Raw genomic sequence first — 72089 nt, 5'->3', positions numbered from 1 at the left:
TGTTTAATTGGGACATAGCAGCTACCACCGCGGCGGTAACAGCTGCCTGAAATACCACGGGGTCAATTTCAGGAGGAGGTGGTGGCGGAGGGTTGTTGGTCTTTCAGTTGGGTCTCTTTCTGGGAGGCATCTTGATCTAATAAGATCAAGAAAGAGAGGATGATGAGTCCTCTAAATTGAATCGAGAGATATGACAAATATTTATTCCAAATAAGCGATAAAGCAGGAAAGAGTTATCAAAGCAGGTAAACAATCGCTAATGGAATGATCAAGGATCTATACGTGAACGAGGGTTTCTACAAAGAATTGGCTCGAGAAATACTCCCATAGTATTTCATGATTCGTTACTACACTGGTGCGATGTTTGTGGTATTAGGGTAAGTTTTAGGCATGCCGCATACCACAGTCACTCCCAAGCACATGTTGGTCGTGTATCGAATGAATATAGTTGGCCAGGCTATATTGATCCTAGACACGACTACATAACTGCCCAGGTTTAACCACAGTATACAACACCCATTTACTTATGTTTTGTTCAACTTGTATTTACGGATCTCGACGGCTCGGTATACTTAGATATTTTTGAAAATACTTATAGTTTGAAGATACTTTTAATTCAAAGCACTTAGGCCCTTTAGTGTTTATAGTTTTATACCATGTAAGGTTTGGTATACTTTATTCACTATAAATAAGGGCTCTAATACCAATCTGTCACACCCCGAAAACCGAAGGCAGAAACATTTCTGGGGTTAACTCCACATTGAGTATCAAATCCAATGCACATAGTAAGTAAAGTAGAATAACCATTACATTACATATAGAAAAGTTTTACATTTGTTTCAGAAGTAAAGTTATACAGTTGTGATACATAGTATATAATAACAAAACGAACTGGTCTTCTGCACACTCCATCCTGGAACAAAATGATCTTCGGGTACCTGTTCTAACGCTGACCTGAGAACACAAGCGGTTTGAAAATCAGCATGACGCTGGTGAGTTCATAAGCGGTTTTTGTTTTGTGAAAATGTTCGAGTTTCCTTTCTGCTTCTGAAAATGTTACACACACCAAGAAAATCCCATATTTTCTTAATTGGTTTGTGTTCTCAACATGTAAAGTAAAGTTGTACACTGAAAACATGTTTACTCTTGTGAAAATGTACAGTTATGTTATCTGGTTTGTTATACGGTTCTGGTTATGTACTAATGTATTCCCAGAAAAGTCCCATACTTTCCTGATTGTGTTTTGCCAATTGTAAAAGATGTAAAGTTATCCGGTTTGTTACACTTTTCCAGTTATGTAAATGTTTCCCCAGGAAAGCCCCATGCTTTCCTGAATGTTGGTAATCAATGTAAAATATATTAAATTATTCATTATTACTATTAAGTAAATCTATGTTATCCTAATTGCGAGTTCCATAACCATACGATAGACTAAATGTGGCAATAAGTAGTCCACATCACCTTATGACTTTCGTCACCCTTGAACCATTTCGGTTCGGCTGTAGCTAGCAGTCAGGTGTGGGGTAGTCAGCCCCGTATAGATCTATACACTCAAGTCACGCTCTCTAATCCTAGAGATTCTGGTTACGGGTGCAGTCCTCCACTCGCGTATCTTTGTGGAGTGTTCACCGAGGACGTGTCTCCAATCATACAGGACTAACAAATTTACTAGTAATAATAGGATAGTTCTCCACTCGCGTATATTTGTGGAGTGTTACCGGGGATATACAGTGTACAAGTTTTATGTTTCAAAAGTTCTAATGTCATGCTTTTAACTGATAAAATGTGGAAACCATTTGTGAAATATATAAAACATAACAGTTTATAAACCCATTTCACAAACATAAGTTTACTTGATCTGCATGTTCAAACGGTTATCAGTTGTATCAATCAGTGTTAAAAACATATAATATGTGAAACACACACGCGAAAACAAGTTTTGAGTACAAGAAATCCCTTGTACTTAGCTTGTGTTCCCCACCTGAAAACAGTGAAAAACAGTGAAAAGGGTAGGGGTATGAACTCACCAGGCTAGGAAATGCGACGGTTTCGGACACTAAGCATTGGTTCGGGGCTTGATTACTCGCGATGTCCCTATGTAAAATGAAATAATGTCCATATATATCTAATTATATTTACAATTACTAATTAGATGGAACATTACACTCCAATGAGGTTAAACACCTCAAAACGAGTGTTTGAGTTTACTCTCCATGAGTAAACATTTTAGGGAGTTTACTGCCATAAAACCCATACACACATGAGTTCACGGCCGTGAACTCATGTTTGGGTGGTTTTGAGTGTTTAATGGCTTGTTTGGACATGGGGATTGTTGGAATGAAATTCTCAAATGCCTTGGAATGGATTAAATGGACTTATACCATTTTAAAGGGATTTCACAGCTGTAAACTTGGAGTTTACGGCCGTAAACTCTCCCATGTACATGTATATTTATTTTAATGCTCTTAGAACAATCACATGTGATTCTAGTTAATTTTTCCAAGGCTTGGTATCTCTTCAAGGCATCAAATAACACCTAATTTGGAGTTTACGGCCCATGAGTATGTGCTATGGCCGTAAACTCTTATATGTGGTGTTTTGTTATGTTTAATACCCCCAAACTATTTTTAGATGATTCTAGGATTTACCACAAGGCTATTGGTTAAGTTTCAGGGCATTCTAAAATGTCTAAAGGAGTTTACTCTCCATTTTTGAGGGGTTTCTAGCTCAAGAGCATTCCTTGGCCGTAAACTCATGTTGATCCCTCAAAATCCAAGTTGAAGGTGTTTCAAGTCCGGGTTTGCCAGCCTCAAGGTCGTATCTAAGTCCCAACAATGATTTGGAAGGGTTAAATTGCATAAAAACCCCATTTTTATGTGTTTACGGCCCAAGCATGCTCCTTGGCCGTAAACACATGTTCCAGGTCCTAATTCATAGTTTAAACATAGATTTGAAGGTTAAAGAGGTTGAATAACAAGTTAGGAATGTCACCTCTTTGATTTGGAGCCTTAAATCTTTGTTTTGGACCTTGAATTGTTGGATGAGGAGAGAGGTTAGAGAGAGAGAGGAGAGAGAGCCAAAAGCTTCAAATGGAAGCTTTGAACACTTTAAATAGTGTTCGGGAATTGGACACGGCGGAATTCTACCCGATACCGGCGTTGGAGGGGGTTTTTTTTCGCACCCGACCAAGTTGCCGTAACCCGATATGGTCGATTCTAGAAATGTTCCGATCACTAGAATGGGGTGTTCGAATGATTCCTATATGCATTAAGACACCCATTAAGTCATTTTATATTAATATAAATTAATGACTTAATTAAACGACGAAATCGGAATCGGATTTGGAAACGACGATTGGTTGATCGAAATGGATTACGAAAAGGGTTACAAGTAATGATACGAAATTTCGGGTTGTTACATATATATATATATATATATATATATATATATATATATATATATATATATATATATATATATATATATATATATAGTACATGAAAAAAAAGGATATATGCAAAGGACAAAAATGCCCTCTCCAACATTATAGAAGATAAATTTATAAACCTTGTGTCATATCATTTAGTTCATTGGGATATGTGCATTTATTGATGGTGTAAAATGTCACACCCCCAAACCAGAAAGGCAGAAACGTTCGGGGGCGGAGGACGTCATGTACAGTATCATAACAAATGAATAGTAAAGAAAGTACACGTAACCATCATATACATAATTGAAAAGTTTACATGATTGTAGTATTACATGTTAGCAAAAGTCAATTACAATATGATGTCCAAAAGATTAAACTAACGCCTGAGCGTAAGTCTTCAAAAGCAGTTGCTAACCTGGTTTAGCGATTTCCTGAGATTACAAGTTATTTAAAAAAAAGTGTCAACATTTCAGTTGGTGAGTTCATAAGTAGTGTTTTGAGAAAATATATGCCATTCGAAAGTTCACGTTCATTTTCCAGAAAATCTGATATGTTCTTATGAGTGTATGAAATGAGTATGAATGATTGCTGTATAAATTGTATGTATTTGAACTAGGAAAATCCTATATTTTCCTAAAAGTGAAAAGCAGTCTCAAATGACGAAGACCGTGAATGTTAGTAAATATGCCATACTTAAACGGGGAATGTATAGTTTTATTATTAAAATAGAACTAGTTGTGGTAGTGTTTATCCTGAATTCTGAACATGCTGATAATCCCCTATAATATAGTTACTACCCCCCGAGCATGATTGAGTTATGTATTACTATGTGCATGAGTCATTGCTTCCGCGTGTTCTAAGTTCCTTTTAACCGTACTAGACACAATACCTAATGTTGACATTTTTCCTCCCGGGAACTGTAGCTAACAGTCAGGGTGCGGAGTCGTCAGCCCCGTATAGATATATACACATTTGTCATGCTCTCCCTCCAAGAGACTCTAGTTATAGGTGGGGACTTTCGTTTGGTACAAACAAAGCCATATGACATCACATGATTGCTAGCAACGATGTTGACAAGTAATATGATGAAAAATCTTTTGACAATTCGAGATAACAATTAAGTCACGTATGCAAAAGTGTGTATGTTTATGTCCAAAATGATTACCCTTTCTACAGTGTTAACAAAGGCATAATAACAGATAGTAATTTGTCGAATACATGTAATGTTATAGTTGAAATAGTGACCCTTGATATGATGTAGTATGCAAACGTATAAATAAAATGTATTTCATTTATAAAACATATGGTATCCCTGGAGGGTAAGTTGTGTTGTGAGGTGTTTTGTATGATAATAACCTCATAAGATAGTTAAAAGAACAGTATGAAAACGTAGTGATAGGGGTATGAACTCACTTGATAAGTGGTAGCTTGAAGAAAGCGAGACTAAACTCGAGTAGTACTTCGACTGGAGATAGTCGATTTCTCGAAAATATCAGAAATCCCGGGAGCGTCGAGACTTGGTTAGTGGGCTAGCGGTAATACCGGGGCTTCAAGGTATCTTAGAGGGACTCGAGAGGTGTTCGCTGAAGGAAAAGACGAGAGAATAACAACCAAACCTGGAGCCTTAGCCTCCCTTTTATAGTGTTGGGGGCACTCACAAATACAGGGCGTTCCTCTGAGTCTTCATGGCTTACGTATTCCTGATTCAACAAACGGATGGGACTGGCTCTGTGCCCCGAACGCAGTGCGTTCCTCGGGGGAACGCAATGTGTTCCTTCAGACCTGCCTCGGGTTTTGTGCCTCGATCTTGTAAAATGCGTAACTTTCGCGTAAGAGCTCCGTTTTTTACGTTCTTTATATGCACGCGAAGCTGAGAATATACTCTATAATTCTCGTTTAGATTCCGTTGGCTAATTTTGAGTTTCTTTTTAATAATATATTTTTAATAGGCCGGGCTTGAAAAGTACGTTAAAATCCATAACTTCTTCATCCGATGTCCATTTTCATCTGTCTTTTTACCGTTGTACTACTATTGATGAGACCTTCGATTCTCGTTTAGGTTGTGTCGGCTAAAAATCGTTCGATCTCTATTTTGAGTTTTTAATTGTCTACCACTATATCCAAAAGTTCGAAAAATCATAACTTCCTCATACGAAGTTAGATTTGGGCATTCTTTTTATGTATGTTCATGGTTTAATGATATCTATGACTTTCATTTAGATACTTAAGGCTAAAAGGTATTTTATTGGTATTTCACATTTTATGCTTAACAGTGTTTTACCGGTATCATCGCGGATCTTCGATCGGTAATAGCTTCTTCGTTATAACTCGGATTTTAGTGTTCTTTATATTTCTGAAAACTTTGTTACAATATCTACCACTTCATATACTCAATGATGGTTACTGAACAAGTTTATTTATGACCTAATTTTTTCTTGTGTTACATTATCCCCCCATTAGAGAGAATTTTGTCCTAAAATTCATATTTTGAATGGGCCATCAATGGTTGAGGAAACGTGAGTGTACTTATGATCCATTTGTTCTTCTTGTTCTCTAGTGAATCCAGATCCTAGCATGGGTGTTCCTACAGACCTTCATTATCTTTTCTATTGTTTTGATCAGTATAGGCCGTGTGGATTTGGGTTTCTATGTTCATCTAAATGTTAGCATTGTTCACTAGTAATACAGGTCGTTTCGTTTCGAAGTTCATGGTTGAATTCTTACCTGGTCCGCTTGTCATCGCCTTATGTATACAAGTTGCATACATATTTGCAGTGATAGGTTAACCGTAATCATTCCTAGCCTCTGCGTTTGAACTTGACTCGTCGTACGTGTGCTATTCCTAAATAGTTTGTTGGTAATATTTCGGGAAGGTTGCAAAGGATATAGTTCTCCTCACATGAGTGCTACGGGATTTTGAAACTAGAAACGGTTTGGGAGTTGTGTCGGTTTTGTCGTTATAAATCGATAGAGTTTCGTTAGTCAATGGTGAAAGTGAATGGATATAAGGATTGTCTAGAACATAGGCACATAAGGTTGAACATCAAAGTTAAACTATCGTATACATAAAATACTCCTATAGTATTCTAGACATTATTTTTGATTCTAAAGTTTATAAGTTTGGTAAGTTTTAGACTTGTTGTCCACTGAAGCTATTCCCCAGCATACATTAGTCGGCTCTCAGATAAGTATAGTTGATCAGGCTATATTCGTCCCTATTCCGATTACATATCCCAAGGCATACCTGTAGTGCACAACTCATCTATAATACTTCTATATTGTTTTCCCTTATGATACTGTTGCTGTTATGTAATGCATGCATGTATACTTTTAATAAAACTATATTTTGAAAAGTATATCTCTTAATCAGAGTGTTTTTTCGCAGTTGTGTTTATAGTTGTATATCAAAATATGGTTTTTATATACTTAGTTCACTATAAACAATGCTCTGATACCAATCTATCACACCCCCAAACTAGAACGGCGGAAATGTTCGGGGGCGGAGGACGTCACGTACAGTATCATAACAACTGAATAGTAAAGAAAGTACACACAACCATCATATACATAATTAAAAATTTTTACATGATTGTAGTATTACATGTTTGAAAAAGTCAATTACAATATGATGTCCAAAAGATTAAAGTAACGCCTAAGCGTAAGTCTTCAAAAGTAGTTGCTAACCTGGTTTAGCGATTTCCTGAGAACACAAGTTATTTCAAAGAAAGTTTCAACATTTCAGTTGTTGAGTTCATAAGTAGTGTTTTGAGAAAATGTATTCCATTCGAAAGTTCACGTTCGTTTTCCAGAAAATCCAATATTTTCTTATTAGTATATGAAATAAGTATGAATGAATGTTGTATAAATTGTATGTATTTGAACCAGGAAAATCCTATATTTTCCTAAAAGTGAAAAGTAGTCTCAAATGACCAAGACCGTGAATGTATGTAAATATGTCATACTTAAACGAGGAATGTATAGCTTTATTATTAAAATAAAACTAGTTGTGGTAGTATTTATCCTGAATTTTGAACATGCTGATAATCCCCTATAATTTAGTTACTACCCCCCGAGCATGATTGAGTTATGTATTACTATGTGCATGTGTAACGCCCCGATTCTCAGTTATTGTTTAAAGAAGATTTATGGGGTAAAGCTCTACTCAACGAGTTGGTTGACCAACTCGTCGAGTAGGTGCGGGGTGGGAATGCGTATTAAGTGACCTACTCGACGAGTGCATAGTGGGACTCGGCGAGTAGGAGCTCGCAATTGAAACCCTAAATTCTGGGGTTTGCACCCCTATTTAAGGGAACCTTATCCTCCGTTGGGCCTCTTTACAGTTCTAGGGAGTCCTTAAAACCCTAAAACGTGTGTGTGTGTGTGGCATTGTATGATTGAAGCTTGAAAAGACAATTTTGGAGGGGGGAAGGCTTAGAAGAGAAGGATATTAGAGCAAGTTGAGTGTGGGGATCAGCTCTTATCTCAGTCGCCATCTTCTGGAAGTAACCAAATCGCCTATTTCTTTGTGAATCTCTTCTATTGGTTGAGTTCTAGGGTTTTTGGTGAAATATTAAGTTCAAAGGATGAGCTATAGGCTAGATCTGAGGTTGTAACTTTAGATCTGGACCATCCTTGTATTCTAAAATCATAAAGTTGTTGTATTGGTTGTGATTAAGGTCCCTCTTGGACTTGAAGCTCCATTAAGAACATGAAATAGACATTTAGAGCCTTTATAGCCATACATGCACGTAAAGTTTGCAACTTTACGTGATAAGTATGTTCTAAAAGCTTGGATCTGTGATTTGGAGCTGCTGCATGGCTCAAAACAAGTCTGTATGGAAAAAGGACTAAATGGACTCGGCGAGTCGCAAGGTTGACTTGGCGAGTCACATGAAGATGGTCGTGAACTCGACGAGTTGGATGAACAACTCGGCGAGTCCGATGAAGATCACCATAAAACTCGATGAGTTGGATGAGTTTTTCCCTAGGGTATGGATGCGTGCGTATCCGTCGAGTTGCAAGGAGGGAACTCGACAGATGGCCTGAAAGTTTGAACGGAAATCGATGGAACTCGACGGGTCACCCCGATGACTCGGGGAGTGGGATTTTCTTCAAGGCATTCGGCGAGTAGCCGAGCGTACTCGGCGAGTTAGGGTCAACATGGACTGTTGACCTTGATTGAGGACTTTGACTTTGACCAGTGGTTGACTGGTGGGTTATGGAGTACCTTAGAAGGTTAAGGAATTATGGGTATATTGTATTATGGTCATAGGTGGTGGAGCCTGTGTCAAGTTATCCGAGAGTTGGTGTTGATCTTCAGAGTCGACATTTGTGAGGTGAGTTATCCTCACTATATCGATAGGGTCTACGGCGCCAAGGCCGGACCTTTATGATTTACATCCTGGTTTAGGATGGTTGCTATGTTATTGCTATGATAGATTTCATCCTGGTTTAGGATGGTTGTTATGTTATTGCTATGATAGATTTCATCCTGGTTTAGGATGGTTGCTATGCTAGAGATTGGTTAGATCGGTTGTTATGGTATGCTACATATGAATTTAATCTGTTAGATCAGAATCAGGATGGAATGTTATGCTTCTACGATCCGTAAGGATTGGTACGTAGTGACCTGCTAGGTCGGTACTCTAGTTATGAGAGGATTCTATAATTGATGGTCAGTGTGACAGATATGTTGATGCTTGTATATGCCAATATGTGATAGTTATGCACACATGGTTATTTGCTTGTTGGTTGGGTTGAGGCGATCCTGCTTTGTGCCGAAGGCCAATTTACCCTATGAGCGGTCCGGGGAGACTGTAGGCCCACGTGGCGGACCAGTCATGCCGAAGGCTTGGGATAGATTCAGACAGACTATAGGCCCGGTAGGGCAGACCAGTCAGGTCGATGGCCCAGTATGCATGATGATTGATTGATTGTTACTGATATGGTATTGTCAGTGTGGTTTTGGTATTTTTGGGGGTATCTCACTAAGCCCTTGGGCTTACAGTTTCCAGTTATTGTTTCAGGTACTGCAGGAGATCGTGGCAAGGCAATGGCGTGACCGTACCGCTCCTCATCCTTATGTTATGATTTTGGGACACTCTGATGGATATTGATTTGAAAACATTTTGTAAACAATACCATTTGAATTTTATTTACGATTTTAAAAAGTTTGACTTTAGTGTGAAATTTATGGATATTACAGCAAGAGACATTGTTTCCGCGTGTTGTGAGTTCCTCATAACCATACTAGACACAGTACCTAATGTTGACATTTGTCACCCCGGGGACTGTAGCTAACAGTCAGGGTGTGGAGTCATCAGCCCCGTATAGATCTATACACATTCCTCACGCTCTCCCTCCAATAGATTCTAGTTATAGGTGGGGACTTGCATTTGGTACAAACAAAGCCATATGACATCACATGATTGCTAACAACGATGTTCACAAGTAATATGATGAAAAATCTTTTGACAATTCGAGATAACAATTAAGTCACGTATGCAAAAGTGTGTATGTTTATGTCCAAAATGATTACCCTTTCTACAGTGTTAACAAAGGCATAATAATAGATAGTAATTTGTCGAATACATGTAATGTTATAGTTGAAATGGTTACCCTTGATATGATGTAGTATGCAAACATATAAATAAAACATATTTCATTTATAAAACATATGGTATCCCTGGAGGGTAAGTTGTGTTGTGAGGTGTTTTGTATGATAATAACCTCATAAGATAGTTAAAACAACAATATGAAAAGTATAACAAAAGATTGATGTTTCACATGATTTTAACCATGTGTTTACTTGTATCCCCCCTTCCCCTTAAAAGCTTTTAAAAACATTTAAAAAGTATTTGAAAACGTAGTGATAGGGGTATGAACTCACTTGATAAGTGGTAGCTTGAAGAAAGCGAGACTAAACTTGAGTAGTACTTCGACTGGAGAAAGTCGATTTCTCGAAAATATCAGAAATCTCGGGAGCATCGAGACTTGCGTCATGGGCTAGCAGTAATACCGGGACTTCAAGGTATCTTAGAGGGACTCGAGAGGTGTTAAGTGAAGGAAAAGATGAGAGAATAGCAACCAAACCTAGAGCCTTAGCCTCCCTTTTATAGTGTTGGGGTGTGACAACCGTCAATTTCCGGTCAAGTCAAAGTCAACTTAAGTCAACAAGTCAAACCGGTCAACTCAACGAACCCTTGTGTACTAGGGTTTACGTTATGTAATTTCTAAACAACTCTCCATTCTAATGAGAAATCTCTCCAAGAATGTCAAATCTCTCCCAAATCTCTCTAAGTATGTGAAACCTCTCCCAAATATCTCTTTGTATGAGAAATCTCTCCAAGAATGTCAAATCTCTCCCAAATCTCTCTAAGAATGTGAAATCTCTCCCAAATCTCTCTCTGAATGAGAAATCTCTCTAAGAATGTGAAATCTCTCCCAAATCTCTCTCTGAATGAGAAATCTCTCCCAAATCTCTCTAAGCATGTGAAATCTCTCCCAAATCTCTCTCTGAATGAGAAATCTCTCCAAGAATGTCAAATCTCTCCCAAATCTCTCTAGGCATGTGAAATCTCTCCCAAACCTTTCTCTGAATGAGAAATCTCTCCAAGAATGTCAAATCTCTCCCAAATCTCTCTAAGCATGTGAAATCTCTCCCAAATCTCTCTCTGAATGAGAAATCTCTCCAAGAATGTCAAATCTCTCCCAAATCTCTCTAACAATGTGAAATCTCTCCCAAATATCTCTTTGTATGTGAAATCTCTCCAAGTATGTCAAATCTCTCCCAAATCTCTCTGAGTATGTGGAATCTCTCTCAAATCTCTCTCGAAATCTCTCCCAACTCTCTATAATCACTCGGGGCATCCCGACCCTCGAATTTGGCGAAAACAGCCCAAAAACGGAAGTCTACGCGAAAAACGGACTTAAGGAACCGAAACCCCTCTTAGGAACCGAAACCCCTCTTAGGAACCGAACCCTTCTGAGCCGAAGGCTGCTCAACCGAACCCGAACGTTCGGCACCTTTCGGTTCTGACCATTTCCTCTTCTGATGACTAACCGAACCCTCCCTTCTGATGGCTTGCCGAACCTTCCCTTCTGAGGACCGAGGACCGAGCCCTCGCTTCTGACTTCGGACCGAGCTCCTCGCCCCTTCGTTCCCTCTGTTCGTTTCCGGCTACAATCCTCAGCATGGACCGAGTCTCGGCCTAGGGACCGAACCTCGGCCTAGGACCGAGAGGTCTCGCTGGGAACTCATTTTCTCCCGGTTTTCGCGTAGTCTTGCGTTTAAGGCCCGTTTTTAATTATTTTAACGCGGGATTTTCACCCAAAATCATATTTTAACATAATAAACCCTAAATATTCACAATTTAATCATATTTTCATAAAATCTTTATTTAAATAATAAAAGCAAGTGGGTAAAGTACAAAGAGGTGGAGTGTTGACTTTGCTTTACATTATGACACAAGCAACCACTCCCACACCCACTCTATGACCAGCCACACCTCCCCACCATACCTAGGTCACATCAATGTCCTTTCCACTCAATCATCACTCTTTCCCACGTTTTTGAGTGCTGAATATTCATCCTCTCTCCTCACTTCTCTCATTGGCTCTCATTTCACAAGAAGATCAAACTCTTTCCTCTCTCACTTTCTCTCTCTAGAAATTCGAGATTCAAGGGCTGATCTTGAGTTTTTCCTCCACATTTGATCTTCGAATCTTCAAGTGATTCTTCAAGTGTTCTTGGGTTGAACACTTCTCTTCTTCAACACTTATATACTGAAATCACTCAAAGTGAGTTCATACCCCTACATTTTCATGTTTTCTCAAGTTTTTAGGGGGGGAATACAAGTTAAAACACCAAGAACATAACTAAACTTTTCTAACAGCCTTCATCAGAAAAGTTCAACTTCATTCACAGACTGTCTTGGACAACTTAAACATTTTAGTTTTCAAAACTGTTTTAGGTGCAAGTAGTTCCACTTCTTAGCTTTAAAATGACTACTTGCACATCTCCACACGATTTTTCTACAATTTATGGTGATTTTTACAAAACAGGCTGTCTTTTCAAACACAAATCCGGACCAGTCTGTGAATATGAGTATTTTAATATAAGTTAAAAGCTTCCAAAAATCATGATAAAAATTATGAGTAAACTAGACTCATTTTAGGAACTCTCAGAATTTACGGATCTAGTATTCGACTTCGTATGATTTTTCTATGATTTTTCTAAAACAGTGCAGAAAGGTTAAGAGTTAGTTAACAGCTTCTAACTTATTAAACACTTTGTAACATGTTGAGCAAAGTGTTAAATCTTTGATAACTTCATATATTACATGTATTTCTTGTAATGATATATTTATATAATAGGAATTTCTTACTGAATTTATAAGAATCCTCCATCATAATCATTAGTACAAAACAAAGCAAGTTAAACATAGCTATATTGTACAATACATTTGACTTACATGGAAAGGGTTCTTGTACACCACAAATAAACATACTAAACTATAATGAGTATAGTTAGGTTGCATATACATTTCAAACATTTTGATAAACTATAATAGGTATAGTTTATGATCATTTACATTACAAAAGGTTTTCACACGAATGGGGTACATTCCAAAGTACCGGGTTTTCATATAAACGGGGTACATTCCAAAGTACCGGGTTTTTTTTTATATACAAAAAGGGGTACAGATACAAAGTACCGGGTTTTTATACGAAAAGGGGGTACAGATACAAAGTACCGGGTTTTTATACGAAAAAGGGGTACAAATACAAAGTACTGAGTTTTTATACGAAAAGGGATACAAATACAAAGTACCGGGTTTTTATACGAATGGGGTACATTCCAAAGTACCAGGTTCACATAAATTAGTTGTTATGATATTAAAACTATATTTCATCTAGTATTGTTAGATTTCAACTATAATTGTTGAGCGCATATGCTTGAGTCATATAAGAATTTAGTCTTGATTGGCTTAGAATTGGTGGTGCCCGCCTTATCTCCTGATCCTTGTTTGGTTGTGGACCTAGGGTAGACCCACTATATTCCACGTTTTATCTAACTTAAATCTTATGTAACTTATATACGTTGGACGATTATAGGGGAAATCTACGGGTCACGCTAGGGTTCATTTATGCATCATATAGGAATATTCTATTCATACTTAACTAAGAAAATATTGGATTTTCTGGAAATCAAACTCTATCGGTTTTACAAGGAAAACAGGTTCTACTTCCAACAAAATTCTTATGAACTCACCAACTTAATTGTTGACACTTTTTCAAAACTACTTGTATTCTCAGGAAATCAGTGAAACAGGAAAAACTTCAGCACCTTGAGGATGGGACGTTAAACCGTCAACAATTTACTTTTGTCATCATAATGTAATTGATTTTGAAACATGTAAACATATACTTTGATGTAACTTTTTCAATTATATTTATGATGGTTGTATTTACTTTGAGCACTAATATACACGTTGTTGTGATACTGTACATGAAGTCCTCCACCCCCGGACGTTTCCGCCATCCTTGGTTTGGGGGTGTGACATGGGGGCACTCACGAACGCAGGGCGTTCCCTTGAGTCGTCATGGCTTACATATTCTTGATTCAACAGACGGATGGGACTGGCTTTGTGCCCCGAACGCAGTGCGTTCCTCGGGGGAACGCAGTGCGTTCCCTCAGACCTGCCTCGGGTTTTGTGCCTCGATCTTGTAAAATGCGTAACTTTCGCGTAAGAGCTCCGTTTTCGACGTTCTTTATATGCACGCGAAGGTGAGAATATACTCTACAATTCTCGCTTAGACTCCGTCGGCTAATTTTGAGTTTATTTTTAATAATATATTTTTAACAGGCCGGGACTTGAAAAATCCGTTAAAAATCCATAACTTCCTCGTCCGATGTCCGTTTTCGTTTGTCTTTTTACCGTTGCACTACTATTGATGAGACCTTCGATTCTCGTTTAGGTTGTATCGGCTAAAAATCGCTCGATCTCTGTTTCGAGTTTTTAGGTGCCTACCGCTATATCCGAAACTTCGAAAAATCATAACCTACTCATACGATGTCAGATTTGGGCGTTCTTTTTATGTATGTTCACGGTTTAATGATATCTACGAATTTCATTTAGATATTTAAGGCTAAAAAGTATTTTATTGGAATTTTGCATTTTATGCTTAACAGTGTTTTACCAGTATCGTCGCGGATCTTCGATCGGTAATAGCTGCTTCGTTATAACTCAGATTTTAGTGTTCTTTATATTTCTGAAAAACCTTATTACAATATCTACCGCTTGGTATACTCAATTCTGGTTACTGAACTAGTTTATTTATGACCTAATTTTTGCTGGTGTTACATAAAAGAAAAAAACAAATATATGTTTTAAAGACTTTTATTACCAGTATATGTATGAAATAAAAATCAAAAAATTACCGATTAAGGCATTGTACTTTTCTTTTTCATGTTATAATTATGTTCAAAGGACGAAAATGCCCTCGCCAACCTTATAGAATATAACTTTATAAAGCTTGTGTCGTATCATGTAGTTCCAATTAAGGCATTGTACTTTTTTTTTCATGTTATAAGTATGTTCAAAGGATGAAAATGCCCTCTCCAATATATATATATATATATATATATATATATATATATATATATATATATATATATATATATATATATATATATATATATGCAATAAAAGAAGGAAACAAATATGTTTCTAAACAGTACAAGACAAAAAAAATGATATGTGCAAAGGACCAAAATGAACTCTACAACATTATAGAAGATAACTTTATAAAGCTTGTGTCGTATCATCTAGTTCCTTAGGATATGTGTTTCTGTTGATGGTGTAAAAGAAAAAAACAAATATATGTTGTAAATACTTTTATTACCGGTATATATATGAACTAAAATTCGAAAAATTACCAATTAAGGCATTGAATTTTTCTTTTTCATGTTATAATTATGTTCAAAAGACGAAAATGCCATCGCCAACCTTATAGAATATAACTTTATAAAGCTTGTGCATTTTATGTTGTAGTTCCATAGGATATAATAAATGCATCCTAAAAGAAGAAAAATGTTTTTACCATTTACTTGTTCCATGGTATGTAATAAATGCCTCCTAAAAGAAGAAAAATGTTTTTACCATTTACTTGTACGTTATGTGGTTCCCGGGACCCACTCTTTGTTTAGTATCAATCGAATAAGATGTAATTCCATAATCCTCGATAATATGTTAGGGTATTTGATACAGTTGTACATGTTAACTCTAATTAATTACATATCTGATTAATATCATCTTATTATGGTATCTGATCTGCTATATAAGGTATGATATCAATGATATCGATTACATTTTTTTACCATTTACTTGAAACATATATCAATCGTTCCTTTACAGCATAGTATTTCCAAGGTTTTGCATCATCCACAATTAAGTTTTCAGATAGTTAATTACACAGTTCAATCCTTTTGGTCTGCTTCTCAATGTGTATGTGTATGTGTGACTGTCTGACTGTCTATGTTCATCGCAAATTTTATTTTGCTTGTTGCAATTTGACTGGATTTGAATAGGATTAAAACTATAATTGTTTTCCCTTCCGAACAGATAAAAGAATGTTGAATTTTATATCCTTGATTTACCCTATATACAACTACCACTGCCACTGATGTCGCATGTTAATGCTTCTATTTCTGTTTAATATTAACTATCATGTGGCTGATATTTACTTAATCTATATATGTTTGTTCTTATTATAAAAATATAGTGATTGCTGAGTTCCAATTGCCGATGTGTGCTGCTTTATAGACATGCCTTCACCAAAAGATATATGAAAGAGATTAACAAAATCGATTTTATATTTTGATATTTTAACAAATTAGACATTAGTCGTCTGGTTTGAATATTTTTCATTTAAAACCCAATTTTTATATCATCAAAAGAATATCCTTTCACCATTTCACGTTTAGTTGAGTAAAACAACATGTTCTAGTATTATCCCAAATCTTATTTGTTAACCTCTAGGTTGAATCATTGTAAAGTGTTGATTAGTCCTTATTAATCATTGTAAGCTATGTAGGATGCAATTAAAATTGTTTTACATGAATTCTTTATAAACACAAACATACACATAGTGCAGGGACATAATGGTAATCTAGTGTACAAGGATATATAGTTTGTGTTTTAATTTTTGCATGTTTTTTGTCCGCAATCTAACATTTCATTGAAAATGTAAATCCCAAACTCTCAACATACCTTCTCAAATTTATCAAATTTGTAATGTTTTTATTTATTAGAGTATAAGGGTAATGTTTGTATTGCATTGATTCAGTTTTTTATTGTTGTTCTTATTATTAGTACTCCAGGGACACAATGATAATTTTCAGTCAACAAGAATGACCATTAATCTATTTTCTCTTATTTTACCCGTTCATGAGTCCAACGATTTAACTATATATTTCAGTTTGTGGCTCTTGTTCCTATTATTAGTATTCCAGGCACATATGACATTTTTAGGTTTCATTTATTAGAATAGATAGATGTGTCTTTATGTTTTATTTTCTTTGTTTGAATATATTTTATTTTTTGCATATATTCGAGTTTTTTTTATGACAAAATAACATTCGTAATACATAATACATAATACTTTCTTCTTTTATGTTGTTATAGCATAATATTTTAAATTTTAAATATTTGTTTATTCTTAAATTTTACAATAAATTTGAATATATCAAGTTTTTGTATAAACTTATAAATTTTCTCATATTTCTGATACTAACCATTAACACGAATGTTTATAAGACTAATAAGAAGATAAAATTAAATAATTTATATCTGGATAACACAAAACATATACCTATGTACACTACATCAGTCGGTCGAATTCAATCTTCTATAAATGTTAGTATCCCAGGTGCTAACAGTACGTCCATTAAATATTTTACGACTTTTCTTTATAAATTCTCTCTCTCTCTCTCTCTCTATATATATATATATATATATATATATATATATATATATATATAGAGAGAGAGAGAGAGAGAGAGAGAGGTAAGTTCAAATGTTTTTCAAATCTATTGTGTGCTACAATGCACCAATATGAATTCAGTATTAATTATATGTATATTAAATGCTATCCATACTTATAACTCATTTTTATGGAAACTAATTAAATTTATCATTAATATTAACAATAATATTATTTCAGAATGAATTCATATCTAGAAGAATGAGAGTGTATTCTGGTAGAATACTATATAGTTCTTCATATTCCATGCAAATTTATTGTATTTTAAGTGAGTGAGTCCTGAAACAAAATACAAACTCATATATAAAATCCTAGATGCGAATTCATTCTGAAAGAATGTTATTGCTGACATTAATGACGGATTTAATTAGTTTCCATAAAAAGAGAATTATAATAATGGATATCATTTAATATACATATAATTATGGAAATCATTTAATATCTATATTTTTATAATTAAATAATTATCTAATTTACTCAATTTCTATTGGTGCATTGTAGCACAAAATAAATCTAAGAAACAAAATAACCTAGTCCTATATATATATATATATATATATATATATATATATATATATATATATATATATATATATATAGGGCTAGGTTATTTTGTTTTTTACATTTATTGTGTGGTTGAATGCTCCAATAGAAATTTAGTAAATTAAATAATTACTTAATTAAATAATTATAGAAATTAAATGATTTGCATAATTATATGTATATTAAATGATATCCATAATTATAATTCTCTTTTTACAGAAACTAATTAAATCCGTCGTTAATGCCAGCAATAACATTTTTTCAGAATGAATTTACATCTAGGTTTTATATATGATTCCGTACTTTGTTTCAAGAGTCAATCACTTAAAATACAATAAAGTTGTATGGAATATGAAAAACAAGATTGTATTTTACTAGAATACACTCTCATTCTGCTGCAATACTCTCTTATTCTTCTATATATGAATTTATTCTGAAAAAATATTATTGTTGACATTAATGATGAATTTAATTAGTTTCCATAAAAATGAGTTATAAATATGGATAGCATTTAATATACATATAATTAATACTAAATTTCTATTGGTGCATTCTAGCACACAATAGATGTGAAAAACATTTGAACCTACCTCCCACCCTCTCTCTCTCTCTCTCTCTCTCTCTCTATATATATATATATATATATATATATATATATATATATATGTGTGTGTGTGTGTGTGTGTGTGTTTGTTTATGCAGATTCAGATAGAAATATCTATCATGTTCAGGATAGAGAAAAAAGAAGAATAAGAAAGCTATACTTGGACAATAAAAAAGAGGTATGACCAAATGAATACATACAACTTCATCGACGTCACATCTTTTTAAAATGAAATGAAACGGTAACCTACTTAATTGGTTTTACACTTTTTTTCTATCAATTAAATATGTAAAATAAAAAATTTGAAATGCTTTTTTTGGAATATGTATTTATCAATATTAATATTCATATATTATTTTTTGATTTGTAATATTATTTAAAATTTATCCCTATCTTATAACGATTTTTTTTATTTCCATGCAAATTTAAAAGACCTGTGCATCGAAGTAAAAACGTATCCGCATCTACATCAAGTGCCAATATGTCAAAAAAATCAATGTTACAAAATCCTCCTTCACATTTAAATGTTAGAACTCTGTTATCTAACATTTCCAATGGTAACTCATTTATCTTACCATTTAATTTTATAATTTATATTCTTATTGTATCATATTTAATAATGTTTACGTTCAATTTTCTTATCCCCGTCATGAATATTTCCAATAACAGTTTTCAATCATTGTTAACAAACATCAGATTGGATTCAAATGGTAACATACATCATTGCTTTTACACTTTCTTTCTATCCTTTAAACAATTACAGTATTACTTATAAATTTTCCGTTTCTGATAACAATTTTTTTACAGACAAATTCAAAGGAGTTGTCCTTGGAAAGAAAACATAGCCACCTCTACATCAACTCTGAATATGTCAAAACAACAAGTGTTACAAACTCCTTCTTCACATTTAAATCTTAGAACTCCGTTTATCTAACATTTCCACTGTTAACTCATATATCTTAACATTTTATTTTATAATATATATTGTTATTTTATCATATTTAATAATGTATACCTTAAGTCTTCTTTTCCCAGTCATGGATATTTCCAATAACAGTTTTTAAACACTGTTACCAAACATCAGATTGAATTCAAATGGTAGCATACTTGATTGCTCTTAAACTTTTTATGTTTCTTTAAATATATAAAATAAAACTTATTATTTAATCGTTTTTTTATATCATCTCTTTATCAATATTCATATTTATATAATATTAAAAAAAAACATTAAATATTGATGCATTTCTCATTAACATTTTTTTCCAAAAAAACTCAAACAAGTTGTTCATCGAAATAAAAACATAACGTCATCTAAATCAAGTGCAAACATGTCAAAACAATCAATGTTACAAAATCCGCCTTCATATTTAAATGTAAGAACTCCATTATCTAACATTTTCAATGGTAAATCATTATTTTACCATTTCATTTTATAATATATATTTTTATTCTATCATATTTAACAATGCATATTTTTCAATATTTTTTCGCCAACGATGGATATATCCAATAACTGGTTTCAATCACCGTTACCAAATATTAGACAATACTCTATATCTTCAAATGGTGACACATCAAACAAATCATCTACAATAACAGGGAGATCATCCTCGGTCATGTTAACTAATCCAAATCCTAAAAATAACAAAAAAGGGGCAAATTTATCTCGTATTCCAATAATTGGTTTGACATCTGATCAAGACAACAACTATGGATAAAGTAATCAAAACATATACAACATTATATCAAAAGGTAATTGTTTTACAAGTATAATATTTACATTTATTCATTCAATCATTTTCAATTATATAAACTTACATGATTAACTTTTTTATGTCAACCTTAATTGACAGATTATTTGGATCATGGTGATCAGATTATTGTATGCCAAACATGTTTTGCAAAATTATGAAAAGATGAATCTCTTAGATGTAAAAAAAGGATAACAAAAATTATTCTCTATGTTGTGGTTATGGCAAAGTTGAACTTCCAGAGTTAACGAATGCACCTCCAAGTTATGAAAATCTTTTTAGATCTGGAGATTCTAAAAGCAAACACTTCATGAAGAATATTCATTCTTACATTCTATGTTTTCTTTTGTGTCGATGGGTGGCAAAATTGATTCCTCAATCAATAGAGGCAATGCTCCATACATTTTTAGATTTAGTGGTCAAAATTATCATAGTATCGGAAGCCTTTTACCGGAACAGGGATTTAAACCAAAATTCTCTCAGTTGTACATATATGTTACTGACAATGAGATCGCAAATAGAGGAACATGTTTTGGGTACACTTTTCACAATTATCACATTAATAGATATCTTATTGATCAGCATTACTTTATTTATTTATCTTATGTTTATATGTTCATGTTAGTTGCAATGGAGAAAATCAACGATCTACATCAAATTCTTATGTCCTTGATAATGATATTATACAAGATTTGAAGTTGATGTTAGTGTCAAATAATGTATTGTTTCAGTCTTATAGAATGGTTAGAGATTGTTTTCATGAAAAACCTCGTGTTGATATCAAGTTGAGAATTTTCGGAAGAAGGGACCATGATAGAAGGACATATAACCTACCATTTGCTTCCGAGGTTGCCGCTTTGATCGTTGGAGATATTGGTGATTCAATTGATAATAGAGATACTGTTGTTCATTCTTCATCTGGTTCTCTACGGCGTATTAGTGAATTACATCCATCATACCTTCCTCTTCAGTATCCACTACTGTTTCCATATGGTGATGATGGTACATAGTTGACATACCACATCGAGGTATTACATCATCAAGCAATAGCAAGCGGCCTACCTGTAAAATGAGAGAATTTGTTTCTTATAAACTACAGGACAGGGATCAATATTTTTCACTAATTCTTAATTCAAAAATGTTGTTCCAACAGTTTTTGGTACATGCTTATACTATGATTGAAAGTGAGAGATTACATTTCATAAGGAGCCAACAGTAAATTCTTAGATGCAAGTCTTATGAGAATTTACGTAATCAACAAGACCTCAGGAATAAAGATATATCTAATGTCGTACAACGTGTTATCTTACCTTCTTCATTCACTGGCGGTGCACGTTATATGATGCTAAACTACCTTGACGCCATGTCCTGATCTAAATGGTTTGGATATCCTGATTTCTTCATAACCTTTACATGTAATCCAAAATGGCCTGAAGTTAAAAGGTTTCTTCGTAACACTTCAATGCATCAAGAAGATAAATCTGATATCTTATGTAGGTTATTCATAATAAAGCTTGATGATTTTATTAAAGACATACGGGATAATAAAATTTTTGGCATCCTTCAAGCAGGTATTAAAAGTTGTTGTTTGATACAATTTTTTTAATAATGATTTTTTCGTTTCTTAACATTTTTTATTATTTGAAAATATAATTCATCCAGTACTAATCATATCTTATTTGTAAATTTAATTTGCAGTCGTCTATACAATTGAAGTTCAAAAAAGAGGTTTGCTACATAGTCATATTTGTCTATTTATGCATACTGACTCCAAGCGGCCTACTACTGAATATATTGATCTGATTATTTCCGCAGAGATTCCAAATATCAATAAAGAGCCAGAGTTGTATTCACTTGTAAGTGAATTCATGATAAATGGTCCTTGTGGAGCTGAAAATATGAATTGCCCATGCATGGTTGACTGGCAATGTTCGAAAAATTTTCCAAAGAAATTATTTAATCAATCATCAGTTTATATCAACGGTTATCCCTTATATATGAGAAGAAACAATGGATATTTTGTCGAAAAATTAGGTGTCAAGTTAGAAAATAGAAATGTTGTTCCATATAACAAATATATGTTGAAAAGATATCAGGCACATATTAATGTTGAATGGTGCAATCAGGGATCTTCCGTAAAGTTTTTTTTAAAATATAATAACAAAGGTCCAGATAGAGCTACAATTGTTGTTGACATCAACACTGCTTCTCATCAAGAAAAGGTTGTGGATGAAATTAAAGATTATTATGATTGTAGATATATATCTGCATGTGAAGCAACAGGGCGAACATTTAAATATGATGTTCATCACCGATATCCTTCTATGACACGACTACCTTTTCATCTTCCTGATCAACAACAAGTCATATATGTTGCAGACGATGATACTAACGATATTCTTGAACAACCTTTAGTTGCTGCTTCTTTGTTCACATCTTGGATGGAATGTAATAAAATTAATAAATATGCACAAAAACTTACATATGTTGAATTTCCTACAAAGTTTGTTTGGAAACCTAAGGATAAGTTTGTTTGGAGGTTCAATAGGAACGATTCACTCTGTTGCTTCTAAACTTGGTGAAGTCTACTTCTTACGAATTCTTTTAAATTAAGTGAAAGGTCCAAAATCATTTGAAGAAATTTGTACGGTAAATGGTGAAGAATTTCCTACTTTTCGAGATGCATGTTATGCTTTGGGCCTCTTAGATGATGACAAAGAATATGTCGATGCAATTAAGGAAGCAAGTCATTCAGGAATTGGTTTTTATCTGTGTTTCTTATTTGCTACGAAGTTAATGTCTAACAGTTTGGGTAGACCAGAGTTTGTTTGGGAAAATACATGGCAACACTTGTCGGATGGTATTCTTTACAGCCAACAACATAGATTAAAGTCTCCAGGTATTATAATTTTCTACCATTATTTGTAAAAACGGATATTATATATTTTCAATATGCAGGGTACAAATTTTTTTTATTACCATTAAATTGTTTAATATTATATTGTTTTTGACATATTGTTTATTTTTTATAGGTTTATCACTCAATGAGGATCAAATTAAAAACCTGACTTTGTTTGAGATCGAACACATTTTACTTCATAACAACACCAGTCTTAAAAATTATAACACAATGCCTTACCCTGATTCTGATACAGTTTCTTCTTCAACAAATCGCCTTATCACAGAGGAGCTAGATTATGACATACCGATTTTAAAGAAAGATTTTGATCGTATGTTTCATGCATTAACAAACGAGCAACGCAATATTTTTCCTGATATCATGACTAAAGTCAAAGATAAGAAAGGAGGTGTGTTTTTTGTGTATGGATATGGTGGAACGGGCAAAACCTTTCTTTGGAAGACAATATCTACAACAATTAGATGTAAATGTGATATAGTTTTAAATGTTGCTTCAAGTGGTATTGCATCATTATTATTGCCAGGAGATAGGACAGCACACTCTCAATTTATAATTCCGTTGAATCTTACGGAGGATTTTGTTTGTAAGATACCGCTTGTCACACCTCAAAACCAGAGGCGGAAACGTTCCGGGGCAGAGGACATCATGAATATCGCAACCAATGTACATAGTAAGAATAGTAAACACAAAACAATACATTACATAGAGTTATTACATTTGTTTGAAATCAAAGTGTTACAGGTGTCATACATATATATCATATGAACAAAAGCAAAGACGATTCATCCAAATGCTCCGTCTTCTCCAAAAGATGGCGGTGTACCTGTCTAATATAGACCTGAGAATACGAGCAGTTTGAAAATCAGCATAAAGCTGGTGAGTTCATAAGCGGTTTAGTTTTGAAAAAAATTAGTTCCCTTTTGTTTTATGAAAAGTTGTTATCCAAGAAAATCCCATATTTTCTTATAAAAACAGTTTAGTTATCGTTTATTACCAATTCGATTATGAGTAGTTATGTTATCCCAGGAAAATCCCATATTGTCCTATTAGTTTAGTTTTCCATTCATTACACCATTCGTTTACGAGTTGTTATGTTATCCCAGGAAAATCCCATATTTTCCTATTAGTTTAGTTTTCCTTTTGTTACACCATTCGTTTACGAGCTGTTATGTTATCCCAGGAAAATCGTATATTTTCCTAAACGTTGCGGTTGGTTCTTAGTTCGGATTTCGATGTACTAGTATCTACCATACTTAAAGTACTAGTTAGGTATTCTGATATCTTAGTTACCCTACATTCGCATGTCGATTATCTACTATACTTAGTTGTATTTTCAAATATTTGGATACACTCAGAAACGTACATTAACTGTATATTCGATGTTCTGGTGATTTCCAAAAGAGTACATTAGATGTATTTTCGAAACTCTATCGACATCCTAAGGCGTATGCTTTCGAAACTCAGTCGATGTCCAGAGGCGTACTTTGGAATTCGTATTTGTAACTCTGGTGACACTCAAGGCGTACACTAACTGTATATTTGAATTCTTGACGCCATCCAAAGGCGTGCTTTCGTATTCGTATTCGTATACCTATTCCTATTCCTATTCGTACTCGTGTTCGTATTCGTATACCTATTCGTATTCGTATTCGTATTCGTATTCGCATTCGTATTCGTATTCGTATTCGTATTCGTATTCATATTCGTATTCGTATTTGTATTTGTATTCGTATTCTTATTCGTATTTGTATTCGTATTCGTATACCTATTCCTATTCCTATTCATATTCGTATTCGTATTCGCATTCGTTCTGTTTCTAACTGTGTGTTATTATCCCTTCACTCTCGTATCTACGGGGAGTGGTAAAGTTCTTAGTTTAATGTTATTATTTTGCACTCTTGTATCTACGGGGAGTGATAAAGTTCTTAGTTTAATGTTATTAATCCTTTACTCTCGTATCTATGGGGAGTGATAAAGTTCTTAGTTTAATGTTATTATTCCTTCACTCTCGTATATATGGGGAGTTATATCAAGAACATTTTAATGCTTTAAGATTCATTCTTTTAACAACAATTATATGGAAATTCATCTGTGAAATATAAAATATAACATTTTAAAACGAGCTTCACAAATAACATGACAGTTTACTCTGCAAGTTGAACGATTGGTTAATACAGTTTTCCGTGTTAAAAGCATAAGAAATTTGAAATAGATCAAATAAAATCATAAGTTTGAGTACAAGATTTCCTTGTACTTTTGCTTGTATCCCCCCCCCCCCCCCCCGAAAACATTGAAAAACATTGAAAAAGGGTAGGGGTATGAACTCACAGATTGAAGAATGTGCCTGATTGGATGCTAAACATTAGTTCGGGGCTTGAACGCGTGTGAGTTTCCTATGTAATATGAAAAGATACACATTTGTATCTAATTAGGATTTGAACTACACTTTAGATATGATTATACACTCCAAGACGCGAGAACACTTCATTACAAGTGTTTGGAGTAACCCTCTCCCCATGAGTTTACGGCCGTAAACTCTTGGTGGGGTGTTTATGGTGCTAAATGGTCGTATTTCACTTGGGAACATTGGCTAGGATCCAATCTAGGGCACAAAAAAGAATTGAACCCACAAATGGACCATCAAATAGAGTTTACGGTAGTAAACTAGGAGTTTACGGTCGTAAACTCACCCACACTCATTCCTTTGATGTTTTGGTGGTCCTAGGTCCTTTACAAGAGTTTCTAAGTCATAATACAAGCCTTGGGGTGAGTTTAAGGTACCATAAGACCATGTTTTAGGAGTTTACGGGCTAAGAACCCATTCTTGAGGGGTTTACGGCCGTAAGCTCCTATGGGAGTAGTTCTAGCATGTTTAAGGCCCTTATCTTGTTTGTGGTTGCTTCTAGATTTCATTCTAAGGCTTATGAGGTATGTAAGTGGCATTTTAACACCTAAAAAGGAGTTTACTCCCCATGAATTGGTGTCTACGGTCCAAGCATGTGCTTGGGCCGTAAATTCATGTTCATACCTTAAATGAGGAGATCAAGGTGTTCTAAGTCCATGCAAACAAGTCCTTAGGTCATACCTAGGCTCCAAATGAGTTTTGGAAGGGTTTTATCGCCCAAAAACCCCTTTTATGTGAGTTCACGGCCTAGGGCTGTTCTAGGACCGTAAACTCATGCAAGTGGTCCTATTTCATAGATTATCCACTAATTTGAAGGTTAAAGGTGTTATACTAGGTGCTAGGATAGTTACCTTGATGATTTGGAGCTTGTTTTGGATGATTTTGGCTTGATTTCGAGTTTTAGGGAGAGGGAATAGAGAGAGAGTAGAGAGAGAGAGAGTGAAAAGGCTTCAAATGAGGCTCTCTTAACTTTATATATGCTCAAAGTTTGGGACACGGTGGAATTCTACCCGATACTGTTGATAAGTGAGGCTTTTGGTCGTACCCGATTTAATTATTTTATAACTTGACGGAATAAAACTAAAATTTTTCTAAATAATAATTTGGGGCATTTTCACGAGTTTCTAATGCGTTTGGACAATTATTAAGTCATAATAGCAAATTCAAATTTAATTACTTAATTTAGAAATGAAACGAAAATAATTTATGACGACGAATTTTTAACGATGGAACGGGTTACGATGACAGAACGAATTTCAGATTGTCACACCGCTTGATAGTGAACTTGGCAGATTAGTAAGAAAAAGCTCATTGATTATCTGGGATGAAGCACCTATGGTCCACAATCATGCATTTGAATCTTTAGATCGAGCTCTTAAAGATGTGTGTAAGTTTGATAAGTCTATCTACTCAATAATTCCATTTGGAAGGAAATCAATTGCTTTTGGAGGAGACTTCAGATGGATTCTACCTGTTGTTCAAGGAGGCAGTAGACAAAATATCGTTAATGCTTCGTTATGTTCTTTATATATATGAAAACAATGTAAAATCCATAGATTAACAATAAACATTAGACTAATCGTTGGAAGGGATCCATCTGATATTTGAAAAATACATAATTTTGCAAACTGGCTTTTGGATATAGGAGAAGAAAAAGTTGGTGGTTCGAACCATGGTGAAGCGATTATTGATGTTCCGGATGATATTCTCATTAATGATCCACATGATCCTATAGGTTCATTAATTGAGTTTATATATCCTTCAATCTTGGACAAATTCAACATTATGAGTTATTTTCAAGAAAGAGCTATACTAGTTCCAAAAAATGAAGTTGTCCAACAAATCAATGATCGCTTGATAGCATTGTTTCCCAGAGACGAAGTAGAATATTTAAGTTCAGATAGTCTTTGCCAATCAGAGTTTGTTCATTATCAGTTTGATCCCAATTTATACTCCCTAGATATTTTAAATGGTCTTAAAGTATCAGGTTTGCCAAATCACAAGTTAATTTTAAAAGTCGGTGTTCCAATTATGTTACTAAAAAACATTGATCAGAAAAATGGCTTATGTAACGGCACTAGACTACAAGTGAAATCTCTGGGCAAACGTATTATTGACACAATTATCATATCTGGAACTAATATTGGAAAGCAAACCTTTATTCCAAGAATGCTTTTAAGTCCATCTAAAAAAAATTCCCTTCAAATTTCAAGGAAGGCAATTTCCTTTGGTTGTATCTTTTGCAATGACAATTAATAAAAGTCAGGGGCAATTGTTATCAAAGGTTGGTCTGTATCTCAAACATCCTGTTTTTTTCACATGGACAGTTGTATGTTGCCTTATCTAGAGTTCGAAGTAGAGAATGATTAAAATTGTTAATTTTAGATAAGGATGGTAGACTTACAAACAAAACTTCCAATGTTGTATATAAGGAAGTTTTTAGAAATTTATAAATGCTTCGTAGTTTTTTAATTAAAACAATTGTGTTTTTGTTCTTTTTTTATTACATTTTTTAATATTTTATTTTTTATATAGCATTGCAATCCATAATATTGATTATGTTTCGATATTTCTTTTTCAGACTTTAATAGATGCCACATGGTGTTTACTGATTGCTCCCTCAAATCAAAAAATATTGATTGGCCCTCACACTACATAAAGTATTCACATATTCAAAGTTGCATTTTATTTATCTTCATATTTACCTTTCCATTGATTGCTTGTGTTTCTCTTCAACATCTATTCAAATTTATATACTTTTTTACAAATATATATTAATATTAATTTTAAATAATCAATACAAAAAATGTTAAACAAAATTAACTCTTATTAATAATATAAGTTTTTTGTAAATTTTTTACCCCTGGTTTCCGTAGGTTGTAACCTAGTGCATAAAAAGAAGAAGTGTATAATTTGTCTAATCATGCTTTAAAGGCATGGGAGACATGTTTATGACAATAGGGACAAGTTTTCTTATAGTGTTAAGGACTAATGGTTAATAACTTCACTTTATGCATATAAATAAGAGAGCTTGCACTTGAATTATTTGCTCATTCATTCCTTGATGAAAAATCTGAATCCTCTCTTCCCTCTCCCTTTATCTCTAGTTTTGGTTAGAAACCTTGAAGAACACATGCATCTTAAAGCCCTCTTTAAGTTCATATTGGTTATGAACTATAAGTTTAAAGGTTTAAGAGTTTTGAACTAGCAACTACATCAAGTTGAGTCATTATTGGTGTCTCAAAGGCTCCACATTTTTTATCAGCTTCCAAGCCTCCCGAGAAGACCCAAAGAACTACAAAGGTTGTTATTTTTTTCATCTCTTCTTTGGTTGGTGTTTTAATCTTTCCATAACTTGAAAGAATAACTTTGGTGGGTATAAAATGTTTATGTTATTTCAAAAAAATTAAAGTCTTCCGTTGCCATGTTTTTCAAGTTTATTAAACTATTTTTGAACTAAAACCCAACAATTGGTATCATAGCCATCTTGCAAGTTTGGTTAAATTTTCGATTTATGAAATATTAGTTTTTGGAGAATATGGATAACTTGTTTTTGTATAAAAATAGGTTCATCCATATTTTCTATGACAACTTTTTTGTTATTTTATGTGACAAAAGTTTCATGCATCTTTTGTCATTTAAAGTTGTCTTAGAAAAACAAAGGTTGTTTGATGTGTATATTGATGTATATGATGAGCATAAACTAGCCAATGACCAATGTGTCGTTATGTTGTTGTGCTGGTTATTTTGGTTATAAAATGGTTGTAATAATTTATTTATTCATATGGTATGTAACAATTAAATAGATTAGTTTTTCTTGGTTATTTTTCTAAAGAAATAGATTAGTTTTTAGAATTAATTTATTTGTACAAATATGTAACAAGAAATGATGTTTGAACCATTTTTTTGAAGACAAAAGGAAACTTTTGGAGTTCAACATGTGCTCGGCAGAACATGACACTTTCTGAAAGGTGTCATGAATGCTACACATGTGCTAGAAAGGTGCTGAACAGAAAGATGACACTTTCTGAAAAGTGTCATGAAAGCTGCAGTTTTTCGTTTAAAGAAGTTTTCCAATCTTTTGTAAGAAATGAGTGTTTACATAAGTGAGAGCTTATACAACAACATTACAAGAAGTTTTTGGGTCCCCTTAAATGTCCCTTTATGAATGGACTTGACATTTTTGTATTGGCTCAAAAAAATGTCATTAGTTGGTTATGTTTACGCGCATATCTTTTTATGCATGTTTTTCTTGTTTATTTTATGCAATTATTATGTGTGGTTGATAAATTAGTTTTTCACATGCTAAATAATTTTGGACAAAATAAACATCACATGGAGTTTGGGTTTTCAAAAATTGGACGTAAGATGTAACAAGTTAATATTGTTAATAACGGCAAATTTTGAAATACTCCAATATAAGTTTTAAAATGGAGATTTTTATAACCTAAACAAACTCCAAATATATAAGTAATAAAAGGAAGTTTTATTAAAGATCTAAAAGGTTCAAATGAATTCAATCTTAATACCGGTTATTAAAATTCAATTGCATCAAATTAAATAAAAACTAGCTTTTTATAAAGAACCTTTAAAAGGTAATTTTCTTTGGAAAATTGATACCATGGTTTATTATATGCATGTAATAACCATGATATCATATGTTTTTAAACTAGAATTATAAAACATATACAGATCTTTTTTACAAAACTCAAATCCATGCAATCCTTTTGAAGAACACCCGCATGTCTCTTATATGCACTAGTGGGATAAAGAACACCTAACCGCTTAGTTTTATCTTTTGATAGTCGGGGTGTCTTCGCGATTTCTATAACCAAGTTATATGCCGATTACACGAGTTTTTCAAATTGCACAATTTGATCGGAAATCTTTTGTGATAAAGATACCTAAGCAAGAGAGATTCAAGGCATAGATAGAATCAAACATGTCTTATTAAATTTGTTATTAGCAATCCCATAAATCTAGGAGTTATATAGTGAGATATAATTGATAATCGATTTCTACCGAATTGAATTCAAATGGATGGAATAAATGATACCTAACCATTTATTTGTTTTGCAACATGGATCCTAGACTTTGAGAATTAATATTTTTGGAAACTAAAAGGGTATTAATAATTAAAGATTAAATATTGAAAATACTAAATGAATTTCGCTAAAAATTTTGTAGTAAAGTAATCCATTCTCATTATCATTAATGACTTAATGAAACAATAACATTAAATAGATACAACTTCAATGAATGAGTTCATCCCTTAAGAGACAATCTCATAAGAGATATGAAATTGTATACACTTAAAAGGTCCAAGTCCTAAACTATATGCTTTGAGCAATTAAACCTGAACATGATACATAGTAATGGCATCACTTCGATGCTTAAGATGTTTATAACATCAAGCTAGGAATATTTATTCATGGTTTCTAGGAAGTCATGGATAATTTAAACACATACACACACACACACACACACACACATATATATATATATATATATATATATATATATATATATATATATATATATGATATAACAGGTCAAGCAATATTCCAATAAATACAGTGATATTTTACTTCATGCTAGTTGAAAACATTTTAATAATGCAAGGCTAAAAGAATCACCTTGTGTGATCTAAGAGGCTCATGTTTTATGGACTTCACACCTTTAAGCCCAAGAAATCTACTAAAGCCCACATAGATGAATCTTGTTTCTTTTGTGAAGAAATTTAACACTAGAAGAGGATTTACTCCTCTTATTTGGAAAGAAAGTCTGCAAGAGACTAGTACTTCTTGTATCTACTAGATAAAACTCATACATTTAATATAACACTTACATACTTGGTACTTAAATGTTAATCTAATATTTGAAAATGTCGTGCAAATATTTATTGAAATGTATCCAAGTTGTGCACAATCCAGTTGGAACTACACTCTAAGAGTTTAGTTTACTTTTTATGCTTAGAACAAAAATTACTTGTAATGTAAAACAATATTTGTTTTGGAGCAAAATATGTTTTAATTTAGCATGTCTAAATTTAAGTTTTAGTTATTTTATTCAAATGTTTGATCATTTACTCAATCGTTTTTCATAACGATAATATTCATATTCTGTAATGATTAAATTTTGTTATGAGGCTAGATCTCTTAATAAAGTTGTGAAGTAAATATCAACATTTTATAAATAAAATCAAGGTCTATATACAAGCACTTTTGAATTAAACCTATTTTAAATCAAACTAATCTTGGACATTGTTATCTTTATTATATAAATGACATTCACATATTCCAACTTCAAGAAAGGGATCTTTGAAGGAAAATAATGTAGTTTATTTGACATATGTGAACCTTATGAAGAGGATTCCTAATGATACTTTCACTAAGGCGTAGAAAAAATGATTAAGGAACTATACACTTTGCTATATGACTTCCTTTCTAATGAATGTTTGAGATTAAACACAAGATACCAAATCAACTTTATTAACAACTATAGTAGTTTCAGTTATATTGAACATCGTAAAGCGTAATTGTGAAATCTTTGTTGAAGGTATGAAAAGTTGATATTGTTGGGTTTTAAGCATTCTAACACTCCTAAGTGTACATGTAGACCTAAATAACTTGGACCTATGTTTTCTTTATTATACATGCAAATATGAATATTCCAAGGTATTACTCTATCTAGCATACAATCTTTTGATACTTGGGTAATATAACAAGTTAGAATACATACCTCTTGATGTAGCTTGACTCTATGATGCTCGAGATCCTAGTGCCCCAAGTGTGACACCTCAAATGGTTCACACAACATCATCAACACTTGGAATAACCATGAGAAGAAGACACTTCATGCTCAAATCGGCTAGCCCTCATATATGTATCACTAGTGCCAATTTCTTGAGCTAAAGGGGTCCTTATATAGTGTGCACATTAGGGTTACATCATGTAACCCATGACTTTACCCATTCCTTATGCTCCATGGGTTTTAACATCCATGGAGTATCCATGGGTCACCATATAGGTTAAACCCAACATAAGGAATCTTGGATCATAAGCCCACATACATAAGAATGAATGATTTACACAATCAATCCCCATATATTTAATTAGTCTCTTTTGATCACTAAATTAAGTACAAATTAATTCTTGATCAATACTAATTAAATAACATGATTTCATATTAATATATTTGAACTTATAATAAATTAATATGTCCCAATGTCCTCTTCTCACAAACGGTCTATCCAAATGTTCCAATGCCATGCAACCCAAATAGACCATGTCGAGTCGGGTCAAGTACATACCAATTATAGTTATGAACTTAGACACTAATCCAAAAGTCTCCCACTTGGATATGTCTAAAACTATTATTGATTATGACTTCAAAACCTAACTTGAAATCATAGCTCTCAAAAGCTGTTGTCAAACTCTAACCTTTGTCAATTACTTGTCCATAAGATAAGGGATCATATATTCCTCCATTCTAGATATCATATGCACTGAGAAATGGATTAAAATCATACTCTCTATCCATTTGTTGTATCCTGATTTCTAATTCATGATGACTGACTAATTGAACAAATCAAATCAGTCCTGGCTTGGCCAAGCACTTCGGGGTGTGATCACTAAATTATCGAGGGGCCTAAAGATATCCTTTTTATCCTAAAGATATCCTTTGTGAAATAGATCGATTGAACATAATTCCAATGATTCTCATTTCACACTCCCAATTCCTTACTACAAATGCAAGAATTCCAAATTCCTACCATTTACCTAAATCTGTTAGATTCTAAACTTTTATGCATTAGTCCTCTTGTAATGATTATGCACATCGTCACAAAGACTTGTCAACATACATTACAGAGTATTACGATGGAGACCAACTCCATGGAACCGAAGTCTCATATTCAAAGTTCATTGCCTTTGAACATTCTTCTTGCATTAAGTTTCCTAATCTTACACAGATTTAATGAATAACTTCCACCAATGGGAACATTTCCATATTCCCTTTTTGACTATTACTCTTGAACAAGAGTTGCCTCTTTACAGAATATGTCAATATGGTCCTTCCAAAGTTAACACTGTACTTCTAACTGTCCCTGAGGCAACCAATCTTTGGTAAACCTTAGATTTTCCTCGACAATTGCTTAATCATTTTAGTCATATACAATTCTGGACCTTTTCCCTTCTTAATGCCTTAGGCATTTGGAAAATTTAGAAAGGATAAATATTGTAGCACATGCAATCGATCCTGTACCCAAAGCATATCGGATACGATTTATGATGTCCCACATAAAGACATGATACTAGACTAGTCCTTTTGCTACAATATTTCTATTTGCCAAGTTCTCATAATTCAGATTATGAAAAGAGATGTCGTAATCATAATCGAATTTTAGAACGCAAATAATAGACACATATATAGATTTTCCTTATGTTGAGCCATTCCAACACAAAATTCATATATATCCTTGACTAAAGATGATTAAAACCTAAATCTAAGCTTTTAGAATTGAAATGAAGTATAATTTCCTCTCCATTAATTATAGCAAAACAACTTTTTCCCAATTGAAACCTTTTGTTTTCTATAATTAACATTGATAACTTGCAACACTAACAATAATTATCATGCTCCCACTAACATGATGATTATTAGCATAACACATATGCTCCCACTAGCTTTGATATGTACTCAGAAATCTGTTGGACTTCTAGAAATCAATATTGTATTGACTTTCATACCAAATTTCAAACTTCTGATACGAGATGATTTGATAAAACTTTATCAAAATCATACAGCTTTCCTTAGATAGCACACACGTGCGTCTAAACAATTTCAGAACTATGAAAAGGGATGCCGTAATCATAGTCTCAATTGTTTGGACCTTTGCCATTCCTCACAAGTCCATGTTAGTGTGCAAGTTAACCACACATTCTCCACTAATGACTTTGAGAATGCAAATATCATAATTGCTATCTACTTAAATTCTACTTAGTGAAAGAGTTTCCTCACCATCATTTTCATGAATCGGAGAGAAACCTTATGAGACTTAGATTTTTATGGTGTATTTGTTCCTATCCATGTGAATTTATCAAAACCATAATCACAAGACACAGTTAATGACAAATCCAAACTCATATCTACTGGACTCAATCTGAATTTCTTGCCATCTGGCAGCTCAAGGGCCTGACATTGCTTCCAAGTTGTTAGGAACCCAATTGAGAACTCTAAGAACTCGTATGCAAATCCAACTTTAACTGGAATGGGCACATAAATAGAAATATGTCAACACGATAGGTTATAAACCTCACGTCGTGTGCTAGTGTTAAACTACATGTTTTTATTCTTGATTAGATCTTGAAATTCTTCCTGGATCTTTAAGACTCCCACTGTCCTCTTGACATATAAGACTATCTTGCCAAATATTCAAGAGATAGTTTGGATTCTTTATCAAGACAAACACTTCACACATTTGGTCTTAGTTGGTCTTTGTTTTATCCAAAACATCACAACTTACCAATTTCAAATGTACAAGAGTAGGATACTTTTACTCTTATATTTGACTAGTGTTAAGAAGCCTTCCTTTAAGATATGTCACTCAAGTTACAATCTTGGACCACTTCAACAATTCATAGCTCCTCTTCTTAGCTATCAGAATGCACTTAGAGGATGAAATGTGATAAGGCCTCTTAATCATTAAGATGACCATATAACATGATACTAAAGTACTCTTCCATCTTTTCATATTTGAGAAACTTTTATCCTTCTGCATAATTTTATTCTTCTAATTTGTTCTGCCATACATCGAATTTTTTTTCAATGTATCAGAATTACACTTAAACTTGTAAGTGTAACCATATTTACGAAACTTTAGTAAATCATAACGAATAGTCTTATAGATATTTTATGGTGGACTTGATTAGTGCAAAAGATTGTGTACTCGATCCCTTAGTCCTTTACTTGACTCACATATAAATGTGAACAAGGAACTAGTCTTAATTTTCCAAAGCTGAAAGTTCTCATTCATCATACTATACAACTTGTATGATTCCAAGTTTCTATCCAACTAAAAACTTGGATGATGGGAAGCTTTCTTTATTTGGTAAATTTAGACACTACCACAAATGAAAGATTTAAATTCATATTTTTCAATATTGCTAGAAACATACAAACATCAAGTTTTCATAAATGCCATTGCAAGGAGATATAAAATAAAGTAAAACAAACTTTTATTTATTTATAAAATGCGAAAAAAAAACATTTCCTTACAATGCAACTTTAAATGAAAACTATGCTATTACATGTTTACTAGCAATCTATCATAACTCCTAAGAGTAGCTCAAGAATCCGATCTTCAATCAAGCGATACAAATCCATCTTTGCGATCTAATTCAGCATACTCTTTCTTTAAGTTTCCTTCACTTTTCCTTTGATTATTAAAACATCAACATGTGACCCAGTCACGTCATGTAATAAGAATCTTAGAATAGAAACTTAATCAAGTTAGATAGTGGACTTTACTTGAAGTAGAGTCAAACTTATTGACTTTACCAGCCTTATGATCTTTCAGGTAAATTTGGCATCTTCGCAACCAATGCCCTTTCGTTTTGGCAATAGAACCATATGGACCCTTTGGGAATGGTACATGGGACAATCTCTGTCACACCCCCGAACCGACAGAAATAACGGCGCAAACGTCCGGGGACGGCTGACGTCATGCGTAGTATCACAACAGTTGTATCATGGTAAGCAAAGTAAACACAGCCATTACATTACAATATGATTATTTACATCTGTTTGAAAATATATTCTGTACAGAACAGTATATAACAAAAGTAAAAGATGTGACTCCAAAATGCTCCATCATCTCCAAAAGTTGACAAGAGTACCTGTCTATTGTTGTCCTGAGAATACAAGCAGTTTGAAAGAGTATCAGCATAAAGCTGGTGAGTTCATAAGTATTTAGTTTTGATGAAAAATGTTTCTTTGATCCATTGAAAAGTGTTTCCCAAGAAAATCCTATATTTTCTTATAGGAAGTATGTTTGAACATTCGTTAGTTACTTGTTGAACAATCTGTTTATCATAAATTGATTTATCCCGGGAAAATCCTATATTTTCCCTCAAATTAGGTGGTTGGTTTTCCGTTCTGAGATGAAGTGTACAAGTATCAACCATACTTATATCATTTAACATAGTTTCTCTGAAAGACTCTGGTTACTTGAAGTATATTCGCCTTATTACGTATATAAAACTAATAAATATGTGGCGAACTAAATCCTGAAGGTATTATTAATACCCTCTAGTAATCAAATCGGTTATTACTTTGAGGTTAGTTCACTTGATTCATTATTATAGAATTAAATCTCTGTTATATAGGTTTCGTGTTTTATAACCATACATTAACTTGATATTGCATGTAGGGGGCCAATATCCTTTATGACTTTGTCATCCCAAGCATGTCTGCCTAACTGTAGCTAGCAGTTTATGTGCGGGATAGTCAATCCCATATAGATATATACACGATAGTCACGCTCTCCCTACAAGAGATTCTAGTCACAAGTGCTAGTCCTACATTTGGATTCCGGTAGAGTGTTACCAAGGACGTGTCTCCAAAATTAGACTAACAAATTTACAAGTAATAATACTGAAAATCCTGCTTATGGTTTGCATGAATCCTTTATAAAATAGCATATTTTACGATACGATTCACAAGTTCATTCCCTTAGTTTTGAAAACTTTTTCTACGAGTTGATTTCTTAATCGTTTGGTAAAAATGTTTTCCGTGTTAAAAGCATATTGATCATATAATTATATTAAACAAATAATATACTTTGAGCACAAGTTTCCTTGTACTTTTGCTTGTATTCCCCCCTGAAAACATGAAAAAATCGGAAAAAGCGTAGGGGTATGAACTCACTGTTTAACGTAGGATTCAGGTGTACGATCGGTTATGAGTGCTGAGTGTCAACTGATGTTTTGTAAGCAAGTGGATCCTATTAACATATATTAACACATATATGTATTAGATTAGGGTATTTCATGACAAAACATGATGGGAAACCACCCTAAGGACATGGAAATGATTCGACTAAGTGTCGGAGCCATAAATGATCGAACGAGAGAGGCGTATAGTCACAAAATCAAGGATTTTGGTATGTGTGCGGCCAGGAGGTGTGTACGGTTGCACACAAGAGTGTGCGGCCTTACAGAGGGGTGTGCGGGCATATACAGGGGTGTGCGGCCGTACACTCTTCATCTATGCTCCAAAATTCGATTTTTTCAGGTGTTTCAAGGCTCAAATCAAGTCCAACTAGAAGATAGGGTGTAAAACTCTCACTTCGGAGGGTCTTTGAGGTGTGTACGGCCACCTTATGAAGGTGTGCGGCCGTACACCTACAAGTGATGAAGAACACGAAGAACATGAAGATTTTTGGGCTTAGATCAAGGTGTCTTACTAGTATAACAAGCTGAATGATGGAGTATTTCATGTTTTTGAGGCCCTTAGAGTGTTCTTGGATGAAGTTTCTAGAGAGATAAAGTAGAGAGAGAGTAGAGTGCAGCCAGAAGAAAGGAATGATTGAAGGGGGTCACCATATATATATAAGGGTGTGTGTGCGGCCGCACACCCATATGTGCGGCCGTACACACCTCTGATGAGGGTGTATGGCGCGGTTTTGCTTCTATACGACATTCTGAATAATTCCTAATCTCATTCTTTGTTTTGCTCAAGGTTAGAACACTTAAACGAACCCTTAAACGATGTTAAAAGAGAATGGAATCGAGTTCAATGTTGATAAGAAAACGACCAAGAGTACAGAACGAAAGTTTCGGGTTGTGACATCATCCCCCCGTTAAAGGGAATTTCGTCCCGAAATTCGAAAATAGATTACAAATCATGGATTTGGGAAAAGATGGGGGTATGTCACACCCTAAAACCATGAACGGTAGAAACGTTCTAGGGTGGAGGACGTCATATACAGTATCACAACAATGAAAAGTAGTAAACAAGCAACAATCATCCATTGCATTAATAATATAATTTTAATACAAGTGTGTTCTGTCAAATTATGATAAACACTAAAACATAAATCAAAATGAAAGATGAGTCTTGAACGAGCACCATCTTCTCTTAACCTTGCATCGGTACCTGTCTATGGTTGACCTGAGGATACAAGTTATTTTGAAAGAGAGTATCAGCTTTAAAGCTGGTGAGATCATAAGTATTTTAGTGTCTTAATTTGTATGTAAGTATTTGTATGTGTATGAACTGTAAGTATTTGTATGTATATGAACTGTAAGTATGTGTATGTATATAAACTTCCTAGAAAACCCTATGTTTCCTACTAACTGTATCCTTCTACCAAGGAATCTAGTATCCGTGTGTGTGTGTGTCTCTTGTAAGAGTGTGTATTTTCCCAAATACGGCTATCATTAACCAAAAATATAGCTACTACATTACCGTGCATCGTGTGAATGTTCACGAAGTGAATGTAATGGGAAAAGGAAATAGTACTATGGCGTAGTATTAAAACTACAACCATACTAACTACCTTAAATCTATTGAATCTAGTAAGTACTGTAGTATTTGTAATAAATGACTACTTCTGTACTAATTTTGCCTTATTTGAGGGATAAAGCCTAATGTGATGGATACATCCACATTACTATGATCATGTATACCCAATATAACTATCACTATGCGTTGTGATTCATTGGTATAGTTAGATCCTGAACTTGTTCCATGCTATAGCACCTAGCACTACTAGAAAAAAGCCCTTTAATGACGCGCAAACAATGACACACGGTGACTTGCGATACGCAAAAGTGTGTGCCCCAAAAATAATGTCATCTCTTCTAAAATTTGAAGGATAGAGGAAGCGCGTTTTGTGCGCGCCCTAAAATTAGTGTTAGAAAAGAAAAAAAAAGAAATACGGAGGATGCCTTTCATAAGATGTGCGTCATGTAAGTGTGTCGCTTTATATTTTTTTTAATGAAACACGCGTTTCATGTGGGAAATGAAATCTCAAAAATTAAAACCCTGCCTCTTCTTCCAATTAGCATGAAAGAAGCCTAGGGTCTTCGTCTTCCCCTCTCTCTCTCTCTCTCTCTCTCTCTTTCTCTAACCTAAAACCCATCCTGCGATTTCGTAGAGATCTCCCATGGCTGTAACAAATGTTGTCTCATCTCACTGATCTTCGTAGTGATGGTGGCTTGAGGGAAAGAATATGGCAGCTACGGTGGCTCTAAAGAAAAAAGACGCCACGCCTATGACTTTAGGGATGGAAGATAACAATGATAAGTGGGTCAACCCTCATGAAATCGATCCACACTTGCTACTTTTCTCCTACCTTTCTCTCTACCCTTCTCTTTCACCATAATCATCTTCTTATTCATTCACAAAATATTCAACATGAAAATCAAATCGCTGTTTCATATTTCATTCATTCATATAAAGCCCCAATATCTCAATTCGATTTTGAACCCTACCTAAATCATCATCTTGGAAAAACCCTAGCACATCATCCCTAAAATGCCCAATAGAAAAAAAAACCCATATTTAAATCCCTAATTAATTCAGATGATGAGAACTTGGATGAACTCGCACCTTCTTCAACCTCCGGTTCGACTTCATGTCGTTTTTGATTCAAAGTTTTAGGTAATACTTCTTGATATTGTTATACTCTTATCTCTTCAACTATGTTCAATCGTTCGCTTCAATGTCTCCAGTCGATTTCATTATCTTCAATCAATCGAAGTGAAAGATGCCTATATTTTTGGAGTTGATTGGTTAGGGTTTGTTCACATCCCTGTGGAGGAGACCGCAATATCCTCTTCATTCCACGATGCCCACTTCTACTCTCTATTCATCTTAGGTATTCTTCGTTCCTTCTCCCTTATTCTCATTCTTGTTTGATTTCTTAGGTGCAAGATCCTCCCCCCGTACTTTTCTGCTTCTCGATCCCATTCTGATAATTTGTAAATAGTCGCACACACTCTATGCATCTACTCTCTCTATGCATCTTAGGTTTCGTTCTTCCAGCAGTGAACCAAGATTTATCAACACTTTCACCTTCGACAGCAAGGAGGATTCACTAACTCTTGTTATGGTTCATCGATATGCAGCTGCTTAGGGCTTCTTCTTCAGAAATTTTGATGCTCTCACAAAACATTTCAAGGTGATTGCAATGGATCAACTTAGGTGAGTTCAATATGTTGTGTTTCTCATCTTTTATTTAGGTACAACCACACAAGGGCTTTTTCGGAATTATACAAAAAAAAGCATCGTCCCTAAATACTTAATCCTCGACACAATTTCCCACGTTTCAATCTAATCAAAAAGTGGCCCACATAATCGTGAAGCAGTTGCTTTAAGAACATGGACATTTTTGTAAACATCATAGAAACCAATGGCAACTGTAACAATGGAGATGATGACATATAGAGCTCTTGCTAAAGGGCACATCCATGGTCGATAAATATGGCAAGAAACAGGGTAAGATTGGGAGAAAATTACCCAAGATGGAAGTCCAGGCTCTAGAAGAGTCAATAATCTTAAATCCGATACGATTATTTCCTTTATTTCAAAAGGGAGATCATGGTTGTTAAACTTGAATAAAAGCAACACGTCTCTTCACTCACTAGGTTCAGCTGTTTCATCACAATCAGTTAACGAGGGCATTTTGGTAATTACGGTTCTTCCGTTACTTATGTCTCTGTAAATATTCACCTCAACATCAATTCCTGCTACATTTATTAGTTTTCTTCTCTCATAAGGTAGAGTGGTATGAATTTCTTCACTTGTTTCATTTTCTAAAGTTTCTACCTTTTTATCAAGATTTTCCTTTTGTAAGGTTTTTTCATCATCTTTTGTACAAGGGTAGTCTTGGAATTCTTTTGGGGCGTCATAAAACTCATCTCCTGTATATATAAATCATATCAACTAACCTGATTTTCTTGATCTAACAAGAAAATACGAGACCACAGAAAGAAAATTGTGACAAGGGCAAATAGGTAATTCCTCTTATTATAGCATTGTACCTAAATAAAAGACCCTAATTGTAAATGTGAATATTTGTGGGTGAATAAGATTTTATTATCAAAATATTTAACTATTATCAATCTGTAGTTTGAGACAAGTACAAAGACTGTATATCAGAAGAAAAATTCTCTATAAACGATGAAATCATATAAAGTAATCATAAAGTTATATCGTGCAAATTATAATAAGATAAATGAAGTATGTAATAAGTTAAAGTCGGTCATCATATGTTGCATTTATAGGCATTTAGTATGAAGTGTAATTTGATTATTTTTATTTTTATTTTTATTTCTGTTTATTTTCTTTAAAAGTGGATTCTTTGTTTGAATTGCAGGCTATTCAGGTCAAGTTGAATATCTTGCGGTTTTCTGGCTTCGTTTGGCAAGAGAGTGATGTAAGATACATTTCATTTATCAAATATCATATCATCTTAAATAGAATACGATTAAAATATCATGAAGCACGATAAATAATAATCAAATATATTTATTGTTACAGGAAAAATTAAAACTGAAAGTGAAAGAAAAGCTTGACAAGTATAATAAAGAGAAGCTTTTGGAATTTTGTGATCTGTTTGACATGCCAATTGGCAAGACTTCTGCAAAGAAGGTTTGTTTAGTTTTTATATCTTTCTTTCACAATTTTTTTTTAAATTACTTTAATTAAATATTATGTCTGTTCTGCAAACAGGAAGATGTTGTCATAAAGCTGATAGATTTTATGTTGAAGCCTCATGTCACAAACAGTGAGTTGCTTTCAGAGAAAGAACAGGTATGTATTTATTTCAGGTGAAGTTTTTACTTTTTTAATATATCTTTTTTACTGTTATAACTTTCCTCTTGTTATTCAGTCGAGCAAGGGTAAAAAGCGACCAACAAGCAGCAAGAAAAGCACATCGCCTTGTATCTCTGAATGATAATGCAGAAACCCTAAACCCTAAAACCCTGAAGGTAAATCTCCTTCAATATGTTCTTATCATGGTCATAACTGAAGCCTAAACCATAAACCCTAAAACCTTAGTATCTAATGCTTGTATATTTGTATCTATGAATGATAATGCAGAAACCCTAACCCCTAAAACCCTGAAGGTAACTCTCATTCAATATGTTCTTATCATGGTCATAACTGAAGCCTAAACAATAAACCCTAAAACCTTAGTATCTAGTGCTTGTATACTTGTATCTCTGAATGATAATGCAGAAACCCTAAACCCTAAAACCCTGAAGGTAACTCGCCTTCAATATGTTCTTATCATGGTCATAACTGAATCCTAAACCGTAAACCCTAAAACCTTAGTATCTAATGCTTGTATACTTGTATCTCTGAATGATAATGCAGAAACTGAGGATTGGTTCATTGATTCCCATGAGGAATGGAGAAAAGCCAAACACCTTGATAAGTTTATTTTGCTTGGGCATTCTTTTGGAGGATATGTTGTATCTAAATATGCCTTGAAAGTAACTCTCCTGATGATAAATATTACAAAAAAAACTTTCATGTCTCAAATCTAAATTACATTAATCTAATGATTTCAAACTATTACCAAAATGAAGCATCCTGAGCATGTACAACATCTTGTTTTGGTGGGACCTGCTGGATTACCTCAGAAGTTGACCATAAATCAGAATGGCTTACAAAATTCAGGGCAACATGGAAAGGAGCTGTTATGAGCCACTTATGGGAATCTAATTTTACTCCTATGAAAGTACTTAGGCAATATAATAATTATAATCTTTAATTGCTTATTGTTATAGGGAAATTGAATTATAATATTATATATAGCCTTGATGTGTGGAATTTTTTGATGGAGCTCATGATACACAAAGTTACTGCCTTGGCCATACATAGTGAGTGTGTTACTGTCTATTGAGACTAATGATACCCTTTTCCTTTTCCTTTTCTGCAGAGGCTACGAGTGCCATGATGCATCATGTTGGACATAGATTTCATGAAGTGTCTCAGATGAAACATGGTGGCTATTTTGATCTTCCTGCAACAAAAATCTCAGAGTTGATGAACTCTAACAGTTTGGATGTGATTTCCTTAATGCTTTTTGTCCCTTTGAATTCATCAATATTCACATTTTACACTTGTATAATTTCAAAATCTTTTATTGTCGAGATTGCCCCTACACAGTCGCTTCTAAGCATAGTAAATGGGATTCTAGACGAAAGCATCAGCAGGATGAGTGGTGAAGTACCTCATGTATGCATGCTGTTACAGAAAAGTTTCTTCTTTCTGTAAAATTAAGAACGTGAAATATGTTTTTTTAATATAAAACTAATATTCTCTTTTAATATATATATTTTTATGTTTTTATTCCAGCGTATTGCTTGCCTCATGAGGAAAGCCGTTGATGACCTAGAGGTTAGAATTTTCATTTCTCAGCTTAATTCATTTAACCAAAATGTTCTCAAGTTCTTTATGGCTTGTTGTTTTAGAAAGCGACAGTTGTAGAAAAACTAACAGAAGCTAATTTGAGAGAATGCAACCATTTAAAGGAACTCATCTATGTGTCAGAAGGTAAATACTAAATATCATTCATGTTCTTTACTCATTACACAAAAATATGTCTGATAATATAATGGAAGACGTAAAATATAATTGAGAGAAAAATTGGGGAGACTGCATTGAATGAAATGAGTTCAAGATCTCATCAAATTTTACGAATGGTACATATTTTTTTCTTTAACTAACTTTTAAAAACATGAATAAGAATACAATTTATATTAATCTTAATCATTCACACGATATTAAAATGCATAAGAATACTTTTAAAAACATGAATAAGAATACTTTTAAAAACATGAATAAGAATACAATTTCTTGTTGGAATTCCTTAAATGACAAAAGTGCCCCTAAGCCATAACAAAGTTGGTCCACTAGTCTTATGTAGTGGTATGTATGGGCCATCTAGGGTTTGTTTGAAAAGTAATCTTTTTGTAGAAATGACACAATTACCCCCAAAGGGTGTAGCATAGTAGCTTCGAGCTTGAGAAATCAATTTGTATGTCTGTTTGACAAGTTTTGTGATTTGGATGCAGTAAAGGAGGAATTGGGTGTGTGCCTTAACAATTAACTCGAAGCTAACACGCATACTACAAAACTCTCTTGGAGGCAATGCAAGAACTGCAATACTATGCACTGTGTGCCCTACACATAGTAATGCTGAACAATCAAGAAACACCCTTCTTTTTGGTTCTTGTGCTAAAGATGTTAACACAAATGCACAAGTTAATGTAAACTTGATTTTGGAACTCTCAGTCTACCAACATTAGAGTTTAATTGGGTGATTGAAGGTGATTTTGGTTCTTGAAACGAGACTCAAGATATCATATTTTGGCATGGCTAGAAGCTTTGGAGGAAACAAGACTCAAGCAAGACTCACTTTTGGAATAATTATTTGTATTTGAAATATTGGTGAAATGAATTATCTTTGTTATTTATGGTATTTTATTTTGTATTATGAGATTTTTAATGTATTATTTAATTTGAAAATTAGTAAATCTATAAATAGTATTTTTTTAAACATTTAAAATTATGATACGCAAAAATGTGTGTCATCTTCATTTATGACATGGCCTTTCTTGACAGGGGCTTTCTTGATACGCATTGCATGTCCTTAACACGCGCGTCGTAAGGTTACGACACGCGAAAGCGTGTCGTCCTCCTTTATGACAAGGCCTTCCTTGATACGCATTGCGTGTCGTAAACGCGCGTCGTAAATGAGCATCGTAAATGCGCGTCGTCTATAGACGACGCGCAAAAGCATGTCGTCTCTCTTTATGACAGGGCCTTCCTTGATGCGCATTTGCGCGTCGTCTGAGCCTTTTACGACGCGCATTGAGTGTCGCAAAAGGCTGTTTTTCTAGTAGTGTAGTGATGTCTATCCTGTTATCGTATATGTAAACACATTCATGTAAACGTATCTATGTAAACGTACTCATGTAAGCGTAATCATGTAAACATATCTATGTAATAGTATAGTAGTGTATTGTAATGTTCTCCGTGTGCTAGCTGTAATGTGTGTTCTCCCTCTATCTAGCATGTATGGTAATGTACTGTGTGTACTAGCATGTATAGTAATGTATTGTGTATGCTAGCATGTATACACTCATGAATGAACTGACTCATTGTATGATATCTCGTTCTAGTAATAGTTCTAGTATCTTCTTAAACTGCCCATATGGTAGCTTACTAGTAATGTAATTGGTACGTATGAACCTGGGAGTGTACCGTTGCTACCCAAGGGTATTGAACTATCTGGAAGAACCTTTATGACTATATATGTACACATGATACATAACTAATACTTAAATGACCTTCGGACTGATATTCGGTACCCCACCAGACCACATCTCAACGGTGATAAGGAAATAAGGCGGCTAGCCTTCCTAAGTCTTTTAAACAATGCTTATATAACTATACATATATAGGCATGCAATTGACAATATCAAAGCATAAAATAAGTTTTGTAAAACCTTTGAACATGATTACTATCTAAGAAAAGATCGACTTGATGTCCGTCTATCAAACGTTTTGAAAGTAATTGTTTGATAAAACAGTTTAAGTATAAAGGAACATTTGTGTGAAAACACAATTGTTAATTAGCTTAAAATGAAACATACAGTGTATAATGAACAGTTTAATAAGGAGTTCTAACCATGTAACACTTTCATGAAAATCATTTGAAGAAAACTGTTTGGTAAATCGGCTAATGAGTAGTAAATCATTTGAATGTTGCTTATTAATCTAATGTGATTGATATAATAACTAGCATGATTCTACTTGTATCCCCCCCATAAAGCATTTATAAACATTTAAATCATTGATTAAGGGGTATGACCTCACCTGCAGGGAGCGGATTGAAAGGAAGTGTCAGACAAGTGCTTGGTGTCAAGTGAAGACTTAGACACACACAATGGTCCTAATTACATATGAAGACATATGTATATAAACAATTAGTGATAATAACACTAATTAAAAATTTAAAAACATCCTATTGTGAGGAAAACACTTTGGTCCAGTGGTAGGATGCTATCGGGTTGCAACAAAGGAGTGTAAGGCTTTGTAAGGGAGTTTATGGTACACAGACCATGCTTGTTGGAGTTTACGTCCTAGGGGAATAAACTCCTGGCCGCAAACTCTAATTGGGTCACCAAAAGTGGCTTAAAACTCTAAGGGTTTAAGTGGTTAAGTGTTCCCATGCTTTAACCAAGTGTTTGGAGGGGGGGGGGGGGTTTAAGGCCTTAAAATGGCCTTAGTTAGTGTTCACGGCCCTGGGACCACTCCCCCATGAGTTTATGACCGTAAACTCATGGTAAGAAGTACCATTTCACACAATGAAGTCCTTAGCTCAATGGTGAAATATTCTATGCTAAAAATCAAGGCTTACTAGGGTGTTAGGGTGTCATTTGCACCCTTAAAAGGGGTTTACGGCCCTAGGACCTAATCCCTTGGTGTTTGCGGCTGTAATCTACTATGGACCATGGTATTTTGGTTGTTTTGAGTCCTAAACACATCAAGGTGAAGTGCTAGGCTAGTCTCTTGGCTTAAGGAAGACATTTAGGGCATTTTGGCACCATAAAATGGAGTTCACGGCCCAAGAACATCCTTGGCCGTGAACTCACTTCTAGCCCTTGTTTCTTAATGATTTTAAGGCCTAGACATGTCAAGGGTTGTTCTATGTTCGGTTCCAAGGTCTATAGGGGCATAAGGCACACTTTTGGCCTAAAATTTAGTGTTCATGGTCCAAGAGGATCTTGGGCTGTGAACACCCTTTCTTTGGGTTTTATGGATGATTTCCATGTTATCTAGTCATGTAGTACTATTTAATACACTCTAGGATTGATGTACTTACAATTGGGGGTGAACGGATGAAGATCCTTGAGAGAGAAATCGACTTTTCTCTAGTTGGAAATGTAACAAATGAATAAATATGGCTCAGAATCCTATATATACTCTTGGGGTTTTTGGCAGAAAATATTTTATTCAGGCATTAAACTCTAATATCATAGAGCTTTGGAATAACAGAGTTGCACAATACCCTAGTGCATCCTCTCTCCTGATATCCCTTAAAGTGTAAATCCTGAAATACCCAAACTTATACCAAAAGTCTGGAAATTCACTACAACTGTTCTAACTTCTATTGACTTGCTATGTTATACAGAATGGAAATTTCAAGTTGTCACAGGGTACTTCTGTTTCATTGAATCCTCGTGCTCCCAAGTGAATTCAGGTCCCCGCTTGGCATTCCTGTGAACCTTCACTATCGGGATGCGACTTTGCTTTGTTCGCTTGACCTCCCGGTGCATGATTTCGATTGGCTCTTCCACAAAGTTGAGGTTCTCGTTGATTTCAATCTTATCGAAGGGAATAACAAGAGTCTCGTCGAATAAGCACTTTTTAAGGTTCAAGATGTGGAAGACATGATGAATGTTATTAAACTCTTGAGGTAAACGGTGTTTGTATGCTACAGGACCGACCCTACCAAGGATATCGAATGGTCCTATGTACCTTGGTTTTAACTTTCCACACTTTCCAAAGCGTATCATACCTTTCCAGGGTGAGACCTTCAGCAGAACACGGTCTCCGACCTGGAACTCCAAAGGTTTTCGTCGTTTATCAGCGTAGCTCTTTTGTCTGTCTCGTGAGGCTTTCAGTCGTTCTCGGATTTGTATGATATTTTATGTGGTTTCGCGGATGATTTCTGAGCCTGTGAGAGTGCTGTCTGGGACTTGTCCCTTGGCCAGCTGCGTGTCGCCCACTTTAACCCAGCATGGAGGGATCTGTACTTATGGCCATAGAGGGCTTCGAAAGACACAAACTTGTTACTGGTGTGATAACTATTGTTGTAGGAGAATTCGACCAAGGGTAAATAGGTGTCCCACGACTTACTGAAGTCGATGACACATGCTCACAACATGTCTTCCAAAGTCTGGATGGTCCTCTCACTCTGCCCATCTGTCTGAGGATGATAAGTTGTACTCATGTCCAGCTTAGTTCCAAGATCTTTCTGTAGGGACTGTTAAAATCTTGAGCTAAACCTGCTATCTCGATCGGAGATAATGGATACAGGTACTCCATGCAGTCGAACTATTTCTTGGATGTAGATTCGGGTGAGCCTTTCTATTTTGAATGTTTCTTTGATGGGCAGGTAGTGGGCGGATTTAGTCAATCGATCGACTATTACCCATATGGTATCGTACCCACTTGGAGATTTGGGTATGTTAGTGATGAAATCCATGGCAATCCTCTCCCACTTCCAATCAGGTGTCTCCGGCTGCTGAAGCAAACCCGAGGGCTTTTGATATTCAACCTTCACCTTGGTGCAGGTCGGACACTTGCCTACGAAGGTAGCGATCTCCGATTTCATGTTTGGCCACCAATACAGTTTCTTGATGTCAAGGTACATCTTGTCCGAACCTGTATGAACGGAGTATCTAGTCTTGCGAGCTTCATTCATGACAACCTCCATGAAACCACCGAACTTTAGGGTCTAGATCCGGTCCATGAAATAATTGGCTCCGTCTCCCGTGATCTCTAGGTTCGTATTCATTCCTCTTAAGGCTTCATCTGGTATGTTCTCTGGTTTTATGTAACATCCGGATATCCAGGTATGGGAATTTGAGTATTTTATATTGGAGAATGAGGAGACTCGGCGAGTTGACTGTGACAACCCGATATTTCAACTCTTTGAAATGACCTAAATGGGTCAAGTATTGTAACCACTTTTGAGTAATAAAATTTACTTTCATAATAAATTGTACAACTAGTTCTATTTAAATTCCTTCTATGTTTAAATGTCTTTAAACCATGATCGTACGTAAAAAGAACGCCCAAATCCGACTTCATATATTGAAGTTATGATTTTTCCAAGTTCAGCTTAGCAACAGACAGCTAAAAACTCGAATCGGAGATCGAGCGACTTTTGGCCGGAATGACCTAAACGAGAATCGAAGGTCTCGACAATGGTATTTCAGCGGTAAAAAGTCTGGCAAAAACCGACATCAGATAAAGAAGTTATGAATTTTCAAAGAAATTCCTTAAACACGATGAGTTTAAAATAAATAATAAAAAAAAAATAATTTCGGAATTTGCCGATGGAGTCTAAACGAAAGTTGTAGAGCGTAGTCTCACCTACGCATGGATATAAAGACCATCGAAAGCGGAGTTCGTATGAAGAAGATATGAATTTTTTAAGTTTATTAAATAAATTATATATTTATTTAATTCAAAATTCGGACCTTATCCGAAGAGGAGTCAGCGTCCTCATCCGAGGTACGCGCTGCGTACCCCTGTACGCCCTGCGTACCCGAGAGACTTGGCCTCTGATCGTCCACGTCGCCCTATCCGAGGCTTCCGACCCGTCCGACCCGCCCGTCCGATTGACCCGTCCGACCCGCTGTCCCATCCGACGCACCTCCCCACCGATCCGTCCCATCCGAAGCCGAGGCAGTCGAGGCTTCGATCATGCATGACGTACACGTACGCGCTGCATATGAGCGTACGCCCCGCGTACCGAGGCGGTTCAGCCTTCCTATAAATAGAATGCGAGGGCTTCCGAGAAAAATGCTCATTTCTCTCCTTTCTCTCACAATCTTGCCTCGTTTTCCGTGCCCGTTCAAACCCGAAGCTCTGGTCTTTTTGCTCAAGTCCCGAGGGTCGATTGTACTCCCAAGATTCCCGAGAATCCCGAGAAAAATCCGTTTCCCGAGACGAAACTCTGCCCGGTTTTCCATCTCGCTATCTTCAAACTTTCAAGTGAGTTCATACCCCTTAAATTATCTTTTAAATATTCTATAAATTCTTTTATATGCTTTCATGTAACAACCCGTTATCCCGGGCATTATAAACCGAGTCTTGTAACCCCTTTTGAATGTAATGGGAATATCATCGATAAATGAATTGTTCAAAAGCTCTGATTTGGAGTACGCTATGTAGTAGATATCGTCTTAAAGGTTCCAAATAAATAAAGAAACACTAAAATCTGAGTTATGGCGAAGAAGCTATGACCATTCTAAGATTTCTGTCAAAACCGACAACACCGATCAAACGAAAAATGCAAAGTTTCAATACGATAACATTTAGCCTTAGGTATCTAAATGAAAGTCGTAGATAACATTAAACCGTGAGCGTACACAAAAAGAACGTCCAAATCTGACTTCGCATGAGGAAGTTATGATTTTTCAAAGAAATTCCTTAAAAACGATTAGTTATAAAATAAATAATAAAAATAATTTTGGAATTTGCCAACGGAGTCTAAACGAAAGTTGTAGATCGTAGTCTCACCTACGCGTGGATATAAAGACCATCGAAAACGGAGTTCGTATGAAGAAGATATGGATTTTTGAAGTTTATTAAATAAATTAATTAATTATTTAATTCAAAATTCGGATATTATCCGAAGAGGAGTCAGCGTCCTCCTCCGAAGTACGCGCTGCGTACTCCTGTACGCCCCGCGTAACCGAGAGGATTGGCCTCGGATCGTCCACGTCGCCATATCCGAGGAAGCCGACCCGTCCGACCCGTCCGACCCGTCCGATCCGACGTCCCATCCGACCCGGCGTCCCATCCGACCCACCTCCCCAGCAACCCGTCCCATCCGACCCGATAACCCAAGAACCCGTCCCATCCGAACCGAAGCAGTCGAGGCTTCGGTCATGCATGACGTACGCGTACGCAGCGCGTACGAGCGTACGCCCCGCGTACCGAGGCAGACTTGCCTTCCTATAAATAGAATGCGAGGGTTTCCAAAGAAAGGGTTCATTTCTCTTCTCTCTCTCTCAGCATTTCCTCGTTTTCCGTGTCCGTTCAAACCCGAAGCTCTGGTCTTTTTGGCTCAAGTCCCGAAGGCCGATTCTACTCCCGAGATTCCCGAGAATCCCAAGAAAAATCAGTTTCCCGAGACGAAACTCTGCTCGGTTTTCCACCTCACAATCTTCAAACTATCAGGTGAGTTCATATCCCCTTCGAACACTCTTTAAATACATTTTAAATGTTTTATACTCTTTTTGGGGAGGAATACAAGTAAACACACGACTAAAATCGTGTGAAACACCGATCTTTTGCTATACTTTTCATACTGTTGTTTTAACTATCTTATGAAGTTATTATGATGCAAAACACCTCACAACACAGCTTTACCCTCTTGGGATACAATATTTTTATATATAGAAATATGTTTTATCTATACGTTTACATACAAATACATCATATCAAGGGTAACATTCTTTACTAAATCATTTTATGCATTCAAAGAATTTATGATTTATGCTTTGTCAAACATTGTGAAAGAAGTTAAACTTTGCATCCAAACTACTACTTTAATACAGACTTAGTTGAGAATCCATGAGTCGTGTATATCTTCAAACGTTACTTTCTTTATTAGAAAATAATGCTGCAAGTCCTGTCTATAACCAGAGTCTCCCGTTCGGAGAACGTGTCAAATGTGTATAGATCTATACGGGAAGTCATGATCCCGCGCCCTGACTGTTAGCTACAGTCCGTCTTTTGGGGTGACAGTTGTCATAACGCTACGACGCCTGAAGAACGTCGCTACAGGCATATTATGTTTAGTATGGTTATAAAACTCATCGGATATACAATTATTATGGTATTATGCTTTTATGAAAGAGTAGCTATTAAAACTATTCTTCATCTAACAAATGCGATCTTCGTATAGCTTTATCATATAAAACTATGCCACACCTTTCGAGCACGTCGCTTGCTTGCGGTTTTCGGTCTTAGAGACTGCCAGTTATGTCAGGGAAATAAGGGTTTTTCCTGTATACAAACCAAACAACTAATAGGAAAATAAGGGATTTTCTCGGTACAATTAGTTGCAATTTACATCACGAACATTCATATGCATTGCATACTTTAATAAGAAAATAAGGGTTTTTCTGGATAACATGCAAACACTTTCGAATGGCATACATCTTCTCAAAACACTACTTATGAACTCACCAACTTAAATGTTGACACTTTTTCTTTGAAATAACTTGTATTCACAGGAAACCGCTAGCCAGGTAGCAACTACTTCTGAAGACTAACGCATTGGCGTTAGTAACATATTTTGGATCACCATTTTATATTTGATTTCTTTTGCAAACATGTAACACCTACAATCATGTAAACTTTTCAAACATATTTATATTATGGTGGTGTGTACTTTCCTTTCTATGAACTGTTATGATACTGCATATGATGTCCTCCGCCTCCGAACGATTCCGCCGTTCAGGTTTGGGGGTGTGACAGATTGGTATCAGAGCTTCGTTTATAGTGAATTAAGTATATCAAAACCATTTTTTTTATATACAACTATAAACTCAACTGGGCAAAAACACTCTGAGAAGAGTCATGCTTTTGAAATTAAATCTATTTAGTTTTTTGTAAGTAAGCATGCATTCATTTAGTATCAGTTCCACATCGTACCATATTAGAAGTATTATTAATGAGTTGTGCAGTACGGGTACGCCATGGGACATGTAATCGGAACTGGGAAGGATATAGCCTGATCAACTATATTTGTCCGAGAGCCGACTAACGTGTGCCGAGGGGTGTCTGCAGTGGACAACAAATTTTAAAAAAAACTTACCAAACCGTTATTAGAATCAAACACAATAATTTAAATGCTATAGGAGTAATTGCTATTTAAACTAACCTACATGTTTTGCATGTTCCGACTTTATTCAATTCTTATGACCCTATTTCTCGTACAGTCAAATGGCTGGATTTCACCACCCCAATGACCCCTACTTTCCCAACCAAGGCAACGGAGGATGGATCGAAGATGATCCAGAAGAGGATGAGGAACCCATAGAATTGGGTGATGACTCCGGTACTGACTCAGAACCTGAAGTGATCGATCCACCACCCATTCAACCTCCGGTCCATGTGAGGAACTTCCAAGGACCCACTCCCGTCTGGGGAAGTCACCTACATCATTGGAGCCAACAACAAGGCATACGCCCTCCCTACGGCATGTGTCGGGACTTCTACGATGTACGCGGTGGCAGTTCGGCTGATCGAGCACTCCCGGTAATGGTTGGTAAGTTAGCCAATCAGTCCTATCAGTCCGGAGTACAAGCAAGCCGACTCCGGGATATCAACGTGGAAGTGCAGGTTCACACTTCCGATATCCGTAGACTGGACAAGATACAAGATAATGTCCAACTCCAGTCTGAGGCATTTCAGGCACAGATAATTGCAGCCCTAGCCGAGTTAAGGGAGCAACAAGCCGCTTTTGATCGACGCCTAATGGAATCGAAACAATCAGATGCGGAGTCAAGCTCCAAGCGCAACCTACGTCGCAAGTAGTGCCTGCCAGGATTTCAAATTTTGTTATAAATTAGGACTTCGGATAAGAATTTCCTTTTCGTTAAACTTTCTGTAATCGGAGACCTTTAGAAAGGTCAAAAAGTTTTGTCTAAACTCGGATGTAACACGACTATATGTTTTATATATATGGGGCATACCCCCCTTCTCTGATCTTAAATATGTGTATTCCGTTCAACTCATAAGTGCATCCATTCAAACGTTATTAATAAATCAAGCTCGAAACCCATTGTTGATCAAACCAAATTCTAAATCTATTTAAGGCAGTTAACTCAATATCATTCAACTTTGAACTGCCAAAACTTATAATTTTCTTCCATATTTTTCTTTTGGCAGCAAGATGCCTCCTCGTCCAAACTTAAGGCCCAGGCCGGGCACGGCACCACCTCCACCACCAGCTTATGATCCGGCAATGGTTCAGGCTGCTATCACAGCAGCGGTAACCGCAGCCCTCTCGCAAATAAACTCCCAAGGGAATGGAGGGGCGGGAAGCAGCACGAATCATCCAAATCATGGCACTGGTCATGGCCAAGGAAGAGAATGTACCTACAAGGAGTTCTCTAACGCTAAACCAAAAACTTTTAATGGAACAGGAGGAGTCATTGCACTAATGCAATGGTTCGAAAAGACCGAAACGGTCTTCGAGATCTGCTCGTGCCAAGAAACAAGCAAGGTTAAGTTCGCTGCTTGCACCTTCATAGATCGAGCCCTCACTTGGTGGAAAAGCCATGTGAACTCAGTGACGCTCACTGTCGCTAACGCCATGAGTTGGGAAGAACTGAAGGTACTACTACTGGAAGAATACTGCCCAAGGGGTGAAGTGCAAAAGCTTGAGCAAGAACTCTGGAATTTGAAAATGGTCGGGTCTGACCTAGTCGCTTACACAGCTAGGTTCAACGATCTCGCTGCTTTGTGCCCTACCATGGTCAACCCAGAAACAAAGAAGGTCGAAAGGTACATTTGGGGGTTGTCACCCCAGATTCAAGGGCATGTCCTAGCCTCCAACCCTATCACCTACAACAGCGCTAAACGCCTGGCACAACGACTCATCGATCACGGAGCGAAACAGAGTACCATCACAACAGCCACAAATCCACCTAGGGAGGCTCAGGGACAGAGTAGGCCTTGGAACAAGAGGAGGGGACAAATCCTCCAGGAGAACCCTAAGAAACAACAAGTGATAGCGACCCACGCCATTACTGTACCCACCAACTCTGTCCCCACAAGTTCATACAATGGAAAGCTACCGAAATGTAACCAGTGCAACTTCCACCATCACGGTCTCTGTCATGGCCTTCAATGCACCAGATGCAATAAGAAGGGTCATACAGCCCGCTATTGCAAGGAGCCAACCCAACAATCCGCCCCCACTGCTAATACCGGAGTAAGCCGCGCTTGCTTTGAGTGCGGGAGCACAGGGCACTACCGCAAGGACTGCCCGAAGGCAAACAACAGGAATACCGGCGGAAGAGGCCGAGTTTTCGCAATGGGACAAGATGAAGCCATTGCGGACCCTACTGTTGTTACGGGTACGTTTCTTCTCGATAACTCGTATGCATGCATTTTGTTTGATAGTGGAGCGGAAAGGAGTTTTGTGAGTCACGATTTTAAAAGCATGCTAAAACCATTACCACAATCATTAAGTGAACCGTTCATAGTAGAAATGGCCAACGGGAAAACTGAAAGCACTAAAGAGATATACTTAAACTGCACCCTAACTCTAAACGATAATCCCTTTCAAATCAACCTCATGCCAGTCTCGATTAAGAGTTTCGATGTCATCATTGGCATGGATTGGCTAAGTTCACATCGTGCGGACATTCTATGTTACGATAAGGCCGTTCGCCTTAATCTGCCAACCGGCGAAACCTTCCTTGTCTTGGGCGACAAACCTAGTACCACTCTTAGAATCATCTCAAGTATCCAAGCTCAGAAGCACTTACGAAAGGAGTGTCACGCATTTCTTGCACATGTTGTAGACGTGGAACGCGAAGTCCGGGACATCAAGGATGTGCCCGACGTATGCGATTTTCCGGATGTGTTTCCCGAGGACCTTCCAGGAATACCACCCGTAAGACAAGTCGAATTCAGAATCGATCTGATTCCCGGAGCTACCCCAGTAGCCAAGGCACCCTATCGATTAGCGCCGGCAGAGATGCAGGAGCTATCCAGTCAACTGAATGAACTACTGGGAAAAGGATTCATCAGACCGAGCTTCTCACCATGGGGAGCACCCGTGTTGTTTGTGAAAAAGAAAGATGGATCGTTTAGAATGTGCATCGACTACAGAGAACTCAACAAACTAACGGTCAAGAATCGTTATCCTCTACCGCGCATAGATGATCTATTCGACCAACTGCAAGGGGCGAACTATTTTTCTAAGATTGATCTGAGGTCCGGGTATCACCAGTTACGAGTGCTAGAGGAGGATGTGCCGAAGACCGCCTTCCGAACTCGTTACGGACATTACGAGTTCGTGGTGATGCCATTCGGATTGACTAATGCGCCCGCAGTCTTCATGGATCTGATGAATAGAGTATGCCGACCTTACTTGGATCAGTTCGTCATCGGTTTCATTGACGACATCCTGATCTACTCCCGAAGTAAGAAAGAGCATGGCGATCATCTGCGACAAGTTCTAGGGATATTACGAAAAGAGAAACTTTATGCGAAGTTCTCGAAATGTGAATTTTGGATCTGAAGAGTCGAATTCTTAGGACACGTGGTAAGCAAAGAGGGAATCCACGTGGACCCATCCAAAATTAAGGCCATTGAGAACTGGTCAGCACCGAAGACTCCTACAGAAATTCGCCAATTTCTAGGTCTCGCTGGTTACTACCGCAGGTTCATTCAGAACTTCTCACGAATAGCGAAGCCTCTTACAACCCTAACCCAGAAGGGTGTGGCCTTTGACTGGGAAGAGAAACAAGAAAGAGCGTTCCAAACGCTCAAACGAGCCTTGTGCACCGCACCAATACTATCCCTTCCTGAAGGAATAGAAGACTTCGTAGTTTATTGCGATGCATCAAACCAAGGACTCGGATGTGTTCTGATGCAGCGAGGTAAGGTCATCGCCTACGCCTCGAGACAGTTGAAAACACATGAGGTTAACTACACGACCCACGATCTTGAGCTAGGAGCAGTAGTGTTTGCCCTGAAGATCTGGAGACATTACTTGTATGGAACGAAGAGCACTATCTTTACCGACCACAAGAGCTTACAACACATTTTCGATCAGAAGGAGCTCAACATGAGACAACGGTGATGGGTCGAGCTACTCAGTGATTACGAATGCGATATTCGCTATCATCCGGGAAAGGCAAACGTAGTAGCCGATGCCCTTAGTCGAAAAGAGTACTCAGGCCGGAGAGTGAAGTCATTAGCTATGTCGATCCATTCGCACCTATCAACGCAAGTCAAGGAAGCTCAATTAGAGGCCTTGAAACCCGAAAACGTGGCAGGTGAGACCCTTAGGGGAATGGACAAGAACTTAGAAATCAAGAGTGACGGAGCACGCTACCTCATGAACCGGATCTGGACACCAAAGTTTGGGGGATTCAGAGAGGTAGTTATGAGCGAGGCACACAGGACCCCATACTCCGTACACCCAGGGTCAGACAAAATGTATCTAGATCTCAAGCAACTCTACTGGTGGCCAAACATGAAAGCGGAGATCGCTACGTATGTGAGCAAGTGTTTAACTTGCGCCAAAATAAAAATAGAACACCAAAAACCCTCAGGCCTACTCCAACAACCTGATATACCTGAGTGGAAATGGGAGCAGATTTCCATGGACTTCATAACCAAACTGCCCAAAACTCAGAGTGGCCAAGATACTATTTGGGTAATCGTCGACAGATTAACCAAATCAGCCCATTTCTTACCTATCAAGGAAACCGATAGGATGGAAAAACTATCAAGAACCTACGTCCGGGAGATCGTACGACTTCATGGAGTACCAATGTCCATCATCTCAGATAGAGACAGCAGGTTCACTTCCAGATTTTGGCAATCACTGCAAAAATCCATGGGAACGAGGTTGGACATGAGTACAGCATACCACCCTCAAACTGACGGACAGAGTGAGAGGACGATCCAAACCTTGGAAGACATGTTGCGAGCATGTGTAATCGACTTTGGCAAGGCATGGGATATTCACCTGCCTTTGGTCGAGTACTCTTATAACAATAGTTATCATACTAGTATCAAGACCGCTCCGTTCGAAGCCCTTTACGGCCGTAAGTGCAGATCACCCCTGTGCTGGACGGAAGTGGGCGACACCCAATTGGCAAAAGGTCTAGTCACTAAGAGCACCCTTACTGGCCCAGAGATCATCAGAGAGACTACCGAAAAGATCGTGCAAATACGAGAACGACTGAAGTCCTCAAGGGATAGGCAAAAGAGCTATGCCGACAGGAGACGTAAACCCTTGGAATCCCAGTTTGGCGACCGTGTGCTACTGAAGGTCTCACCATGGAAAGGCATGATACGCTTTGGGAAGCGTGGAAAGCTAAACCCCAGGTACATTGGACCCTTCGAAATCATTTCGAGAGTTGGTCCAGTGGCCTACAAACTCCAACTTCCAATCGAGCTTAACAAAGTGCATCCAGTATTCCACGTGTCGAACCTGAAAAAGTGTTTGTCCGACGAAACACTTGTAATTCCACTCGATGAAATCGCGTTAAACGAAAATCTCAACTTTGTGGAAGAACCCGTCGAGATCATGGATAGGGAAGTTAAAAGGACCAAACAGAGTCGCATTCCAATAGTAAAAGTTCGATGGAATGCTAAGAGAGGACCCGAATTCACATGGGAACGGGAAGACCAAATGCTACAGAAGTATCCGCATCTCTTCCTCAGCCCCTAAAACTCTTACCTTGTATTAAATTTCGGGACGAAATTCCGTTTAACGGGGGGATGATGTAACAACCCGTTATCCCGGGCATTATAAACCGAGTCTTGTAACCCCTTTTGAATGTAATGGGAATATCATCGATAAATGAATTGTTCAAAAGCTCTGATTTGGAGTACGCTATGTAGTAGATATCGTCTTAAAGGTTCCAAATAAATAAAGAAACACTAAAATCTGAGTTATGGCGAAGAAGCTATGACCATTCTAAGATTTCTGTCAAAACCGACAACACCGATCAAACGAAAAATGCAAAGTTTCAATACGATAACATTTAGCCTTAGGTATCTAAATGAAAGTCGTAGATAACATTAAACCGTGAGCGTACACAAAAAGAACGTCCAAATCTGACTTCGCATGAGGAAGTTATGATTTTTCAAAGAAATTCCTTAAAAACGATTAGTTATAAAATAAATAATAAAAATAATTTTGGAATTTGCCAACAGAGTCTAAACGAAAGTTGTAGATCGTAGTCTCACCTACGCGTGGATATAAAGACCATCGAAAACGGAGTTCGTATGAAGAAGATATGGATTTTTGAAGTTTATTAAATAAATTAATTAATTATTTAATTCAAAATTCGGATATTATCCGAAGAGGAGTCAGCGTCCTCCTCCGAAGTACGCGCTGCGTACTCCTGTACGCCCCGCGTAACCGAGAGGATTGGCCTCGGATCGTCCACGTCGCCATATCCGAGGAAGCCGACCCGTCCGACCCGTCCGACCCGTCCGATCCGACGTCCCATCCGACCCGGCGTCCCATCCGACCCACCTCCCCAGCAACCCGTCCCATCCGACCCGATAACCCAAGAACCCGTCCCATCCGAACCGAAGCAGTCGAGGCTTCGGTCATGCATGACGTACGCGTACGCAGCGCGTACGAGCGTACGCCCCGCGTACCGAGGCAGACTTGCCTTCCTATAAATAGAATGCGAGGGTTTCCAAAGAAAGGGTTCATTTCTCTTCTCTCTCTCTCAGCATTTCCTCGTTTTCCGTGTCCGTTCAAACCCGAAGCTCTGGTCTTTTTGGCTCAAGTCCCGAAGGCCGATTCTACTCCCGAGATTCCCGAGAATCCCAAGAAAAATCAGTTTCCCGAGACGAAACTCTGCTCGGTTTTCCACCTCACAATCTTCAAACTATCAGGTGAGTTCATATCCCCTTCGAACACTCTTTAAATACATTTTAAATGTTTTATACTCTTTTTGGGGAGGAATACAAGTAAACACACGACTAAAATCGTGTGAAACACCGATCTTTTGCTATACTTTTCATACTGTTGTTTTAACTATCTTATGAAGTTATTATGATGCAAAACACCTCACAACACAGCTTTACCCTCTTGGGATACAATATTTTTATATATAGAAATATGTTTTATCTATACGTTTACATACAAATACATCATATCAAGGGTAACATTCTTTACTAAATCATTTTATGCATTCAAAGAATTTATGATTTATGCTTTGTCAAACATTGTGAAAGAAGTTAAACTTTGCATCCAAACTACTACTTTAATACAGACTTAGTTGAGAATCCATGAGTCGTGTATATCTTCAAACGTTACTTTCTTTATTAGAAAATAATGCTGCAAGTCCTGTCTATAACCAGAGTCTCCCGTTCGGAGAACGTGTCAAATGTGTATAGATCTATACGGGAAGTCATGATCCCGCGCCCTGACTGTTAGCTACAGTCCGTCTTTTGGGGTGACAGTTGTCATAACGCTACGACGCCTGAAGAACGTCGCTACAGGCATATTATGTTTAGTATGGTTATAAAACTCATCGGATATACAATTATTATGGTATTATGCTTTTATGAAAGAGTAGCTATTAAAACTATTCTTCATCTAACAAATGCGATCTTCGTATAGCTTTATCATATAAAACTATGCCACACCTTTCGAGCACGTCGCTTGCTTGCGGTTTTCGGTCTTAGAGACTGCCAGTTATGTCAGGGAAATAAGGGTTTTTCCTGTATACAAACCAAACAACTAATAGGAAAATAAGGGATTTTCTCGGTACAATTAGTTGCAATTTACATCACGAACATTCATATGCATTGCATACTTTAATAAGAAAATAAGGGTTTTTCTGGATAACATGCAAACACTTTCGAATGGCATACATCTTCTCAAAACACTACTTATGAACTCACCAACTTAAATGTTGACACTTTTTCTTTGAAATAACTTGTATTCACAGGAAACCGCTAGCCAGGTAGCAACTACTTCTGAAGACTAACGCATTGGCGTTAGTAACATATTTTGGATCACCATTTTATATTTGATTTCTTTTGCAAACATGTAACACCTACAATCATGTAAACTTTTCAAACATATTTATATTATGGTGGTGTGTACTTTCCTTTCTATGAACTGTTATGATACTGCATATGATGTCCTCCGCCTCCGAACGATTCCGCCGTTCAGGTTTGGGGGTGTGACATTTCAAGGGGGGGATTACAAGTAAAACACATGAGTATTATCGTGTGTTACATAAAGAACTCTTTTATATGCTGTTATATATCCAAATCACATGCGATTTACAAACTTTTAAGGAACTTTCATATATATAACATATGTTAAAATAGCATTCTATCTTTTGAAATATAAATTTGTTGTAATTCATGTATAAACTAAACTTTTCGTAGATTATACTTGTCTATCGTAGACTCTACACCAAAAATCTATGCTTTCATAAAACAAATGATTCCTTTTCTAGGTATTTTTAAACAAACAAGACACACTGTTAGAAAACTATAATAGGTATAGCTTTACGAACAAATTTCTAACTCTTATGTACTAGAAACATGAATTTCAAGAAGTCACTTTCGTATACAAGAACAAACGTAACATTTTAACAAGTAGATCTGTTTTTATACCACGGTTTTGTGAGACACTAACTTCATGTACGTTCGAGTACACATTTCAAGTCCTGTATTATATACCAGAATCCCTTGGAGGGGGAGCATGGTGTTTGTGTATAGATCTATACGGGCTTGACAACCCGCGCCCTGACTGTTAGCTGCAGTCCACCGTTTGGGGTGACAAACGTCATAACATTCCAACGCCTGAAGAACGTTGTGTATAGGCATTCCGAGTCAATAGTATGGTTATAAAACTCACATGGGGTATTAAAAATGCATTGATTTACAAGGTTTTCAAAACACATTGGTTATTTTACACTTACATATATTTTGGAAACAAACATTGGTCTTGAGAGAAGGCTACTTTTATACTAGTAGAAAATATAGGATTTTCTAAATACAAACAAACAAAGACAAAACATTTCATTTCATACAAACATTGTCACTTAAATACTTATGAAACTCACCAGCTTAAATGCTGATCTACTCTTTCAAAATTACTTGTATGTCCCAGGAAATCAGTAATTTCAGGTATTCATTACGCTTTTGATGAAGGGATGCTGCGGCGCCAGTTTAATCTCGTATTTTTGACATCATATTGTAATTGGTTTTGAACATGTAACTTTTGACAAATGTAAACTTTCAATTATATATATGATGGTTGTATTGCTTTCTTTACTATGTATTCAATTGTTACGTTACCACATGAAGTCATCCGCCCCCGAACGTTTCCGCCATTCAGGTTTGGGGGTGTGACAGATTGGTATCAGAGCAATGTTTATAGTGAACTAAGTATATTGAACCACATAAGATATACAAACTATAAATGCTTAAGGGACTTATACTCTCTGACAAAACAAATTTTCTTTTTACGCTTAAGCAGCATTGCGTTCAACTTAAATTGATAGTTCATTTAAGTACAATTACATGCATACCACACATTATTTTCATGTTATTCAACTATACAAGTATTTAGACAAGTTGACACTACGATTGAGACTCTATATATGTAATCAGATTTTGGACAAATATAGCGTGATCAACTATATTTGCCCGAGATTGGACCAACGTATATCGAGGAATGATCGTAGCAAGCAACAAGTCAAAACTTACCAAACCATTACTAGAATCAAACACAAGAATTTAAAAACTATAGGAGTATTTGCTATCTAAACTAGTTTAACTTACATGTTTTCCATGTTCCAACTTTATTCAATTCTTATAACCCTATTTCACCACCCTGGCGACCCCTACTTTCCCAACCAAGGCAACGGAGGATGGATCGAAGATGATCCCGAAGTGGACGGGGAACCCATAGAAGTGGGTGATGACTCCGGTACCGACTCAGAGCCGGAAGTTATCGATCCACCACCCATTCAACCTCCCGTCTTCGTAAGGAACTTTCAAGGACCGACTCCCGTCTGGGGAAGTCACCTCCACCATTGGAGCCAACAGCAAAACCTACGCCCTCCCTACGGCATGTGCCGGGACTTCTATGATGTCCGCGGTGGAGGTTCGGCTGATCGAGCACTCCCGGTAATGGTGGGTAAGTTAGCCAATCAGTCCTATCAGTCCGGAGTTCAAGCTAGCCGACTCCGGGATGTCAACGTGGAAGTGCAGGTTCACACTTCTAACATCCGTAGGATGGACAAGATACAAGACAATGCTCAACTCCAATCCGAAGCATTCCAAGCGCAAATGATTGCAGCCCTCGCTGAACTGAGGGAACAACAAGCCGCCTTTGATAGGCGTCTAATGGAGTCGAAGCAATCAGATGCAGAGTCAAGCTCCAAGCGCAACCTACGACGCAAGTAGTGCTTGTCAAAGACTCAAATTTTGTTATAGCTTAGGACCTCGGCTAAAAGTCTTTAAATTTCTCGAACTTTGTAATCGGAGACCCTTATAGGGGTCGAATTTTCGTGATCATTGTAACAACCTTTATATAAATATAAGTGACACTATTACTACTATGTTAAGTATTTCGTTCGAACCTTGAATGGTCTTTGTGAAACCAAATACTTGTTTCATACTTTCAGTCTTACAAATAACTTTCATTCTTCTATTTTACGACTCATACTATCATCTGTTGTTGAACTATAGCGATTTAGTTCATGAGACACATACATTTCTATTCTATGGAATTCTTATCCTGGTCTTTTCAACCTATAGTTGAAGGATTCCTCCGCGTAGGAACCCAAGGCGAAACAACGGTGGGGAAACACCTGTACCACCACCTCCACCACCCCAATTTGATGCTGTTATCTTCCAAGCAGCAGTCACCGCAGCGGTGGCAGCTGCCATGTCATAGTTCAATAACTCGAGTACTAATGGCTCGGGATCTGGCACACACCCATCCAACCATGGCGAGAGTTATGGACCACCCCGAGAATGTACCTATAAGGACTTCACTAATGCCAAGCCCCGGATGTTTTATGGAACTGGTGGTGTGATGGCCCTGAGACAGTGGATTGAAAGGACGGAGGCAGTCTTTGAAATCTGCTCTTGTCCCGAGCACAGCAAAGTCAAATTTGCAACTTTCACCCTTATTGATAAAGCTTTGACTTGGTGGAATGGCCACGTTAAAGTACTTACCCTAATCGTGACAAACTCCATAAGCTGGGAGAGCCTGAAAGCCATGATGATGAGAGAATACTGCCCACGGGGAGAGATTCAAAAGCTTGAACACGAGCTATGGACTCTCGGAATGGTTGGTACCGACATCGCTACTTATACCAACAAATTCTGCGAACTGGCAATCCTTTGTCCAGATATGATTGCTCCCGAGAGCAAGAAAATAGAAAGGTACATCTGGGGACTGACGCCCCAACTTCGATCAAGCGTGTTAGCTTCCAAACCTGACACCTTTGAAAATGCTAAGGAACTGGCACAATCTCTGATTGAGTACGGAGGTCATCAGAACTCAACCACTTCTGTACCAGAACCACAGAAAGGAAACAACAACAACAACTACAACAACAACAACAACAACAACAACAACAACCACAATAGCAGGAAGATAGTGTGGAATAAAGGGAAGGGTGGGTCTTCCCAGGAATCCGCAAAGAAACAACTGGTTTCAGTGAATGCTGCCACTGTACCTACTACAGCTCCTACAAATACCTACCCAACAAAGCCTTATGTAGGTAACCTCCCAAAGTGCACCAAATGCAATTACCACCACCATGGACCTTGTAGGGAAATGCAGTGCGCCAACTACAACAGGAAGGGACACACAACCCGTTTCTGCAAGGACCCCGCAAAGCCGATCACTCAAGTTCCCGGTGCGGGTGTAGGGCAGACTTGCTACGGTTGTGGCGAGGTGGACCACTACAAGAGGATTTGTCCTAAGGCAGCAGGCACCGGAGGTGTGGGACGAGTTTTGGCAATAGGCCACGACGAAGCTGTAGCTGACCCAACTATAGTTGCTGGTACGTTCCTTCTCGATAATTCATATGCATGCATATTATTCGATAGTGGGGCGGAGAGAAGCTTCGTGAGTCAAAATTTTATTCATTTACTTAAACCTAAACCTAGCAAGTTAGAAAAACCATTCACTGTAGAGATGGCCAATGGAAAAACCGAAAACACTAACTGCATATACATGGGTTGTACGTTAACTTTAGACGGCCATTCTTTCCCAATCAATCTCATGCCAGTCCAAAGTAAAAGTTTCGACGTCATAGTCGGCATGGATTGGTTGAGTCTTCTTCGCGCCGACATCATGTGCTTTGAAAAAGCAGTTCGTCTTATTCTCGCTAACAACGAAACATTAGTTATCTTCGGCGACAAATCTAGTACAAACCTTCGCATCATTTCGTGCATCCAAGCTCGAAAGTGCTTGCGGAAGGATTGTCGAGCATTCCTAGCGCACATCGTTGATACAAGTCAAGAACTGAAGGACATCAAAGGCATCTCGGTAGTACGCGACTTTCCCGATATCTTTCCAGAAGAACTACCAGGATTACCACCGCAACGCGAAGTCGAGTTCAGAATCGACTTAGTTCCAGGAGCTACCCCAGTAGCGAAGTCGCCTTATCGTCTTGCACCAGCAGAGATGCAGGAACTTTCCAGTCAACTTAATGAACTCCTTCAAAAAGGATTCATAAGACCAAGTTTCTCACCTTGGGGAGCACCGGTCTTGTTTGTAAAGAAGAAAGACGGATCGTTCCGTATGTGCATCGACTATAGAGAGCTGAACAAACTTACTGTCAAGAACCGCTATCCTCTACCCCGTATTGACGACCTATTCAATCAACTTCAAGGGGCGAACTACTTCTCCAAAATAGATCTACGATCCGGATATCACCAATTACGAGTTATAGAGGGGGACATTCCAAAGACAGCTTTCCGAACTCGTTATGGACACTACGAATTTGTAGTGATGCCGTTCGGATTAACAAATGCACCAGCAGTATTTATTGAACTAATGAATAGGGTATGCCGCCCTTACTTGGATCAGTTCGTCATCGTCTTTATCGATGATATACTTATCTACTCTCGAAGTGAGGAAGAGCATAGTCAGCACCTACGAAAAGTCCTAGAATCACTGCGAACGGAGAAACTCTATGCGAAGTTCTCTAAATGCGAATTTTGGATTCGAAGAGTCGAATTTTTAGGCCACGTTGTTAGCGAGAAAGGTATACACGTGGACCCCTCCAAAATTAAGGCCATTAAGAACTGATCGGCACCAAAGACACCTACAGAAATTCGTCAATTTCTAGGTCTCGCTGGCTACTATCGCAGATTCATAAAGAACTTCTCTTGCATTGCGAAACCTCTTACTACATTAACCCAGAAAGGCGTGGCCTTTGACTGGGAAGCGAAACAAGAGAAGGCATTCCAGACGCTAAAACAGGCCTTGTGCACCGCACCGATACTATCCCTCCCCGAAGGAATAGAAGACTTCGTAGTGTATTGCAATGCGTCGAATCAAGGACTTGGTTGTGTTCTTATGCAGAGAGGGAAGGTTATTGCTTATGCCTCCCGACAGCTTAAGACACACGAAGTAAACTATACGACACACGATCTTGAGTTAGGAGCAGTGGTATTTGCTCTGAAGATCTGGAGGCACTACTTATACGGAACAAAGAGTACTATTTTCACCGATCACAAGAGCCTTCAACACATTTTCGATCAAAAGGAACTCAACATGCGACAACGACGATGGGTTCAGTTACTAAATGACTACGAATGCGAAATTCGTTATCATCCTGGCAAGGCCAACGTAGTAGCTGACGCCCTCAGTCGAAAAGAATACACTGGTCGGAGGGTCAAATCTCTGACTATGACCATCCATTCCCACTTATCCACACAAATTAAGGACGCACAAATGGAAGCTTTGCAACCTGAAAATGTGGCGGGTGAATCCCTGCGAGGAATGGAAAAGAATCTAGAAGTCAAGGGTGGCGGAGCCTACTATCTCATGGACCGAATCTGGACCCCGAAACATGGTGGTTTTAGAAACGTAGTCATGATCGAAGCTCACAACACAAGATATTCCGTTCACCCGGATTCAGATAAAATGTATCTGGATCTTAAGAAACTGTACTGGTGGCCTAACATGAAAGCAGAAATTGCTACCTTCGTGAGTAAATGTCTTACTTGTGCTAAGGTTAAGGTCGAGTATCAGAAACCGTTAGGATTACTACAACAACCAGAGATACCAGAATGGAAATGGGAGCGGATTACTATGGACTTCATAACCAAGTTACCCAAGACGACAAGTGGACTCGATACCATATGGGTCATTTTCGACAGATTGACCAAATCCGCGCATTTCCTACCCATCAAGGAGACTGACAAAATGGAGAAGCTTACAAGAACTTACTTAAGGGGAGTAGTGCGACTGCATGGTGTTCCGATATCCATTATCTCCGATCGAGATAGTAGATTCACTTCAAGATTCTGGCAGTCACTACAAAGTTCCCTGGGAACTAGGCTAGACATGAGTACAGCCTACCACCCACAAACAGACGGACAAAGTGAGAGAACAATACAAACTTTAGAAGATATGCTGAGAGCCTGTGTGATTGACTTTGGAAAGGCATGGGATATCCATTTACCCCTTGTCGAATTTTCATACAACAATAGTTATCATACAAGCATAAAGGCTGCTCCGTTAGAAGCCCTCTATGGTCGAAAGTGCAGATCCCCTCTGTGCTGGGCTGAAGTTGGCGATACCCAGTTAGCTAGAGGAAGAATTCCTGAAAGCACTCTCACCGGTCCGGAAATCATACTAGAAATGACAGAGAAGATCGTTCAGATTCGTGAACGATTGAAAGCCTCTAGAGACCGACAGAAAAGCTACGCTGACCAAAGGAGGAAACCTTTGGAATTCCACGTAGGAGACCACGTCTTATTAAAGGTCTCACCGTGGAAGGGTTTAATACGCTTTGGAAAGCGTGGGAAACTAAATCCAAGATACATAGGGCCTTTCGAGATTCTTGCCAGAATCGGCCCTGTGACTTACAAGCTTAACCTACCGCACGAACTTAGTAACATCCATCCAACCTTCCACGTCTCAAACTTGAAAAAGTGTCTGTCCGACGAGACTCTTGTTATTCCACTCGACGAGATCGAGATCAACGAGAGCCTCAACTTTGTGGAAGAACCAGTAGAAATCATGGACCGAGAGGTCAAACAAACAAAACAAAGTCGCATACCCATCGTGAAGGTTTGCTGGAACGCCAAGCAGGGACCTGAATTCACATGGGAACGCGAAGATCAGATGAAACAAAAGTACCCTCATCTCTTTCATGTTCACTAGTATCTTTACTACTTTAAATTTCGGGACGAAATTCTCTCTAACGGGGGGATGATGTGACAACCCGATATTTTAACTCTTTGAAATGACCTAAATGGGTCAAGTATTGTAACCACTTTTGAGTAATAAAATTTACTTTCATAATAAATTGTACAAATAGTTCTATTTAAATTCCTTGTATGTTTAAATTTCTTTAAACCATGATCGTACGTAAAAAGAACGCCCAAATCCGACTTCATATATTGAAGTTATGATTTTTCCAAGTTCAGCTTAGCAACAGACAGCTAAAAACTCGAATCGGAGATCGAGCGACTTTTGGCCGGAATGACCTAAACGAGAATCGAAGGTCTCGACAATGGTTTTTCAGCGGTAAAAAGTGTGGCAAAAACCGACATCAGATAAAGAAGTTATGAATTTTCAAAGAAATTCCTTAAACACGATGAGTTTAAAATAAATAATAAAAAAAAATAATTTCGGAATTTGCCGACGGAGTCTAAACGAAAGTTGTAGAGCGTAGTCTCACATACGCGTGGATATAAAGACCATCGAAAACGGAGTTCGTATGAAGAAGATATGAATTTTTGAAGTTTATTAAATAAATTATATATTTATTTAATTCAAAATTCGGACCTTATCCGAAGAGGAGTCAGCGTCCTCATCCGAGGTACGCGCTGCGTACCCCTGTACGCCCTGCGTACCCGAGAGACTTGGCCTCTGATCGTCCACGTCGCCCTATCCGAGGCTTCCGACCCGTCCGACCCGCCCGTCCGACTGACCCGTCCGACCCGCTGTCCCATCCGACCCACCTCCCCACCAATCCGTCCCATCCGAAGCCGAGGCAGTCGAGGCTTCGGTCATGCATGACGTACGCGTACGCGCTACGTACGAGCGTACGCCCCGCGTACCGAGGCGGTTCAGCCTTCCTATAAATAGAATGCGAGGGCTTCCGAGAAAAATGCTCATTTCTCTCCTTTCTCTCACAATCTTGCCTCGTTTTCCGTGCCCGTTCAAACCCGAAGCTCTGGTCTTTTTGCTCAAGTCCCGAGGGTCGATTTTACTCCCGAGATTCCCGAGAATCCCGAGAAAAATCCGTTTCCCGAGAAGAAACTCTGCCCTGTTTTCCATCTCGCTATCTTCAAACTTTCAAGTGAGTTCATACCCCTTAAATTACCTTTTAAATATTCTATAAATTCTTTTATATGCTTTCAAGGGGGGGATTACAAGTAAAACACACGAGTATTATCGTGTGTTACATAAAGAACTCTTTTATATGCTGTTATATATCCAAATCACATGCAATTTACAAACTTTTAAGGAACATTCATATATATAACATATGTTAAAATAGCATTCTATCTTTTGAAATATAAATTTCTTGTAATGCATGTATAAACTAAACTTTTCGTAGATTATACTTGTCTATCGTAGACTCTACACCAAAAATCTATGCTTTCATAAAACAAATGATTCCTTTTCTAGGTATTTTTAAACAAACGAGACACACTGTTAGAAAACTATAATAGGTATAGTTTTACGAACAAATTTCTAACTCTTATGTACTAGAAACATGAATTTCAAGAAGTCACTTTCGTATACAAGAACAAACGTAACATTTTAACAAGTAGATCTGTTTTTATACCACGGTTTTGTGAGACACTAACTTCATGTACGTTCGAGTACACATTTCAAGTCCTGTATTATATACCAGAATCCCTTGGAGGGGGAGCATGGTGTTTGTGTATAGATCTATACGGGCTTGACAACCCGCGCCCTGACTGTTAGCTGCAGTCCACCGTTTGGGGTGACAAACGTCATAACATTCCAACGCCTGAAGAACGTTGTGTATAGGCATTCCGAGTCAATAGTATGGTTATAAAACTCACATGGGGTATTAAAAATGCATTGATTTACAAGGTTTTCAAAACACATTGGTTATTTTACACTTACATACATTTTGGAAACAAACATTGGTCTTGAGAGAAGGCTACTTTTATACTAGTAGAAAATATAGGATTTTCTAAATACAAACAAACAAAGACAAAACATTTCATTTCATACAAACATTGTCACTTAAATACTTATGAAACTCACCAGCTTAAATGCTGATCTACTCTTTCAAAATTACTTGTATGTCCCAGGAAATCAGTAATTTCAGGTATTCATTACGCTTTTGATGAAGGGATGCTGCGGCGCCAATTTAATCTCGTATTTTTGACATCATATTGTAATTGGTTTTGAACATGTAACTTTTGACAAATGTAAACTTTCAATTATATATATGATGGTTGTATTGCTTTCTTTACTATGTATTCAATTGTTACGTTACCACATGAAGTCATCCGCCCCCGAACGTTTCCGCCGTTCAGGTTTGGGGGTGTGACAGATTGGTATCAGAGCAATGTTTATAGTGAACTAAGTATATCGAACCACATAAGATATACAAACTATAAATGCTTAAGGGACTAATACTCTCTGACAAAATAAATTTTCTTTTTACGCTTAAGCAGCATTGCGTTCAACTTAAATTGATAGTTCATTTAAGTACAATTACATGCATACCACACATTATTTTCATGTTATCCAACTATACAAGTATTTAGACAAGTTGACACTACGATTGAGACTCGATATATGTAATCAGATTTTGGACAAATATAGCGTGATCAACTATATTTGCCCGAGATTGGACCAACGTATATCGAGGAATGATCGTAGCAAGCAACAAGTCAAAACTTACCAAACCATTACTAGAATCAAACACATGAATTTAAAAACTATAGGAGTATTTGCTATCTAAACTAGTTTAACATACATGTTTTGCATGTTCCAACTTTATTCAATTCTTATAACCCTATTTCTCGTATAGTCAAATGGCTGGATTTCACCACCCTGGCGACCCCTACTTTCCCAACCAAGGCAACGGAGGATGGATCGAAGATGATCCCGAAGAGGACGAGGAACCCATAGAAGTGGGTGATGACTCCGGTACCGACTCAGAGCCGGAAGTTATCGATCCACCACCCATTCAACCTCCCGTCTTCGTAAGGAACTTTCAAGGACCGACTCCCGTCTGGGGAAGTCACCTCCACCATTGGAGCCAACAGCAAAACCTACGCCCTCCCTACGGCATGTGCCGGGACTTCTATGCTGTCCGCGGCAGAGGTTCGGCTGATCGAGCACTCCCGGTAATGGTGGGTAAGTTAGCCAATCAGTCCTATCAGTCCGGAGTTCAAGCTAGCCGACTCCGGGATGTCAACGTGGAAGTGCAGGTTCACACTTCTAACATCCGTAGGCTGGACAAGATACAAGACAATGCTCAACTCCAAACCGAAGCATTCCAAGCGCAAATGATTGCAGCCCTCGATGAACTGAGGGAACAACAAGCCGCCTTTGATAGGCGTCTAATGGAGTCGAAGCAATCAGATGCAGAGTCAAGCTCCAAGCGCAACCTACGACGCAAGTA

This window comes from Lactuca sativa, chromosome 4 (genome assembly GCF_002870075.4).
Source record: "Lactuca sativa cultivar Salinas chromosome 4, Lsat_Salinas_v11, whole genome shotgun sequence".
NCBI lineage: Eukaryota > Viridiplantae > Streptophyta > Magnoliopsida > Asterales > Asteraceae > Lactuca > Lactuca sativa.
The sequence above is the reverse complement of the archived record's forward strand: the minus strand, read 5'-3'. Positions refer to the sequence as shown.